Genomic DNA, 72,089 nt, shown 5'->3' with positions numbered 1-72,089 from the left:
TACCCTCTCGCGTAATGAACATGACGCTAAACTTAGAGGAATTGACGGAGGTTCCGGTAGTCATCCTTCCCACGTACCATACGCGGGAGGAATCGGAAGAAACTAAAACGACACCGCTACACCATGTATCGTCCGCTATATACCGTTTGCAGAGTAGAGCTGTCGGTGTACATGTCAAAGATGGTATAAAAGTAGATATCGCATTGCTAATACCTATCGTTAATGGGAATATGTAGGCCTCTACGTCGTGGTGGCCACCCTAGAGCTGCAAATCAATTTGAAGCAGAAAGTAAATGCGCTATCGAACCGAAAACTAGATCAGATACAATACCGGACTTTTACACTGCTGATATACACCATCACTACGTGCCACAGCACGTACCCAGCGACTGTACATTCACCCTCAGCTGTGCTGTATTGTTGTGGTCTAGATGCCAGACTCTGATTTATTGAAAGAATCTCAAGGAACTGTAGTTCGCTTAGAAACTCCTCTTTCGAACAATTATTGAGTTTTTTTCATCGGTGTGCAACCAGTAAGAAGTTGGATTAACGGAAGAAGTAAACAACAATCAGAAAAGTGGTATGCGATTCGTAACGTTTTCAGTAGCAGCGTGGAGTGTCGAAATCATCGAGGAACTGTAGTGGGAGGCATTATTCGGAAGCGCGGAGCTCCTTACCGCAGGATTCCGTCATCCCACGTTCCGAAACGACTCAAGGCAAATGCGTATAACTTCCTCCAGTACACATCCGTGTTGCGTCATGACCACGGCCGTAAAGTTGTAACAATTCGGGCTTATTTTTTACAGACGGATGTCGATAGTCTTCCTCCCTCGTGGCATCCGCGAATGAAATACACTCCTGGAAATGGAAAAAAGAACACATTGACACCGGTGTGTCAGACCCACCATACTTGCTCCGGACACTGCGAGAGGGCTGTACAAGCAATGATCACACGCACGGCACAGCGGACACACCAGGAACCGCGGTGTTGGCCGTCGAATGGCGCTAGCTGCGCAGCATTTGTGCACCGCCGCCGTCAGTGTCAGCCAGTTTGCCGTGGCATACGGAGCTCCATCGCAGTCTTTAACACTGGTAGCATGCCGCGACAGCGTGGACGTGAACCGTATGTGCAGTTGACGGACTTTGAGCGAGGGCGTATAGTGGGCATGCGGGAGGCCGGGTGGACGTACCGCCGAATTGCTCAACACGTGGGGCGTGAGGTCTCCACAGTACATCGATGTTGTCGCCAGTGGTCGGCGGAAGGTGCACGTGCCCGTCGACCTGGGACCGGACCGCAGCGACGCACGGATGCACGCCAAGACCGTAGGATCCTACGCAGTGCCGTAGGGAACCGCACCGCCACTTCCCAGCAAATTAGGGACACTGTTGCTCCTGGGGTATCGGCGAGGACCATTCGCAACCGTCTCCATGAAGCTGGGCTACGGTCCCGCACACCGTTAGGCCGTCTTCCGCTCACGCCCCAACATCGTGCAGCCCGCCTCCAGTGGTGTCGCGACAGGCGTGAATGGAGGGACGAATGGAGACGTGTCGTCTTCAGCGATGAGAGTCGCTTCTGCCTGGTGCCAATGATGGTCGTATGCGTGTTTGGCGCCGTGCAGGTGAGCGCCACAATCAGGACTGCATACGACCGAGGCACACAGGGCCAACACCCGGCATCATGGTGTGGGGAGCGATCTCCTACACTGGCCGTACACCACTGGTGATCGTCGAGGGGACACTGAATAGTGCACGGTACATCCAAACCGTCATCGAACCCATCGTTCTACCATTCCTAGACCGGCAAGGGAACTTGCTGTTCCAACAGGACAATGCACGTCCGCATGTATCCCGTGCCACCCAACGTGCTCTAGAAGGTGTAAGTCAACTACCCTGGCCAGCAAGATCTCCGGATCTGCCCCGCATTGAGGATGTTTGGGACTGGATGAAGCGTCGTCTCACGCGGTCTGCACGTCCAGCACGAACGCTGGTCCAACTGAGGCGCCAGGTGGAAATGGCATGGCAAGCCGTTCCACAGGACTACATCCAGCATCTCTACGATCGTCTCCATGGGAGAATAGCAGCCTGCATTGCTGCGAAAGGTGGATATACACTGTACTAGTGCCGACATTGTGCATGCTCTGTTGCCTGTGTCTATGTGCCTGTGGTTCTGTCAGTGTGATCATGTGATGTATCTGACCCCAGGAATGTGTCAATAAAGTTTCCCCTTCCTGGGACAATGAATTCACTGTGTTCTTATTTCAATTTCCAGGAGTGTAGAAGTGTGTGAAAATGGAGTTAGTATAACGTCTGTGTTTCGACACACACCTAACGTAATTTCGGGAAGACCTTTGTCTAGATAACATACTTAAGTGATTAACATTGCAAGATCACGGGTTAATGCAAGCGCGAGAAAAGCCATTGCAAATGTGAAATGCTGTTGCGTTAATAATTGGTGTGACCGCCATAATGTTGAATGCAAGCATGTAAACGTGGATGCGCTGTGTTGTACATGTGCCGGATGTCAGTTTGAGGAATGGAGTTCCATGCCTGTTGCCCTTGGTCGGTCAATACAGGGCCAGTTGTAGTGCTGTTTCTGCATGACGATGGAGTTGTCATCCGATATGTGCTCGATGGGAAACAGATCTGGTGATCGAGCACGTCAAACCAACATGTCGAGACTCTGTAGAGCATGTTAGGCTACAACAGCGGTATGTGGGCTAGCGTTGTCCTGTTGGGATACACTCCATGGGATGCCGTTCGTGAATGGCAGCACAACAAAAAGAGGTTCAAATGGCTCTGAGCACTATGGGACTCAACTGCTGAGGTCATAAGTCCCCTAGAACTTAGAACTACTTAAACCTAACTAACCTAAGGACAACACACACATCCATGCCCGAGGCAGGATTCGAACCTGCGACCGTAGCGGTCGCGCGGTTCCAGACTGTAGCGCCAGAACCGCTCGGCCACCAGCGGCCGGCGCAGCACAACAGGTCGAATCACCAGTCTGACGTACAAATTTGCAGTCAGGGTGCGTGGTTGGTTGGTTGATTTGGGGGAAAAAACAGAGAGGTCATCGGTCCCATTAAGGAAGGATGGAGAAGGAAGTCGGCCGTGCTCTGTTAAAGGAACCATCCCGGCGTGAAGCGATTTAGGGAAATCACGGAAAACCTAAACTGGATGGCCGAACTCGGGTTTTAAACATCGTCCTCCCGAATGCGAGTTCAGTGTGCTAACCACTGCACCACCTCGCTCCAGGGTGCGTGGGATAACCACAAGAGTGCACCTGCTGTTACCGAAACGGCACCCCTGACCATAACTCCTGGCGAAGGTTCAGTGTGTCTAGCAGAAAGGCAAGATGGTTGCAAGCGCTCACCTGGCATCCTCCTAACCAACAAACAACCATGTCTGGCACCGAAGTACTACCAGCTTGCATTAGAAAGAAACGACAGGTCACCTCTTCGCCCTCCAGTGAGCTCTCGCTTGACACGCCGGTGGTTTCGGGTCAGTGGAAGCACACTACAGGACATATGACTCGGAGCTCCCCTTGAAGTATTCTAATTGTTTTTTTATATCACTGTGGTGCTAACTGCTGCTCAAACTGCTGCTGCGGATGCAGTTCGATGCGCAAAGGCGGTACGCAAAAGATGATGGTCTTTCGTCTCGGTAGTGCTACGTGGCCATCTGGATCTCGGTCTTCTTGCGACGGTACGCTCTCGTAACTACCGTTGCCAGCAGTCATGTACAGTGGGTGTATCCCTATCAAGTCTTTCTGCAGTATCGCGGAAGCAACATCCAGCTTCTCGTAACCCTATTACGTTTCCTCGTTCAAATTCAGTCAGATGTTGATAGTGGCGTGTTTGTCACCTTAAAGGAATTCTAGACTAACATCAACTCACTACTTCCATTCTGAAATCGAACTAATGCTCACGGCCGTTACAGCCTGATTTGTACACTACTGGCCATTAAAATTGCTACACCAATAAGAAATGCAGATGATAAACGGGTATTCATTGGACAAATATATTATACTAGAACTGACATGTGATTACATTTTCACGCAATTTGGGTGCATAGATCCTGAGAAATCAGTACCCAGAACAACCACCTCTGGCCGTAATAACGGCCTTGATACGACTTGGCATTGAGTCAAACAGAGCTTGGATGGCGTGTACGGGTACAGCTGCTCAAGCAACTTCAACACGATACCACAGTTCATCAAGAGTATTGACTGTCGTACTGTGACGAGCCAGTTGCTCGGCCACCATTGACCAGACGTTTTCAATTGGGGAGAGATCTGGAGAATGAGCTGGCCAGGGCAGCGATCGAACATTTTCTGTATCCAGAAAGGCCCGTACAGGACCTGCAACATGCGGTCGTGCATTATCCAGCTGAAATGTAGACTTTCGCAGGGATCGAATGAAGGGTAGAGCCACGGGTCGTAACACATCTGAAATGTAACGTCCACTGTTCAAAGTGCCGTCAATGCGAACAGGGAGACGTGTAACCAATGGCACCCCATAGCATCACGCTGGGTGATACGCCAGTATGGCGATGAGAAATACACGCTTCCAATGTGCGTTCACCGCGATGTCGCCAAACACGGATGCGACCATCATGATGCTGTAAACAGAACCTGGATTCGTCCGAAAAAATGACGTTTTGCCATTCGTGCACTCAGGTTCGTCGTTGAGTACACCATCGCAGGCGCTCCTATCTGTAATGCAGCGTCATGGGAAACCGCAGCCATGGTCTCCGAGCTGATAGTCCATGCTGCTGCAAACGTCGTCGAACTGTTCGTGCGGATAATTGTTGTCTTGCAAACGTCCCCATCTGTTGACTCAGGTATCGAGACGTGGCTGCACGATCCGTTACAGCCATGTGGATAAGATGCCTGTCATCTCGACTGCTAGTAATACGTGGCCGTTGGGATCGAGCACGGCGTTCCGTATTACCCTCCTGAACCCATCGATTCCATATTCTAACAGTCATTGGATATCGACCAACGCGTGCAGCAATGTCGCGATACGATAAACCGAAATCGCGATGGACTACAATCCGACCTTTATCAAAGTCGGAAACGTGATGGTACGCATTTCTCCTCCTTACACGAGGCATCACAACAACGTTTCACCAGGCAACGCCGGCCAAATGCTGCTTGTGTACGAGAAATCGGTTGGGAACTTTCCTCATGTCAGCATGTTGTAGGTGTCACCAGCGGTGCCAACCTTGTGTGAATGCTCTGAAAAGCTAATCATTTGCATATCAAAGCAACTTCTTCCTGTCGGTTAAATTTCGAGTCTGTAGCACGTCATCTTCGGGGTGTAGCATTTTAATGACCGGTAGTGTATTTTCATAGTGACCCCACTAGTGCCATTTTTAACGACCGGTGCGAAATTTGAGAGGTAGAAACCACTCCTACAACTACGTTTATCTCTCGTATTTCTTTTAGGCGGTGAAACTACTCCTTCTATTTTTTTGTGATTGAAATGCTGTAATTTAACAGGTGTGGCGTTCTGTCCCTGTAACGGAGCCGCCCGCTACCTTCTTTTGTCTGACCGCGCCGTACGTCAACAGTGCTCGGTCGTCGCGTAGCAACAGTCCCGTATTCGCTCAGAAGTGACGTCGGCGGCTTGGCCAGCCCCCTGGCAGCCCGTTTCGCGAGCGGAGCTAGTTTTTTGCGGGGAGGCAACCCGCGGCATGTTGGTGGCTGGCGCAGTGAAACGCGACGCTGCGCGCCAGATGCGGCCGTGAGGGAGGTCGCGCGGTCCAAGGTCTGCGCGTCCCTGTCTCAGCCGTTATTAATAAGCAGCGCCCTCACAACCACTCACCAGCTGCACGCCGCTTGCTGATAAGAACAACCTAGAAAACACGTTCAGAACGCCGTCAGGTGCTTTATCATAACTTCGCGACAACTACTGATAGGGGTGCTGGAAGCAAGGACAGTGTGCAGTCGGAAAGTGGTTCGAGTAAACAGGCTAACTGTTACCGCATCCCTTTTTTATGACTCTAGATTCCTGTTATTTTTTGGGTCAAGAGTAACTCGCAATAATAACCGTCCTCTGTGATCTTCGAGGTAATGCTAACGATTGCTGTGACGTCACTGTTTGATGTGCATTTTAATTGCATTACATTATATTCGATGTCGAGAGAAATTATATATGACAAACACTGTCTCTTCTTTTCGGGAGGGAATTATAATATTTAGTTGATTTATGAATCTGTTTGTCTTTACGATAATATATATTTTTTAAAATTCCCACTATTCATCGTAGTCCCCACAGCAGCAATAGAGCTTATTTTTACGATTTTCAGTTCTTTTTCTTTCCGATAAAGAGTTAAAATCCTTCTTGTGAAAATCAATGTGATTTACTCAAGATAAATACATATATTCGTAAAAGTGTATTCTAGTTCCCACTGGAGATACACACGTAGAGAGTTTTTTCCGAGGCGCGCGGGATTAGCCGAGCGGTCTGTGACGCTGCAGTCATGGACTGTGCGGCTGGTCCCGGCGCAGGTTCGAGTTCTCCGTTGCGCATGGGTGTGTGTGTTTGTCCTTAGGATAATTTAGATTAAGTAGTGTGTAAGCTTAGGGACTGATGACGTTAGCAGTTAAGTCCCATAAGATTTCACACACATTTGAACAGTTTTTTTTAGTTTTTTCCGACTTATTTGCGGCAAATATATTTTCTTAGGTCACTGTGTGTCGTGTTGTCAGTTACCGTACTCTATTCGTTTTCTTCCCAAGAAATGTTTCTTTTGTTTATATATGACTGATCATAGAAAGCGTAATTCGACCTATTTTTACTCACTGTAGTAACTTCTCGTAATTAACGCTGTCAGTGCCGCTTATGTTTCAAAATATCGTGAATGTTACAATGTTATAGTCACCATGCTGTTTACGTCGTCTGTCGAATTTTCAGTGCGTCACTGGAGTCGTAGTTCCCTCTATTCCTGTTTTTTTTTTTTTTTTCTCTGAATGAAAGTAAAATAAAAATTAAGAGTTGCAGGCCCCAGTAAGTCACTGAAAAAGTTCTTGGCAAATTTGGACCCAGAATCAATGGAAATTAATGCTGCTGTATTTGCCTGAGGGTCTCGTTTAAATTATTTAGCAGATGGCGTTTTTCTAAGGATTCCCTTCTTTTATGTACAGATCTGTGCTGAGAATAGTGTGTACAGAGAATGAAAGGGAGACTAGAGTTAACTTGCATCTACATTTGTAGTTCCGAAACACACCATAGGAAATGTGGCAAAGGGGGGGGGGGGATTTAGTGTATCTGTGTCGCTTCTTATTACCTTCATGGATGGCAAGAGGAGAGCAAGACCGTCGGTATCCTCCGTCCGCGCCCAAATTTCTCAACTCACACCGTCGTGATACATGGCTCAGTGGCCAATACCCCTGTCCTCTCGACACTAGTAGTATGGGGCTACTGAGATTCTTTATTATACAGTTACACGAGCTGTGTGTTGGATTAAGAAGGCTTGAAAAGAGGGGGGAGGGGGTGTAAAGCCCTGTCGGTGACGAGATTATTAGAAAATTGAAGATGCGCTTAGGATATTTTTTGATCGTTGCGGAACGTGCACTCTCGGAATTTTGTAAGATTTTTTGCGATCATATCCCCCCCCCCCTGACCCGTACAGGCAAAATGCGTTGATAACTCTATTGGAGAAGATATTGTTCACCTTTCTCTCCATGAAGAAATGCTCATTTTGCGATTCCGCGCGACCGCTACGGTCGCAGGTTCGAATCCTGCCTCGGGCAGGGATGTGTGTGATGTCCTTAGGTTAGTTAGGTTTAAGTAGTTCTAAGTTCTAAGGGACTGATGACCTCAGCAGTTAAGTCCCATAGTGCTCAGAGCCATTTGAACCAATTTTGTGATTCGCCTTTACGCGCTCGTTGAATCATAGCAAGTAGAAAACTAACGTCATCTATACGCCGGACGATTCTTGGTATGTTCTTTTGTATTTTCTCTTGGTGTAGCCATTTGTGTCTTTTACTCTACACTTTTCAATGCATTTTGTTTTCTTGTTTTAAATTTTGTTTGAGCAGTACTCTGTATTTGAAATGTGTCTCTTTTTCACTTCCCAACAAATTTTGCTTGCAGAATGTTTGTTAATATGCATTCTTTTCTGTTACAGGTAAAGATGAATTTCACGCACCTCTGCCTCATTTGCGTTTGATTTACGAGCACACCAGCCAGTCAAATCCTCAGGTATGTTAACGAGCCGTTTATATTGCCCTTCTGGCAATAGTTGGTGTGGGGCAAAAACTGTATTTACTGGACTGTCATGCATCCGTTTTGTCACACATTTATATTATTCCACTCGATGCGTTTCTAAGACACACAATGCCGTCATCATAGGCCATGTATAACTGAACAGTACATGCAACAGCAGCCAATTATAATATTACTAAAAGACTGAATAACGGACTGCTATGCAGTATTCGCTGTCTTTATGATAGATCTGTGTCTCGAAAAGTGTCGCAGAGACTAAAATAGTTTGTAATTGTCTGAATGAGTTGTCTGTATGTGTTCCTCCTTCAGACGTGATAGTTTTAATCGTTGTTTACGACAGAAACTTCTCAGATGTCGTTGACATCAATGAACGTTTCTCTTTGTGTGTGTGTTGGCAGTATTACGCAGTAAACTGAGAGACGATTTCAGCTGTGAAATAGTTTAATTTGCGTTTTTCTTACGAGGCGTGCTGTTTGTTATCTGTTCAACTGTATGCGATATGTGGCTGCAAAATAACGGGGCTATCGCTGTAAAACATTCCTTTCAAAAACATTCATATTTAGTTATTGTCCTCAACACACTTATCTTCTCCGTTCCTACAACGTTCCACACGAATTTTCCATTGATGGAAACAGTGTTGGAAATTTGTGGTAAGTTCCTATGGGACCAAACTGCTGAGATCATCGGTCCCTAGGCTTATACACTACTTAATCTAACTTAGATTAACTTCCGCTAAGGAGAACACCCACGCCCGAGGGAGGACTCGAACCTCCGACTGATTGGGGGGGGGGGGGGAGCCGCTCGAACCGTTTCAAGGCGCCTAAGACCGCGCGGCTACCCCGCGCAGCCCAACCAGTGTTGGAAGTCTTCCTCTGTGAGCTCCTCGGTGACGCGTGCCGGTTTTTATTTCTCTGTTTCAACGGACTGAAATCTTATTACTTTTTACACAGATTTGATCTTAGGTAATAGATAGCCGGCCAGAGTGGCCGAGCGGTTCTAGGGGCTACAGTCTGGGACCGCGCAGCCGCTACGGTCGCAGGTTCGAATCCTGCCTCGGGCATGGACGTGTGTGATGTCTTTACATTAGTTAGGTTTAAGTAGTTTTAAGTTCTAGGGGACTGATGACCACAGCAGTTAAGTCCCATAGTGCTCAGAGTCATTTTTAGGTAATAGATAAGTCACAGGGTGCTAGACCAGGCGAATAAGGTAGACGGTCTAACACTGGGAAGCTGTACTTCGCTAGAAACCTTTTTAACAGACAATGCGGTATGGGCTGGTGCGTTGTCTTGATGCAGAACCAATGACTTGTTCTTCCACAGTTAGGATCTTTGTTTTTCCTTATTTACTCACAGAGATGAGCAAGAACCTCAAGGCAGTAATGTTCATTAATAGATTGACGTTCAGGAACCCAGTGAAGATACACAATATCGAAAAAAATAGTCATCATCGTTTTTAATCTTGATTTGCTCATTCGAGGATTTTTCGCTCTCGATGAGGTTGGGTCCTTCCAGTGCATGGACTGGCGCTTAGTTTCTGGATTATAAGTGAAAAACTAAGACTTGCTACGTGTTATCACTCTTTCCAAGAAATCAGGATCATTTTCAATGGTATTCAATGTCAGTACTAACATATTCTTGCGCTTCTTTTTGTTCGATCGTGCGAATTCTCGGCACCAGTTTTGCACACTCTTTTCTCTTGTTAAACTGGTTATGTAAAATTTACCTTACGCATTCTTTGTCAATTACTACAATTTCAGCAATCGATCGAATAGTCAACCGACGTTCATATTGCGTCAGATTAGCTATTTTTTCGATATTTTCGTCCGTTTTTGATGTTCTTATTGACCACTCAAAATCTCGAGTACGTGAAAACAGTCTTCGCCATACACTTCTTTTAGTAAAAAACACTTTTCAGTAGCCGTTTTTTTCAAATCCCATGTGAAACTTCATGACAGTTTGTTGCTCTGTTATTACACTTACAATTTTTCCGGCAAAAAAAAGTAACACAAAGGGATGCCACGGCCACACTGATTTGTGTAGAGACATCAAAGATGCCGCAATCGACTGAGGAATGTTCCACGCTTCACAACTTTTAGTCGTTCATCTGGTCCCGTAAACTGTTATACTGTTCGTCCTAAAACAGCCTTTCGAAAATGTAACGCGAACGGAAATTAATCAGAAGTTAGTGAAAATTCATAATAAGTCGGCTCCCACATTTTCATATCGGTTTCTGAAATCATGTACGTCGTTATCTAATGAATATAATATACGTGAAGAACGTTCCAAAACAAACTCAGATGTAAACCTCAAGAATGTGCACAATATGACATTGGTCGACTGAAGAATAAAAGCGTAAGAAATAAATTGCTCAAATGGCTCTGAGAACTATGGGACTTAACATCTATGGTCATCAGTCCCCTAGAACTTAGAACTACTTAAACCTAACTAACCTAAGGACTTCACACAACATCCAGTCATCACGAGGCAGAGAAAATCCCTAACCCCGCCGGGAATCGAACCCGGGAACCCGGGCGTGTGAAGCGAGAACGCTACCGCACGACCACGAGCTGCGGACAAGAAATAAATGATGACAGGTACGCCAGAATAAAGAACATGTTACATTTTACATGAAGAATTTACTAAGAGAAAGCGTTGTGCAAGATGAAGGTAACTGTGTGTGTGTGTGTGTGTGTGTGTGTGTGTGTGTGTGTGTGTGTGTGCGTGCGCGTGCGCGCCGTTGTTACTTCAAATGAGATGTGGACTGTAACTTTACGGTACAAACTAAACAGCATTCAAATTAGGGTGGTAACCTCCAGATCTAGACCAAAACATGCGAAATTGATTTCATCTTCCGAAAAGTAGTGGTCTGCGTTTTCTACGGGGCGAAAGAATTTTTAAAGTATTAAGTAACTTGCATATGGTAAAATAACTTATGGTCACAATGCAAGCCTTCCGGGTCAACCGCATGAATAAATGTAAAAGAAGGTTGCCTAACATGCAAACGAAACAAAACTTTTTTTTCATCAGGACGATGCATCAGCCGCCAAACGATTTTGGCAATTGTACATTTAAGGGATCTGAAGTACGATTTTTTGTGAAATATTCATCTGACACCATTGGAAAAAAATTTGTGGTTTGATTGTTTTGGTGAAGGAGACCAGACAGTGAGGTCATCGGTCTCATCGGATTACGGAAGGACGGGGAAGGAAGTCCGCCGTGACCTTTGAAAGGAACCATCCGGGCACTTGCTTGGAGCGATTTAGGGAAATCACGGAAAACCTAAATCAGGATGGCCGGACGCGGGATTGAACCGTCGTCCTCCCGAATGCGAGTCCAGCGTCTAACCACTGAGCCACCTCGCTCGGTTTGTGGTTTGAGTCGAAAGAAGAGATTATACATTATGATAACCATAGATGAATGTTTTACGGACCTGAGAACTGCCATCTGTTCATGAGATAACGTGCGGTAAAGTGCGTTTATTTTAAAGGTCACTACATCAAAAGAACTTGAATTTTAACACACAAAATTCCATTGCCGGACAGAAAATTATCACTTCATCCTCGTAACAGTTTGTAAGACTAACTTCACTATACGTACACGTTAAGTAGTAGCTTCCAATAAAATCCTCAATTTACTCTAGACTGATCTAAAAAGGAAAATACGAAATACCATCAGCAAAGAAAAATGGACCAGCGGAGGTGCACCACGTTCAGCAAAGTTTTTCCGTGTGTTGTGAAAATCCGAACGAAATCGTTCATTGATGTAAACGACATCTGAGATTTATCACCTTGATGTATATTTTCTCCCAAACGAAGAGAGGTATGTAGTTATTAATATATGTGTCCTTCCACGGAGGAAGTTGGTTACTGTTTTAATGTAGAGAATGTGAAGATGTGTTTGGCGTGTGGGCCCCGCACCGCTGTCAACAGACGCGCCTTTGTGGTGGTGAGGGGGGGGGGGGCAGTTGCTAACGCTGCCTCAGCGATCGCGATCGACCAGTGCGACGCGCAAATATTTGCCCTTCCGCGCGGGAATTATTGGGCTAGCTGACCCAGCGCCACCCAGGGCGGTCTGGCTGGGTCATCGTCCCGTATCTGCTCTGCTACGACTGTCAGTATCAGGAAGGCGATCCCTAGGCTGACTGACAACTGTCCAGAACGTGCAGATTGACTAAACATGGCACGTTAGAAAAAGGCAAGCCATCGTCATGTATGAATTACTAATAATGATTGCTAAGCCGTTTGGTGTAAAGAATATTTACTTTTGTTCTGTTACGGTATCTGTGATCATCTTACGCGCTTCTGGAACTGATCATCTGTCTTCTGCTGGTGTCCAGGTAACTGGAGTGTCTTAAATGGCCAGCCGGAGTGGTCGAACGGTTCTAGGCGCTACAGTCTGGAACCGCGAGACCGCTACGATCGCAGGTTCGATTCCTGCCTCGGGCATGGATGTGTGTGATGTTCTTAGGTTAGTTAGGTTTAAGTAGTTCTAAGTTCTAGGTGACTGATGACCTCAGCAGTTAAGTCCCATAGTGCTCAGAGCCATTTTAACCATTTATCTTAAATGACCTGCTATCTGATACCGAATTGAGTCTCCGACCAAGGAATACAACTACAGACGAGCGAAAGCATCTGATTCATCTGCTTTGATATAGGCTTTCTTTTACGCCTACTTCACAAAATAAGTATATATCTACGTACATTCCTTGAAGCGCGAGGGTATTCTGAAACTGCTTTGCCATCGTTGTAATGAAGTGCAAAGGATTTAGATACAACAAAACGCAACACGAAGCTAGGATAATTATGGTTTATTTGAAACTTATTGCTCGAATATGTTCGTATACTGCTTTGGTTGGAACTGTGGATGAATTGTACGTTTTGATTCACTTCGTTCTCATTGTGCCGCGAGAACAGAATAGGCCGTTACGCTCTGCCATAGTATAATAGTTATAATAATAATGATAACAATAATAATAATTGTTATTAAGCCAAAGCGTATCACATTATCATACTGAAAATATTTCTAATCACGTCTACGTTTTTGGTATAATGATTTGTTTTTAATTGGTAGGAAAGAAGCTAAGATAAACTGGAATGACAGTCTTGCATATGTCCAGACGAATACTGAGCATTTTAGGAAAGAAAAAGGGAAATAAGGGTTTCACTTGTACGTGTCCATGACTTCATAGTCCGTTGGACGAAAGTAGCCCTGGGCACATTGATTAATTAGTCCCTCTTTTCACTTGAAATTATTTATGGTGCTCGTGGGAAGCGTAAACCAAAACACTCAGCCAAAGAACTGCATTTTGCTCCTTCCAAATAGAACAATCATGGCACTACCTCGCCCAATCGACATGACGATTCTAACGGTTGTATTTCTCAGAGAAATATTGCTGTCGCATCCATAGCTGAATAGAGCATTAATTATTTGTTTATATTTTAATTATGAAAAACAGAAAATATGTCTCACACAGCTTCACTGTAGTGTAGGACTTCCGAACCGTTTGATGTGCGCTGACTTTCTTAGATACCTTGGGGGATGTAACACTGTATTTAACACTGAATATAATTTTGTGTAGCTCTCTTGGTTATCATGACATTACACAGAAAGTTCATAGAAACATGTGCCATGTGTGGACGAGCATTGTCCTGTTATCGACGAGCATAGTTCTCTTGAAAAATGGCACCAGGCTACTGTAGCATGAGAGGTAGCACATGAGGACGAAGGATGTCCGCGATGTACCGTTGTAGCGTCACAGTTCACTCAATCACTTCCAGCCGTCAACTGAAGTCATATCCGATGGCCCGCATACCACAATACCAGGAGTAACACCGAAGGGTCCCTAACATTTCAAGAATTACTCGCCGACAGTTGTCATCGGGCGTAGGGCAATATCACGTTTCATTCCTGAACATAAAGCGACGCCATTTATCAGCAATCCAAACTTCCCGACCGTGGCACCACTCCAAACGCAGCCGTTTGTGATTTGGTATTATCGGGAATCTACGCGTTGGACAATAATTCACTGGTCCGGCTACTGCTAATCTCTCACCAGTGGTCACGGAATGGTCCAAGGAGTCCATTACTTGTTCTCGGATGGCAGGCGGAGATGTGAAGGGCTTACCATGTGCTTGGTGCAAAATACGGAGATCCAACCATGTGGTGGTCAGACATAGTCGACTGACCCTTGACCACGACTGTGCCCTCCCTTACGTTGCCTTGCAGGCCACCATTGGGCGGCTGTCATGTGACCTTGCAGATCTGTCTGTTGCTGGACTTGAACAGTTGGCCAACTTGAGATCCACAATCAGGCCCCTTTCAAACTGCGTCAGGTGCTGACAACGCCGCCTCACAGGAGTACGCGGCATCTCCGTGTCGTTCACAATGATCACCACATGTCTGACACTGTCCACTGCCCTTTATAGCTTGCTAGGCATAGTAACAATATCAGACGCGAACAACGGTAATGCACTCCCAGGTAGATGCCATTTGCCTTGACTTCCACCGAGTGAGGTGGCGCAGTGGTTAGACACTGGACTCGCATTCGGGAGGACGACGGTTCAATCCCGCGTCCGGCCATCCTGATTTAGGTTTTCCGTGATTTCCCTAAATCGCTCCAGGCAAATGCCGGGATGGTTCCTTTCACAGGGCACGGCCGACTTCCTTCCCCATCCTTCCCTAATCCGATGAGACCGATGACCTCGCTGTCTGGTCTCCCTCCCCAAACCAACCAACCAACCTTGACTTCCGGAAGGCGTTCGATACAGTTCCGCACTGTCGCCTGATAAACAAAGTAAGAGCCTACGGAATATCAGACCAGCTGTGTGGCTGGATTGAAGAGTTTTTAGCAAACAGAACACAGCATGTTGTTCTCAATGGAGAGACGTCTACAGACGTTAAAGTAACCTCTGGCGTGCTACAGGGTAGTGTTATGGGACCATTGCTTTTCACAATCTATATAAATGACCTAGTAGATAGTGTCGGAAGTTCCATGCGGCTTTTCGCGGATGGTGCTGTAGTATACATAGAAGTTGCAGCATTAGAAAATGGCAACGAAATGCACGAAGATCTGCAGCGGATAGGCACTTGGTGCAGGGATTGACAACTGGCTCTTAACATAGACAAATGTTGCGAATACATAGAAAGAAGGATCCTTTATTGTATGACTATATGATAGTGGAACAAACACTGCTAGCAGTTACTTCTATAAAATATCTGGGAGTATGCGTACGGAACGATTTGAAGTGGAATGATCATATAAAATTAATTGCTGGTAAGGCGGGTACCAGGTTGAGATTCATTGGGAGAGCCCTTAGAAAATGTAGTCCATCAACAAAGGAGGTGGCTTACAAAACACTCGTTCGACGTATACTTGAGTATTGCTCATCAGTGTGGGATCCGTACCAGCTCAGGTTGACAGAGGAGGCAGAGAAGATCCAAAGAAGAGCGGCGCGTTTCGTCACAGGCTTATTTGGTAGGCGTGATAGCGTTACGGAGATGTTTAGCAGACTCAAGTGGCAGACTGCAAGAGAGGCGCTCTGCATCGCGGTGTAGCTTGCTGTCCAGGTTTCGAGAGGGTGCGTTTCTGGATGAGGTATCAAAAATGGTTCAAATGGCTCTGAGCACTATGGGACTCAACTGCTGTGGTCATAAGTCCCCTAGAACTTAGAACTACTTAAACCTAACTAACCTAAGGACATCACACACATCCATGCCCGAGGCAGGATTCGAACCTGCGACCGTAGCGGTCGTGCGGTTCCAGACTGTAGCGCCTTTAACCGCTCGGCCACTCCGGCCGGCGATGAGGTATCGAATATATTGCTTCCCCCTACCTATACCTCCCGAGGAGATCACGAATGTAAAATCAGAGAGATTCGAGCGCGCACGGAGGCTTTTCGGCAGTCGTTCTTCCCGCGAACCATACACGACTGGAACAGGTAAGGGAGGTAATGACAGTGGCACGTAAAGTGCCCTCCGCCACACACCGTTGGGTGGCTTGCGGAGTATAAATGTAGATGTAGATGCACTTCAGTGGCCGTCCTACCTGTAACAGCTTATTTCATCCCTGCCGATGTTCTGTACGTGTACGAAGTTACATTGACATCCGGGCATGCCCTCTGGATGCTTCACTTTTTCTTGTCAGGCGGTGTATATCAGCCCTGTTAGGGCCATTTGAAGTAGTGGTCGTAACATTGCTCTGTAAAACAACATGACGACGTGCCCACATACCCGGAAAAGTTCCGTTGAAGAAATAAGCGTTGTTTTGCGCGTTGCAGTGAGAGGGTTCCTGGCACCCTTTGAGACGTAGCAGCGCTTACTTGAAGCTTACGTTGGCCGCGGTGAGTATCGGTCCGCCGAGTCGCGGGACCATGAATGGTGCCTCTGTGCTGAGCGGCCGGATCTCGCGTGCCGCCACCGCACCCCTCCCCCCCCCCCCCCCCACTAATTGAATTTTCCAGGCGAGGGACCGCTGCTTGTCTCGTCTCGTCTTGTCGGCAGCCACCTCTTCCTCCGCAGGCGTCACGCTGCGTAAGTTATACTTCACGTCGCAGGCTCCGGGGTAAAGCCGTCGGCACACGGGACGTGCATTCGAACGTTGGGCGTTGAGCATGCCGAGTTTCTGACATCACGCCGTGGAAGAAACACGTTGGGGAGTCTTTCCGAACGTGCAGAACAATATCTAGCATGACAGATATTCTGAACGTGCGTTGGAACGTTGACCAGTGAAATGGTAGAACCCCACCGCCGTCACATGCATTCCATCTCTCTTCAGTACAGGCTAGCGAGGCGCCATATTGGCTTTCAGTTGAAGCCCATATGTATATACGCCGTTTTTAAGCATCAGAAAATTGAGGAACTTTCGAAAACTCGTCGTCAATTGTGATTTGTTATAATGAAATGATGGAAAACGTCATACTGATAGTTAAAATAAATAGAAAAATTGTAAGCTGTGTATGAGTGTGCCGTTCCCAGGCAACGCGACACAGAGGATCCACATTCATGATACAATTTGTTATAATTAAATGTCAGTTAATAACATATCTACAATTAAAGCTTTCTGTACACGGTAAGATGGAAAGTATGGCCATACCACAGTGTTGGTGGATGTAGCACAATGAACAGTATCGCAGATTGGTAAGATAAACGGTGTATGTTTTCCTGGTTCGCGTCTCACTAGATGCAAATATTTTTATCACTAGCCTTCACTTTTCTAATAGGTTATGATACTTTCTCATTAGTTTAATAAAAGTATATTCTACAGTAGTCATTGTTATAATAATATAAGTGAGGCGTGAGTTCGTTTGGCTTAATTAAAAAAAAAAAAAAACAGCATGCACTGCTTGCAGTAACATACGTATTTTGCACTGGCTTAAGTTTCTCATTTCAGACGTTGTAAAGATTTTGCTGCTGAATAGGAACAGTGACGTAGTAAGAATTTGTACGAGTCCATTTCGTAAACAATATGATGAGCGAGCCAGATATAAAACTGCCACTGGAGTGCGCTGCGATCGCGTGTGCGGCATTGAGAACATGTATCGTACGCACAAGTTTCATCGTTTCTCAGTGTTCAGCAGCGCGTTGAAGCTGGCACGCTTAACGATCACGTTTAGTAGCGCGGTCTGTGTGCCGACGGCTTAACGCCGTGTTATTATTGGAAGAAATACCCCACATTCACGTGAAGCGTTTCAGAAAATGTGTAATAGTGTAATTCGCAGTGGCCTGACACTGGGTTCAGTCCAGCCGCATGTCACACTGTGTGCCGTGGGAGTTAGTTTATTTGCTGCCCTGCGGTCGGAATTGCGACGAACCCTAAAGTGAGGAAAATTTTCAAAAATTAGCAGACTCCTACCTCAACGGCGGACAGATGTGACACGAAATCCATTTGGGTATGGGAACTGTACTTGTATCAGATTGTAGAGTTTCTACCAGGAGTCAGATTCGATGAGTTTGAAGACGTGTCGTGCTGCCATTAACTTAATTTTACAGGAGGTACACAAAGCTTATTTTATATCAGAAAAGTAATAGTTGTACACTCAATCCTTCTTTTAAATGCATTACTTCGCTATCTAAAAGGTAAGAATATTTCACTACTTTATGCAAAAGTACATCTTCTTATTTAATTAGTATGATTATGCATACCACTTTTTATCCTAAATTACTTCCTTACAGACAGGTTCATCTGCCCTTACGGATAAGTTTTATGCAACCCACAATACCTTCAAATACCACGTACAAGATTTTCATATTCTCTCGTTCGTTACGTGCAAACTATTAGTTCTACAGAAAAAAATGAACAGGATCTTTTCGTAGGAAATTTAATGTAGTTAAATTTTGCACTGGAAATGTTTTCTCTAGAGACTGTAATTTTTAAATTATTCAAGAATAACGTACAAAAGTGACCTACAAACGCATCTCTCTTGAATAACTCGAAAACCGTGACCTCCAGCAAAAACGAAAACGTAGGGAATTAATATAGTTAAATTTTATATTGGGATACGTATTCACTAGAGGCTGTGGTTTTCGAATTATACAACGAAAACGCACAGTAGTGGCCTACAAACACATTTTTCTTGAATAATTCGAAAACTGTTGTTCATTTTTTTCTGCAGGGCCAATAGTTTGCACATAGTGAGCGAGAGAATATGAAAATCCCGTATGTGGTTTTCAAATGTGTTGTGGGTTGCATAAGACCCATCGGTAGGACCAGCTGAATCATCCTGTAAATTATTATGTCTAGCGTATTCAAATAATTAGGTATTAAAGCTAGAAGATATTCACAAAGGATATTTAATAAAATACCATTGATGTTAGGTTGACACTGAAAATTAGAAATATGAAACTGGAAAAATAACGAGAACTTCGAAAATGGCGTTACATGTCACAAAGGTAAATTATGATGTATAATACTTCGTTTGCTTACAAGACTTCATGTCTGATCACTTTGTTTGTTGAAACTTCATATCTAATTATATAGACGGATTTTTTGTACTCTCGCGTTCTGTTTTTAGATGTCGACTGCCATAAATAAAGCTTCACCAAAAGTGTTTTTGAACCAAGACCATACTTGTCTCCCTAGTTTGGCCACGTATTACGTAGAGACGAAAAAGGTATTAACTTCTGCAGAGGACTTCTTTTCGACCTTAAAATTTCAATTTTTTTTCTCTTTTCTTTTCGCTTTCCGACTATTGCATTTGGATCCACAGATGAAACATAGACGAGCACACATGCTGAATAACATGGCCGTTTTTTCAAGGTGTGTTACAGTTTCTTTGCCGTATAAAACTGAATGCAGTCTCAGAAAGCCATCAGGTGTCTAGTTTGTCCACGGACAAAAAGTAATCACCAAAGCAGGCTGTACAAAGTTGGTTGGGGGGTGTCATTGCGGGATTTTAAGATGGCTGCCTGTCAAATGCCTCTGAGTGAAGGTAACAGCATAATTTACCGCGAACGGCAGCACAACTAAATAAGCCTGCGTTGCGACAGCTGAATTCCCAGCGCCGGCCGCTGTGGCCGAGCGGTTATAGGCACTTCAGTCCGGAACCGCGCTGCTGTTACGGTCGCAGGTTCGAATCCTGCCTCGGGCATGGATGGATTTTTGTGTTGTCCTTGACTTAGTTAGGTTTACGTATAGTTCTACCTCTAGGGGACTCATGACCTCAGATGGTAAGTCCCATAGTGCTTAGAGCCATTTGAACCATTTTTTTTAATTCACAGTATTTTTCTTCGTCCGCGGTAGCGTCAAATGCACTGTTTTGTTAGAATCACGGACAATCGAATCTATAAATTGGCCAAAATACTGAAATGAATGAAAAGTATGTACCCCAGATTCCCGCTCCACCGCCTTACAGAAGCGTATGGCAACAGTTGGGGTTCGGAGCGGACGGGCAGAATGTCTCCGATCTGCCAGTAGTGATTGCACAATGCGGAAAGCATTGAGACTGAGGCCAGCCGTCGCAGACACGTCTTAACTCTGCAGGAGTGAGCGGCCCGTCATCACGTCCAATGAAACTGCGCGTTCTCTGACCAAAGTGCCCATAAAGCTCCAGATACGAGCACCTCATCGAGCAGACTTTATAGCGCAGCGACAGCCGGCTGTAACCGGCGAATGCTTACATAATGTCAAGCTTGGTTACTGTTCAATGTTCCATCGCCAACTGACGCCCAATAAACAGACCACTAGCTCGGTTTTTACAGGCCACCCCGGCGGATTCTGGTACGACCACGCTGTCAACAGTTATACGTACGACTCTACCTTGACTGTGCACTGCGCGAGCTTCTGACGGCAGGTACTTCATATTGTTCACGTCCTTTCTCGCCCCGTTCGTGAACGGAGATTACAGATGTCTGTCTTAGCATGCGCGCTCATAGCGCACAGTTTCCTGCTATTTCCGTGAGCCTGAAGTGCACTCAATTAGCAGACAAGTACTAGTGAAGATACCTATTTTATTAGTGAAAACACCGTCATTTCATTATATACTGCTTTACTGAACCGCGCCTGTCATAGCAAGGAAGGTCAACCTCGACATTTATGAGAGGCAAAATGGTTCAAATGGCTCTGAGCTGTGCTATGCTGTGTGAGAGCAGTTACATGTGTTGGAATTTATCAGCTGTACCATGCATCATATACGTTATAGAGCTCGTGAAATAACAATGTCAACACAGAAGTTTAAATTTCATGGTTAACTGGTGACCCACGCCTACTGCATGGCTCTAAGTACTACGGGACTTAACATCTGAGGTCATCACTCCCCTAGACTTAGAACTACTTAAACCTAACTAACCTAAGGACATCCATGCCCGAGGCAGCATTCGAACCTGCGACCCTAGCAGCCGCGTGGTTCCGGACTGAAGCGCCTAGAACCGCTCGGCTACAGCGGTCGGCTATATGAGACACTCTGTAGTGGCTTGGCAAAACAGTTTTAATTTTCTTCCGCAATAAATGTCCTTTAAAATGTTACATTTTTTACTTGGAACAGACATCTTAAGAAATGGGTATAGAAACATATAGAACACATCAACAGACTTCGGAAAAATACAAGAGATGTGTTTGGCCACGCATTATGATGGAGCGCGTAAAGTAAAATTGTCAGTTAGTGCTGTAAAACATCCTTAGATGTTGTAGCTCATATATAGTTGGCAGTTGATGCTTTTTTGTGGAGGAAGGAAGATAAGATTCTTCGTTTGTATGGCTATATTATGTTAGCAACACCACAAAACACAAACCACAATACATACTTAGAAGTATAAAAACAAAGAGAAAACAGTGGTGTACGAAAAAGTGTTGGGTTGGGTTGTTTGAGGGAAGAGACCAAACAGCGAGGTCATCGGTCTCATCGGGTTAAGGGAAGGAAGTCGGCCATACCTTTTCAAAGGTACCACCCCGGCAGTTGCCTGGAGCGATTTAGGGAAATCACGGAAAACCTAAATCAGGATGGCCGGACGCGGGATTGAACCGTCGTCCTCCCGAATGTGAGTCCAGTGTGCTAGCCACTACGCCACCTCGCTCGGTCGAAAAAGTGTGCTGTGTAAAACATGAAAAACGCATAGTTCTGCAGAGCAACTAAAAATTAGACGATAACTATCAGCGTCTAAAGAAGAAAAAAAAACGATGTGCTAGCAGACGGCATTTCCCGATGTAGGCGAGAAATCAAGTGGAAATTGCCCTAAGTAAAAACCAACATATTGTTAACGAACTGTTTTTCGATCTTAAAGCAAATCAAAATGTAAATAACTTAATTACAGACCACTGATGATGCTTTGCCTCAATAAAGCAAAACCCGTCAGGTGAAAAAAATACGCATTTTTTGTAGTTGCAACGACACAAGGAAAATACCCTAAAGAAAAGGAAGATAAGAGTCTACCGCCCCATCAACGAGGTCATTTAGCGACGGAACGCGAACTCGTATTGGGGAAAGGCTGTTTACTTTCCAGAGAATCATCCCGGCATTCGTTTTAGTCGATTTAGGAAAACCACGGAAAATGGAACTCAGCATCGCTGTGCATAGATTCGAACCGTTGTTCTCTCGAATATGATTCCAGTGTCTTACACTACACAACCACGCTCGGTGTTTTTCCTTTTTCGCAAAAAATATATATTCTGTTCTTATAGTCCTCAACAGAGAATACACTAGGGATCAGAAGATAGTTTTACAACTTAGTTCAAATCTTGGTTTTGTATGTATCTGATGACATTTTCTAATTTCAGCCTGACATTATTTGTTCTGGAACAGTCTTGTCAATGAAGGCTATGCAGCAGTAATATCGATGGCATTTCTGGTATATTTCTGGGACGAAAGACAATTTGGCCTTAAAAGATCAGTTCTTGGGTTTTGGTACAGCGTCATGCTTGCCCGAATGTTCTGATCCGACATTTCGACCTTGATGCTGAGGCCTCCTTCCACGAACGCTGTACGTGTTGCTCCATCCCGTGCATTTCAACATGTTGGCATCCTCCCTGGCATGCTGCTTAATCGTCCCATGATTACTGTCATTAATCGGCCCTTGATTACTGTCACTGGAACCCTAATTTTTCCTCCTGTATGAATCCGCGATTGAAAATAGTGTTAGTTGAACAATTCAACGCAGTTCCTTTGCCGGCCGTTGTGGCCCAGCGGGTCTAGGCGCTTCAGTCTGGAACTGGGCGACCGCTACGGTCGCAGGTTCGAATCCCGCCTCGGGCATGGATGTGTGTGATGTCCTTAGGTTAGTTAGGTTTAAGTAGTTCTAAGCTCTAGGGGACTGATGACCTCCGCATTGCGCTCAGAGCCATTTGAACCATTTGAACAGCTCCTTTGTAAGGCGCTCAATACAAGCCACTGAGTCCTCTCCACATGCAGGCGATACAACGGCTAAGTCTCATGTTTACCACGCTTCCAGGCGTGTTGTAGACTGAACGGAGAAAAACGCCGTATTGCCGCTTTCACGGATGACAACACAGCATGCCTTCGTGAAATCCACTGAGAATGGAGCTTTATATCCGTTACACCCGTGGCTGTACGTAGCAATTTCGTGTAGTCAGAAGAGTATTCAATAAGAAGTTGCCGATTTAAAAGAAAAAAAGAAGACACCTCATATGCAAGTCAAGCGGTTGTTGTACAACGTTTTTTAGGCATTTTATTACTTCCGAGGAGATAAGAGATCCATAGTACGGTGCTGACACGTGCTCGTGACGCAGTAAATCAGATGCAAGTTGGACATCGGAGAGACACAGAGGGCAGGGCTGACGGCAGCGTGGGCGTGCTGGGCGCCGGGTTTTAATTCGCAGCGGGCCGCCGCCCGCCACATCCGCCGCGCACACAGCACGGCACAGCGCAGCAGGGAGGACCCTGTAATTACCGGTGGTGGCCAGTCGCTCGTCAGGCCCGACGCGCTCCGCTGGGCATCTGAGGGCCACCGCGTCACACTCACTGCCTGCCTCACCCATCTACTCCATCTTTTCAATTCACCCCTCCTCCAACACATCGTAACTCCGTTATCCTCCATAACAGAAAAGGTTCCGAAGAGAAACAGCAAGTTTCGTCATAGGTCGGGTAACACACACTCAGGTGACACAAAAGTCGTGGGACAGCGATATGCACATATAAAGATGGTGGTAGTAACTCTTACACAAGATATCAAAGAGGAGTGCCACTGGCGGAGCTGTCATTTGTACTCAGATGGTTTGTGTGAAAAGGTTTCCGCCACCATTATGGCCGCACGACGGTAATTAACAAACTGTGAACGCGGAATGGTAGGCGGAACTTGACGCGTGGGACATTCTGTTTCGGAAATCATTAGAGAATTCTACAGAACTGGGCATTAAAATTGCTAAACCACGAAGATGACGTGCCACAGACGCGAAATTTAACCGACAGGAAAAAGATACTGTGATATGCAAGTGATTAGCTTTTCAGAGCATTCACACAAGGTTGGCGCCGGTGGAGACACCTACAACGTGCTGACACGAGGAACGTTTCCAACCGATTTCTCATACACAAACAGCAGTTAACCGGCGTTACCTGGTGAAACGTTGTTGTGATGCCTCAGATAAGGAGGAGAAATGCGTACCATCACGTTTCCGGCTTTGATAAAGGTCGACCGCGAGACCGCTACGGTCGCAGGTTCGAATCCTGCCTCGGGCATGGATGGTTGTGATGTCCTTAGGTTAGTTAGGTTTAACTAGTTCTAAGTTCTAGGGGACTAATGACCTCAGCAGTTGAGTCCCATAGTGCTCAGAGCCATTTGAACCATTTTGATAAAGGTCGGATTGTAGCCTATCGCGATTGCAGTTTATCGTATGGCGACATTGCTGCTCGGGTTGATCGAGATCCAATGACTGTTAGCAGAATATGGAATCGGTGGGTACAGGAGGGTAATACGGATCTCCGTGCTGGATCGCAAAGGCCTCGTATCACTTACAGTCGAGATGACAGGCATATTATCCGCATGGATGTAACGGATCGTGCAGCCACGTCTCGATCCCTGAGTCAACAGATGGGAACGCTTGCAAGACAACAACCATCTGCACGAACAGTTCGACGACGTTTGCAGCAGCATGGACTATCAGCTCGGAGACCGTGGCTGCGGTTACCCTTGACGCTGCATGACAGGCAGGAGCGCCTGTGATGGTGTACTCAACGACGAACCTGGGTGCACGAATGGCAAAACGTCATTTTTTCGGATGAATCCAGGTACTGTTTACAGCATCATGATGGTCGCATCCGTGTTTGGCGACATCGCGGTGAACGCACATTGGAAGCGTGTATTCGTCAGCGCCATACTGGAGTATCACCCGGCGTCATGGTATGGGGTCCCATTGGTTACACGTCTCGGTCACCTCTTGTTCGCATTGACGGCACTTTGAACAGTGGACGTTACATTTCAGATGTGTTACTACCCGTGACTCTACCCTTCACTCGATCCCTGCGAAACCCTACATTTCAGCTGGATAATGCACGACTGCATGTTGCAGGTCCTGTTCGTGCTTTTCTGGATATAGAAAATGTTCGACTGCTGCCCTGGCCAGCACATTCTCCAGATCTCTGACCAATTGAAAACGTCTGCTCAATGGTGGCCGAGCAACTGGCTCGTCACAATACGCCAGTCGCTACTCTTGATGAACTGTTGTATCGTGTTGAAGCTGCATGGGCAGCTGTATCTGTACACGCCATCCAAGCTCTGTTTGACTCAATGCCCAGGCGTATCTAGGCCGTTACTACTGCCAGAGGTGGTTGTTCTGGGTACTGATTTCTCAGGATATATGCACCCAAATTGCGTGAAAATGTAATCAGATGCCAGTTCTAGTATAATATATTTGTCCAATGAATACCCGTTTATCATCTGCATTTCTTCTTGGTGTAGCAATTTTAATGGCCAGTAGTGTATATTCTGAGACCCACAGAGTTAAGAGGAATATACCAAATTTCAAGCATTATCTCTCACCACGGACAACGCAGTATTCGACAGCCTCACTTAACGACCGAGAACATTGGCGTTTGCGTAGAGTGTCAGTGTTAACAGACAAGCAACAGCGCGTGAAATAGCCGCAGAAATTAATGTGGGACGTACGACGAACGTATCCGTAAGGACACTGCGACGAAATTTGGCGTTAATGTGGTGTGGCAGCAGACGATCAACGCGAGTGCCTTTGCTAACAGCACATCGCCTGCAGCGCTTCTGCTGGGCTCGTGACCATATCGGTTGGACCCTAGTCGACGCAAAACTGTGACCTGGTTGGATGTGTCCCGATTTCAGTTGGCAAGAGTTGATGGTAGGATTCGAGTGTGATGATGCAGACCCTAAGAAGGCGTGGACCCGAGTTGTCAACAAGGCACTTTGCATGCCGGTTGTGGTTCCATAATGGTGTAGGCTGTGTTTACATACAATGGACTGAGTCTTCTGGTCCAATTGAACCTATCATTGGCTGGAAATGGTTATGTTCGGCTACTTGGAGACCATTTTCAGCTATTCGTGGACTTCATATTCCCAATCAATGATGCACCATGTCGTCGGGCGACAACTGTTCACGATTGGTTACAAGAACAAGATGGACATTTCGAGCGAATGATTTGGTGACCCAGATCGCCTGACATGAACTCATCGAAGATTTATGGGACGTAATCAGAGGTCAGTTCGTGCACCGGCAACTCTTTTGCAGTTATGGACGGCTTTAGAGGCAGCCTGGCTCAATATTTCTGCAGCGGATTTCCAACAACTTGTTGAGTCCACTCCACGTCGATTTGCTGCAGTACGCCGGGCAAAAGAGGTCCGACACGATATTAGGAGGTATCAAATGACTTTTGTCACCTTAGTGTATTACTTTGTCTCACGTCTATCTCGCAGAATGACTACGACGTGAAAATACAATAATACGGGACCATACTTACATTTGTACACAGTGGCAAAAGACGTATCTTCCAGAACACACCATGGGGTGGCATGCTGAATATAGATGTGGATGCTGATTTATTCCACAGTCACACCAACAGTTTCAAAGACGTTGACAAAACAAAATTGAGACAAAGACTAAAACAGCCCTCCGTGCGCGTGATTAACAATTAGTTCAAGCTGTTACATTGCCAAAAAAAATTAATTGCAATTATTTTTAAACTATTAAGTCACTTCCCAAGGTTTTTTACGTTTCTGGAATTTTCTATTTCCTCAGTCGACTCAAAGATACCTTGACATTTAGTAAATTTTATGTTTCCTTATTATGATCGTCGTTTCATTACCTGACAAGCACGTAGCCTTTCATTAATGATTTCTTCACTAGTTTTGAATCACAGTTGTGTTGTACTCCGAAACTATCAAATTATTGTACTAAATTAATTACTACCTGAATTCAACAAATATAGAAAGGGCGGGAAAATGCAGTTGCCAACAATGCTATATGTATGTCAATCCATCTATTTAATGTATACGTACCAATCCAAGCTCATTATTCTGCTTTAACCTAAAATTTTGTAATGAAAATAATTCACCCACATTGCATCGCAGGTACTCGATAGTGCCAATTTAGGCGAAACAGATCTGTAGTAAATATGAAAGAAATATAAATTACTATCACACAGTAGCGAGTCAGGACATTCCGTTTATGGTTTTTCAACAATTTCTTTTTCATATAAAAATTTCACGTTGAACAATGAATTATACGGTACCAATGTGTTATTACCGATTAAAGTAAAAATGCAAAATTACTTTCTGGATTTTCAGTAAGACAAGTAACCTCTGATTTACTACAATATTGCATCTTGTACCCGGAAACACAGTGTATTAGAATACAAAAAAGGGGGTATCATATACCTTACTAAATCTTAGTATCGAATAGTTTACCAGTTCCTCATCGTAACAGTCATACCTCACATTGCGAGATGACAGTGCAGAGTATATGAAAGCGAAAATATCACAGATATATATACGATCTATTTTAAACGATTTCTGAGAGACGGCTATTTCAAACTCCCCGAAGTTTTCATACCAAGGAAGAAATAAAGACTTGGGTCTAATGTGGTATCGACGACGAGGGCAATACAGAAAGACCACAGTACAGACTACACTAATATGGGAACGAAATCTGCCAACGCTGGAGGGCAAGCCACGGATTCGAACCTGCCTCGTCCCAAATGTAAGCACGGTCTCGTAACTACTATCCTAACTCACACAGTGGCCAACAAGTGCTAGAACAGTCTGCGGCAGGATGAAGTCGCAACCTATTCCTCGCGACCAGTGGTGCAGTAGCTCAATGAAACACGTTCGGAACGTTTCACTAGTCCCTGGGGTGTAGCTACACAGTCGCCAGAGTCCCAGGATGTTTCTACGGTAGGTGGGGTTATTTAAAAAAAGACGAAACAAGTGAAAACTGCAAACAGGGAAGATATTGTTTGGTCGCGTTTTTTAATTGATTTTGCACACATTGTACTAGAATGTAGACGTCAGCTACAATTAGTAACACAAAATTGTGTACATAAGCTGCAAAACGTGCCGGAGATACCGGGAAATTTTTTTAACATATTGATGCTGCAAGACAAATAATAAACTGATAATAATTTATTACTGTCAGCTGCATCATTTCCTCTCATAACAGTTTAAAACAATGACGTCTCGAACGCCATTCAAAACAGATGTGTTTTCTTTCAAATCATCTGCAATATCAGCTCCTAACGTGTCGATTTCCTCTTAAATCACGCTGTATGGATGCCAGTAACAACTTCATCCATTATCTGTAAGAACTGTTACTTTACGTATAAAAGAATTTTTTTTCATGAATGCGCTATTCTGCTCTGCTGACTTAATGTGGTGCCCCTGTAGTTTAATAAAGAATCTGAACCTACGCTGCAATTTTTATTCACTCACAAAGCAATGCTAAAGGTAAAAGGCATGTAATCTACGAAAAATAGTCCTAGGACTTACTTGAAACAGTATCCCACATCTATGACTTTGCAGCCGTACTTTGCAATCCCCACTCTACAGTGCCGCAAGTTAACTCTGACAATTTAAAGCATAATATTACCATTATCGTATTAGGTAAGAAAAAAAATAAAAGACTGCTACATGAAAGCAAATAGTCTGCAAAGATTTAACTGCAATGCTAATGTTACAACAGGGAGCGATTGAAATGAGAATGACAACCGACCATTTAACATATCTTTTAGTTGACCGAATACATTTCATCGACCGTGATGTGCATCCATAAAGCACAGTGTTGCGGCAGGGCGCGTTCGCACTGGAACTGACCGTGAAGGACACGGGAGCGCCGACCTCGGAGAGGGTCGTTTAACGAGCTGAGCGGTGACAGTAAATCCTGCTCAACTGGATGATCGCTTCTTGTGCCGCGCGGAAGGTTATGTGTAAGAAACGGTCGTAAACTTGCCAGTGAATGAGTGTACTGTGCGGCAGAAGGCTCGCGCTTTCGCAGAGCTGCGACTGAAAGGACAGGCGGGGACAGATGTAAACGGACTTCAGAGTGGGCGGAAGCAACAGGTGGAGCAGGCAGGCTTACAGCACCTATCGACCCACTGGGAGAAGCACTCTCTCGAGTTTTGGTCCGATACACGATACCGCGAAATGCAACACGAGTCTCTGCTGTTTGTCCGCGGGAATAGTTCATCGCGTGCAATAAGATATGCTATTCTTCAGCCCGTTGGTGTAAATACACTACTGAGCATTAAAATTGCTACACCACGAAAATGACGAGCTACAGACGCGAAATTTAACCGTCAGGCAGAAGATTGCTGTGATATGCAAATGATTGGCTTTTCAGAGCATTCACACAAGGTTGCCTCCGGTGGCCGAAACCTACAACGTGCTGACATGAGGAAAGTTTCCAACCGATTTCTCATACACAAACAGCAGTTTACCGGCGTTGCCAGGTGAAACGTTGTTGTGATGCCTCGTGTAAGGAGGAAAAATGCGTACCATCACGTTTCCGACTCTGATAAAGGTCAGATTGTAGCATATTGCGATTGCGGTTTATCGTATCGCGACATTGCTGCTCGCGTTGGTCGACTACCAATGACTGTTAAGAGAATATGTAATCGGTGGGTTCAGGAGGGTAATACGGAACGCCGTGCTGGAACCCAACGGCCTCGTATCACTAGCAGTCGAGATGACAGGCATCTAGGCCGGCCGAAGTGGCCGTGCGGTTAAAGGCGCTGCAGTCTGGAACCGCAAGACCGCTACGGTCGCAGGTTCGAATCCTGCCTCGGGCATGGATGTTTGTGATGTCCTTAGGTTAGTTAGGTTTAACTAGTTCTAAGTTCTAGGGGACTAATGACCTCAGCAGTTGAGTCCCATAGTGCTCAGAGCCATTTGAGCCATTTTTGACAGGCATCTTATCCGCATGGCTGTAACGGATCGTGCAGCCACGTCTCGATCCCTGAGTCAACAGATGGGGACGTTTGCAAGACAACAACCATCTGCACGAACAGTTCGACCACGTTTGCAGCAACATGGCCTATCAGCTCGGAGACCATGGCTGCGGATATCCTTGACGCTGTATCACAGACAGGAGCGCCTGCGATGGTGTACTCAACGACGAATGGCAAAACGTCATTTTTTCGGATGAATCCAGGTTCTGTTTATAGCATCATGATGGTCGCATCCGTGTTTGGCGACATCGCGGTGAACGCACATTGGAAGCGTGTATTCGTCATCGCCATACTGGCGTATCACCCGGCGTGATGGTATGGTGTCCCACTGGTTACACGTCTCGGTCACCTCTTGTTCGCACTGACGGCACTTTGAACAGTGGACGTTACATTTCAGATGTTTTACGACCCGTGCCTCTACCCTTCATTCGATCCTTGGGAAACACTACATTTCAGCGGGATAATGCACGACCGCATGTTGCAGGTCCTGTACGGGCCTTTCTGGATACAGAAAATGTTCGACTGCTGCCCTGGCCAGCGCATTCTTCAGATCTCTCACCAACTGAACACGTCTGATCAATGGTGGGCGAGCAACTGCCTCGTCACAATACTCCAGTCACTACTGTTGATGAACTGTCGTATCATGTTGAAGCTGCATGGGCTGCTGTACCTATACTCGTCATCCAAGCTCTGTTTGACTCAAATGCCCAGGCGTATGAAGGCCGTTATTACGGCCAGAGGTGGTTGTTCAAATGGGTTCAAATGGCTCTGAGCACTATGGGACTCAACTGCTGTGGTCATTAGTCCCCTAGAACTTAGAACTACTTAAACCTAACTAACCTAAGGACATCACACACATCCATGCCCGAGGCAGGATTCGAACCTGCGACCGTAGCAGTCGCACGGTTCCTGACTGCGCGCTTAGAACCGCGAGACCACCGCGGCCGGCGGTTGTTCTGGGTACTGATTTCTCAGGATCTATGCACCCAAAATGTGTGAAAATGTAATCGCATGTCAGTTCTAGTATAATATATTTGTCCAATGAATACCCGTTTATCATCTGCATTTCTTCTTGGTGTAAAAATTTCACGGCCAGTAGTGTACGTGTTGGGGTCCAAAAGTAACCGAAATTTGATTTTTGCGCGCAAATGGCTACGAGTATACTGAAGTACCGCTAGGTGTCTCCAATTACGGTTGTGAGCTAAGTGGTTTGGTGAGATTTTCGTGATCATATTTCCGTAGCTGTGTGTCCATGGCTTTGCGGTTTTGCCATGGCTGACCTGAAAGAGAATCGTATGTGCATTAAGTTTTGTTTTAAACTTGGAAAAACTGCAGCAGAAATGTAACAGATGTCGCGACAAGCCTTTGGAGAGTACGCCATAGGCTTGTGACCGGTATAAGCGTTTCAAAGCGAGCGAGCGTCCATTGATTACGACGACGGATCCGTTCGGGCGTCAACCGGCACCACATCAGAAAATGTGCAGAAAGTGAGGAATCTGATTCTGCAAGATCGTGGACGGACTTTCCAAGAACTCTCCAACACTGGGAATAACTGATCATACATTTGAACGTATTCTGCTAGAATAATTGCACATCACATCATCGTCAAAGGTACAGCAAGTAAGTAAGGAGGTCTATGTGGATTTATTTTACAACGAACAGACTACAATTATTCTCGTCACCATCAGTTCCACCTTTCCACATGACCTCACCGAACTATACCTTTTGCTATGGGAACAAGAGATTTGTCTCTCTAAACAGTTGCTTTCGAGTTAGTTCTAAGTTGTTTCGTTTCCGCTGTTTCATAAGAGGAAAAAAAAGCACTCCGTCTTCAGGCCACAAGTGGCCCACCGGGACCATCCGACCGCCGTGTCATCCTCAGCTGATAGGAGGGCGTGTGGTCAGCACACCGCTCTGCCGGTCGTTCTGATGGTTTCCTTTGACCGGAGCCGCTACTATTCGGTCGAGTAGCTACTCGATTGGCATCACGAGGCTGAGGGCACCCCGAAAAATGGCAACAGCGCATGGCGGCCCGGATGGTCACCCATCCAAGTGCCGGCCACGCCCAACAGCGCTTAACTTTGGTCATCTGACGGGAATCGGTGTGTCCAGTGCGGCAAGGCCGTTCCCTGTCATAAGAGGAAGGCCATATAATATTATGTATTGTACTGGATGTTTCCACTATATATACTCAACATTTATGAGGACATGAATACAAAAGTTGTGAACCCGGCATATGTCAGCGAAGAATTCGAGATAAAAGTTGCGGTCCACCAAAGATCTGTTTGGAGTCCGCTGATGTTGACTCTGCTCATGAACTGTGTCACAGAACATCTGCAAGAACTAACTACATGGACACTTTTAAAGGCTGACAACATAGTTCTAATAGCAGAATCTTCACAGAAGACGATCTTGATACCTGGTGAACGGCGTTAGATCGTAGAGCTCTTTGAGTAAATAAGAGCAAAACGGAGCACTAGTGTTGCATCTTCTCAAGAATGACCACAAGCTCTAAAATCGCAAGTAAATCTAGACAATGCCGTTTCAACATCAATCCACAGCTCAGACACGTCAGATCAGTAATAACATCCATAAATTCCACCGATAAAGCCATGACGGTTGAAATGGAGTCCACTATGCGAAAATGTCCACTGAAGTCGAGGGAAATATAGACAAACGAGCGATAAGACCAGCTCTGACGTACTATGTAGAATGTTGAACGATGCGCAAATCGTACGAACGGAAGCTTCAGGTTACAGAAAAGAGGACGTAACGATGATGTGGAGAAGTGACAATATACGTGTAAGTAGAAGCACGTGTCTCCTCGTCTGCTATGGGGAGACTCCCGCTCCCCCATACGCACAATTCTACATCTACGTCCATACTCCGCAAGCCACCTGACGATGTGTGACGGAGGGTAGTTTGAGTACCTCTATCGGTTCTCCCTTCTATTCCAGTCTCGTATGGTTCGTGGAAAGAAAGATTGTCGGTATGCCTCTGTGTGGACTCTAATCTCTCTGATTTTATCCTCGTGGTCTCTTCGCGAGATATACGTAGGAGGGAGCAATATACTGCTTGACTCCTCGGTGAAGGTGTGTTCTCGAAACTTCAACAAAAGCCCGTACCGAGCTACTGAGCGTCTCTCTTGCAGAGTCTTCCATTGGAGTTTATCTATCATTTCCGTAACGCATTCGGGATTACTAAATGATCCTGTAACGAAGCGCGCTGCTCTCCGTTGGATCTTCTCTATCTCTTCTATCAACCCTATCTGGTACGGATCCCATACCGATGAGCAGTGGGCGAACAAGTGTACTGTAACTTACTTCCTTTGTTTTCGGATTGCATTTCCTTAGGAGTCTTCCAATGAATCTCAGTCTGGCATCTGCTTTACCGCCGATTAATTTTATGTCGTCTTTTCATTTGAAATCACTTCTAATGCGTACTCCCAGATAATTTATGGAATTAACTGCTTCCAGTTGCTGACCTGTTATATTGTAGTTAAATGATAAAGGATCTTTCTTTCTATGTATTCGCAGCAAATTACATTTGTCTACATTGAGATTCAATTGCCATCGCCTGCACCATGCGTCAATTCGTTGCAGATCCTCCTGCATTTCAGTACAATTTTCCATTGTTACAACCTCTCGATATACTACAGCATCATCCGATAAAAGCCTCAGTGAACTTCCGATCTTATCCACAAGGTCATTTATATACAGGGTGTTACAAACTTTCAGGAAACATTCCTCACACACAAAGAAAGAAAATATGTTATGTGGACATGTGTCCGGAAACGCTTACTTTCCATGTTAGAGCTCATTTTATTACTTCTCTTCAAATCACATTAATCATGGAATGGAAACACACAGCAACAGAACGTACCAGCGTGACTTCAAACACTTTGTTGCAGGAAATGTTCAAAATGTCCTCCGTTAGCGAGGATACATGCATCCACCCTCCGTCGCATGGAATCCCTGGTGCGCTGATGCAGCCCTGGAGAATGGCGTATTGTATCACAGCCGTCCACAATACGAGCACGAAGAGTCTCTACATTTGGTACCGGGGTTGCGTAGACAAGAGCTTTCAAATGCCCCAATAAATGAAAGTCAAGAGGGTTGAGGTCAGGAGAGCGTGGAGGCCATGGAATTGGTCCGCCTCTACCAATCCATCGGTCACCGAATCTGTTGCTGAGAAGCGTACGAACACTTCGACTGAAATGTGCAGGAGCTCCATCGTGCATGAACCACATGTTGTGTCGTACTTGTAAAGGCACATGTTCTAGCAGCACAGGTAGAGTATCCCGTATGAAATCATGATAACGTGCTCCACTGACTGCAAAACCACGTTCGTGATGAACACTAACCTGTTGATGCTACATACTGATGTGCTTGAGTCGCATGTCAAGACAGACACCGAAGTCAATATTACCTTCCTTCAATTGCGCAAACTGGCGGTGAATCGAGGAAGTACAGTACATACTGACGAAACTAAAATGAGCTCTAACATGGAAATTAAGCGTTTCCGGACACATGTCCACTGACATCTTTTTTTATTTGTGTGTGAGGGATGTTTCCTGAAAGTTTGGCCGTACCTTTTTGTAACACCCTGAATATTGTGATTAGCAACGGTCCTACGACACACCCCTGCGGCACAGGGGAGACTTCTCTCCATTGAGAATGACATGCTGCATTCTGTTATGTAGGAACTCTTCAATCCAATCACACAATTGGTCTGATAGTCCATATGCTCTTACTTTGTTCATTAAACGACTGTGGGGAACTGTATCAAACGCCTTGCGAAAGTCAAGAAAGATGGCATCTACCTGGGAACCCGTGTCTATGGCCCTCTGAGTCTCGTGGACGAATAGCGCGAGCTGGGTTTCACACGATCGTCTTTTTCGAAACCCATGCTGATTCCTACAGAGTAGATTTCTAGTCTCCAGAAAAGTCATTATACTTGAACATAATCAGGGATATATGCGACTGTGCACCGGTGCATGCGGCTCGTTGCCTCTTCGTGCAACGGCTGTATGCACCTAGTGTGCGCGGAAAGTCGCACAGTTGTAAACGCACCTTAAGACAGACTAAGAAACGAGAACACCCAGAGGGTCTGGCCGCCACCGAAAAGCACAGAAGTGCTATATTTCCAGGTGTTGTGAGGTTTTACAGATGCTTAATTGTCACGGACAGTAGCTCGGCGTTTTGAGGAGCCACTGCACTGCCCTCATCTGAGATCACTGTCAGTTTATATGCACGCTTAAGCGGCCACGAGTGTGCGAAACTGGCAGATGTGCGACTGCCCTCCTGTGTCGGCTGCAGAGGTGTGACATCCGCTCGCTTCTCGCCCCCCCCCCCCTCTCTTCTTTGTATTTCCACACGGCGGCGGCCAACAAGTCATAGCAGACGTAGCTGAGCTGCAGCCGGAAGGAAGCGGGTCGGCGGGCAGGCCGCTCTTCATTTCTTTTTACTGCTCCGCAGTGGGCGGCGCGGCGCGGCGGGCCGTTGGTGCGCCAGCCCAGCGCCAACTGTCGCCAACCGACTCTTCTCGGCCTTCCCCTTCCCGTTCCTCGTACCACATCCTCATTATGAAGCATCCTTGGCAACACACTCTCGGATCTGGAGTTTCTTGACAGCTTCAGGCTAATGCCAAGGCGGTTACTTAAGAAGACCAAGCCTTTAAAATAGGTAACAGCTGGTCAGTGGTCACTGATTCATTACGGTCCATTTCTGTTTTGAGGTGCAAACGAACATCGTCCACACCACATGCCTCTAGTGATATGAACTCTACTTACACGGGAACCTCCCCATCGCACCCCCCTCATATTTAGTTATAATTTGGCACAGTGGATAGGCCTTGAAAAATTGAACACAGATCAATCGAGAAAACAGGAAGAAGTTGTGTGGAGCTATGAAAAAAATAAGCAAAATATACAAACTGAGTAGTCCATGCGAAAGATAGGCAACATGAAGGACACTGTGAGCTCAGGAGCGCCGTGGTCTCGTGGTTAGCGTGAGCAGCTGCGAAACGAGAGGTCCTTGGATCAAGTCTTCCCTCGAGTGAAAAGTTTACTTTTTTTATTTTCGCTAAGTTATGATCTGTCCGTTCGTTCATTGACGTCTCTGTTCACTGTAATAAGTTTAGTGTCTGTGTTTTGCGATCGCACCGCAAAACCGTGCGATTAGTAGACGAAAGGACGTGCCTCTCCAATGGGAACCGAAAACATTTGATCGCAAGGTCATAGATCAACCGATTCCTCAACAGGAAAACACGTCTGATATATTCTATACGACACTGGTGACGGCATGTGCGTCACATGACAGGATTATGTTGTCGACCCACCTAACTTGTACACTTGGCGAATGGGTAAAAAGTTTCTTCTACCGTGCCCGATTTAGGTTTTCTTGTGGATGTCATAATCACTCCCAAAAAAGTGATGAAAACATAAATGTTTGTCACATAAACTGCAACAAATGAATGCAACAGTTTCACAGTCGCACAGTTTTCCCTGTGCTCTGTCAAAACATATTTTTTCAACGTTTTCAAATTTTTCCGTGTGTAGACCGTCAAATCCTGCATATGTCCAAGCAAATCTGAACATGTCCTGGAATTTTGGAGAGCGAAGTTGATTATGTGTGAGTGCCTGAACTTTGATAACTGTCTGAAAATAAAAAATTAAACTTTTCACTCGGGGGACGACTTGAACCAAGGACCTCTCGATCCGCAGCTGCTCACGCTAACCACGGGACCACGGCCCTACTGAGCTCACATTATCCTTGATGTTGCCTGTCTTGCGCATGGACTACTCAGTTTGTATATTTTGCTTATTTTTTTCATAGTTCCACACAACTTCTTCCTGTTTTCTCGACTGATCTGTGTTCAGTTTTTCAAGGCCTATCCACTGTGCCAATTTATAACTAAATCTGAGGGGGGTGCGATGGGGAGGTTCCCTTGTTAGCAGCGTATGACAGGTAGCACAGGGTAACGTAACTCGTTCCACGAAACATAACTTTTAATTGTTTTTTGGCTTAGCGCAATAACTGCACATGAACCAAAGTTCTTCCTCTTCATTCCTAGCGTTAGCGATGGTACAGTTACCGCTTTTTTTTTTAATTTTATTCCCTCAGCCACATCATGAGCTAGTATAAAACTACGGAGAGGGTATCTTCCTCACGCTATGCCTTCGCCTTATGTACTATCGATAATGTAGATAGGCTCTTGCGCGTTGCATTTATGTTGCAAATATGGGGGACTTTAACGTCTTGCTAGAAGTGTGTGCGGAAACCGCTTAAAAGCAACACCCATACTGCTCGTTGTACCAGACCAGTGGTTATTAGCCCTTTGAACACACTAGCTCACGTCGCTCTTTCGCAAGGTAACGTTCTATGGCGTTCGATATACCGGCAAGGACCATGAACCAACAATTTTTGCACTTCGGAGAGAAACGTGGACGATTTCTTAATATTGTAATATACAGGATGTCTGTTTTAACTTCAGACAACTAAATATCTCGAAATAACGCATCGTACAAATAAAAAAAAAAAAACGTTCTACCTCAAAAGTTAATACAAGTAAGGGGAATACCAATCCGTGCTGCACCCGCCCACCTCCTAACCATCCCTCCTGCGCTGGTGGGATCGACGTCGTGTTTTCAAATGGGAACCCCAAATTTTTGCTCCATATTCGGATTCTAAGCCAAAAAATATGCACGATTTAATGAAGCCATTGTTTTGCATCCGTGGTAGATGGCGCTGTAATCGATAAATAGCATTTGTGTCCATTTTTCCAAGTAAGAATCGATACACTTGATTCTACAATTCACTTACGATGTAAATGTAAACCTTTGCGTTCTAACGGTTGATATTTATGTTCGTAATTTACTTTAGTGTTGCAAATGTGATTCTACAACACAATATGGTTAGCCGTTTCAGCGTCTAGTTAGAAACTACATTTAACGTGATCCAGGAACAATGACGTGGATGAACAGTTTTCTGTTCCCACCGGCAATATTAGTGACACCCCTTACATGCCAACATTGGGCTGCTTCATTTCGTTGATCCCCTTTGCCTCTCAGGATTGGGGTGCTTGATTTCGGTTAGTGTCCATGGCACGTGCGCCTGTCACTACCACTTCGTTGACATTGTACGTTATTACAAGTAACGAGAAGGCGAACTCTAGATTGTGGTATATTAGTAGAATCCTGAAGTGATGCAGTCCTCCAACAAAGGAAATATCTTACAATACGTTAGTGCGTCCAGTCTTGGAATATTTTTCGTCTGTATGGGACCCTTACGAGTTGGGTCGGATTCAAGAGATTGCGAAGGTCCAAAGAAGAGCAGCAAAATTCCTGACTGGTACATACAGCCATCGCGAGAGCGTTACAAATCTCATTGAAAGTTTGAAGTGGGACACGCTTGCAGATAGACGACGCGCTAAACAGAAGGGGCTGCTCACTAAATTTTGAAATCCGATCTTCACCGAGTATGTAGAGCATATATTATGACCACCAACGTTCAAATCGCGCAGTGATCACCATTCAAAGATAAGGGAAACAAGAGCTCATACTGAGGCGTTCAGGCAGTCGTTTTTCCCTCGCGCGATCCGTGAGTAGAACAGAGGGGGGGGGGGGGGGATATGAGTTTGGCGCGAATTGTGCCCTCCGCCACACACCACTTGGTGGCTAGCGGAATATATATGTAGATGTAGATATGTAGTTGTAGAATGATTGTGGTTTGTATTCCGCCGGTAGCAGCGCAGTGGCCAGCGCGAGAGTTGCGGTGCGGTGGTTGGATGGAAACCCACCGACATCATCCACCCTGATGGCGGGGGTCGACGGCGGCCACTGAAATCAAGCATTCCGATTGTTGGAGACTCAGCATAACCAACCCCGTAGAAGACAGAAACTACGTTGCCATACAAGTAGCTTATTTACCAGAAATGTCAATGATTAACCATATTATTTGTATTGTACAATCAAATTTTCAACACCAAAGTAAATTTCAACCGTTTGAGCACAAAGGTTTTTACGTATTAAATAGAATTTAGAATCAAATGCGTCGGCTCCTAACTTCAAAAACGGGCACACTTGATATTTGTCGATTACAGCGCCATGGAAAGCGATGGTTTGAGTAAACCGTACATATTTTTTGGCGTAGAAACCGAATATGCAATAAAAATAGGGGGTTCCCATTTGAAAAAAGGAAGTCGACCGCGCCCACATAGGAGGGTGGTTAGGAGGTGACCAGTTGCAGCGCAGACAGATGTCCGTCTTACTACTAATTATTCACGTAGAAAATTTTATTCGTACGATGCGTTGTTTTCGAGATACTTAGGTGTCCCAAGTTAAAACAAACATCTTGTATAGCAAAATACTAATGACGTCGCGGTTGGTGGCATGCAGACTTTTAACAAAAGCGAACAGTTTTTATAAAATCTATGTTCGTCGAGTCCTTGTGTTCAGCCATAAGATAAAAAAGCGAAGATTTTATATTTTTGATCACTTTTGTATGAGACACCACAGTGAATTATGCGATTTACGCTAATGAGGTGGAAATTAAATAATTCGTGATGACTGGGTGTTGTGTGATGTCCTTAAGTTGGTTAGGTTTAAGTTGTTCTAAGTTCTCGGGGACTGATGACCATAGATGTTAAGTCCCATAGTGCTCAGAGCCATTTGAGCCAATTAAATAATGTAAACAACTGGGGAGCCTAAACTGACCCTTTAAAATCTAACCTAGGCAGCAACGATAAGCTGAGGTTTGGGATGTATTTTTTGATTTCTGTTTTGCACTGTCGTGTTGGCTTTGTTCAGAAATCGTGCAGATTGCGTGCGCAAACAGCTCTCTATCATCTGCTTCACACAGACGAGTCAGATGTCTTAATCAAGTGTTGTCAGACTCGAACGGAAATGCTCTATGTATTGTTAGATCGATAACATCGTTGAGTCAATGACCACCAACTCAAACTGTGTTCTGGCCAAGTGCAGCGAAGTACACACGTCGGGCGCCTCCTCGAGTTTTTCATTCTCATCCGGCCAAAGACTGCTGAAAAAAACTGAGGAGAAAAGCAGAGAGCAAGGTTACAGATATTCCCTTTACAGTGCTTACGCATCATGCAACACAGTGCTTTCCAGAAGTACAAGTTTGCTGTATATTTTCTCGTAGCTTTTTTGTTCACTCACTTTCGTGTATTAAAGGAAAGAAATGGTCATTTCATTTGGAAAACTGTGAGAAAATATGCAGAACATATTCACGACCCATGCTTTGGAAGGATTTCGTCCGGTGTTGTGTAAGAGAGTAGCGTCAGCACAATAAACGTAGAAGTATCGTATAAAGAGTTATAGCTCTCTATTTCATCAAGAAGAGACTAACGAAGGGCAGAAGGACTCGAAAGAAGCATGGATGCAGGCCAGCACAATTTTTTGTATATTCTACAATAGTTTTGAGCAAAAACTATTCGGTAGCATCCGGTCCTTTGTAACCACTATCCCCAAAAGAGATGTTCTGTAACCACAGTAGTTCCCATACACCAAGGTAAAACAATGATGAGATACCTCCTTTTGCCAGGCGTAGTGCATCATCTCGACGTGATATGGACTCAAAAAGTCGATGGAAGTCACCTACAGAAATACTGAACCATGCTGTCTCTACAGCCGTCCATAATTGCGAAAGTGTTGCCAGTGCAGGGTTTTGTGCGCGAACAGACCGCTCGATTATGTCCCACAAATGTTCGATGGGATTCATGTCGGCCGATCTGAGTAGCCAAATTATCCGCTCGGATTGAGCAGAATGTTCTTCAAACCTCTAAAACAGCACAGTGTCATCCATAAAAACTGAAACCCATGAATGGCTGCTAAGGATTTCCAAGTAGCCATCTTGCATAGTGCCTTGTTGGCAGCCTGGGTCCACGGCTTCGTAGGATCCGCGACACACCCGAATCCTATCATCAGCAGTTAACAACTGAAACCGGGGATCATCTGACAAGGCCACGGTTCACCAGCCGTCTGGGGTCCACCAGATATGGTCACGAGCCCAGGAGAGCCGCTGCAGGCGATGTCGTGCTGTTCGCCAAGGCACTGCTGTCTGTCATCTGCTGCCATAGCCGGTTAACGCCATATTTCGCCGCACTGTCCCAACGGATAAGTTCGCCCTTCGTCCCACATTGATTTCTGCGGTAATTCCACTCTTATCTGTAAATACTGTCAACTCTACGCAAAGGCCGCTGCTCTCTGTCGTTAAGTGAAGGCCGTCGGCCACTGCGGTGTCCGTTGTCAGAGGTAACGCCTGAAATTTGATATTCTCTGCACATTCTTGACACTGTGGCTCTCTGAATATAGAATTCCCTTACGATTTCCGAAACGGAATGTCTCATCCGTCTAGCTCCAACTACCAATCCGCGCTCACAGTCTGTTAGTTCCCGTTCTGCGGCCCTAATCAAGTCGGAAACCTCCTTTTCACATGGACTATCTGAGTACAAATGACAGCTCTGTCAATGAGGTGCCCTTTAATACCGTGTTACGCGATACTACCGCCATCCGTAAGCGTGATATCGCAATGACATATCTTTTCATCTCATTTTAATGTCAGTAAAAGACATATTCCATCTTGTCCATCTGATGCGATTCAGAACTAAATAAAACATAAAGAATGTCCTCAACATTGAACGTTGTTTCGTGGTGTCGCAGACACAAAGATAAATTGGCTTGTTCTGTACGGTCGGTTCAGTTAAGACTGCCGGAGCATTATATTAGCGGATAGACAGTTTCATCACATGCTACATGAGCAAATCTGGATGGCTGAATATAAAGTTAATATTGTCAACTCCGAGAGAATACTGTTATGATTGCAAATGGAGGCAAGTGTAAAACAGTAACTAGGTCATAATACTGGTATCGATATGACGCATTACAAAAGGCTTAATACAGGACGCAAGAGCTTAGCCGTTGTGTGGTCCCGATAAATATATAGATGATTACTAAGTGTTTTCACTCGCTAGATGAATTGTCTCTGAACGGATATGGGAATCAATATCTGGCAATACTAAAACTACCCCTTATTTCACCGGCAAAAGGCGGAAGGAAGGTTGCAGTTTAAAGTCTCCTCGACGTCGTGGTTTCTAGAGACATAACGCTTGCACAGTTCAGACTGTTAGCAGAAGAAAGTGGCCAAGGGATGTTTGAGAAATCATCAAGACGTTCACCGTAAACGATTTTTAGATACCACAGAAAACGCAAATCAAGGTAGTGTGGTGGAAATTGTAATCCTATTCCTCCCGAACGCAAATTAGTGTCTGACACATTCTACCTGCTACCTGCTCGTAGTTTCCCTTACGAGCAAATTCCAGATTATCCCCAACCAACATCATGCGAACACTACGACGTGGTCTAACTTCGCTGTTCTGGAAGACTTCTGTCTCGACTGGCTGTTTTTTTTTTTTTTTTTCAAGAACTGACATATGTTATAATTGACCGTATTCCCTTTTCATTAAAATGATACAGTATATATTTCGGTTTAAAAAGCATAGTACCTAAGCATTTAAGCAGATAAAAAGTGTACTGAACAATGCGCAAGACACATGTGTTTGCTGAGCATGTCTCTTTCTACATACTCAGTCGGTTGTCATACGTAATATTATGAATGTCCATGATACTCCATGTCACTTGGGACAACCAGTACTTTGGGGGGTTTATGTTTCGAATAACTGTCTAAACATTATGCTCAGGTCATCAGTTTTCTGCCGTGCAATAAAGCTGCACAGAGTATGTTACCTTCGTTACAGATATGTGAGCATAGCGAGGATGTGGCTGCGCATTAGACAGGCAGTACCCGCTACGTACGTGACTAGGTTCTAGAACGTTACGCTATGAGTCACCTTACAGAGGACACTAGGAAAATTCTGAGGCACAGATAAGTTGTGGCGCAGTTAAAAGTTTGTAGGACATGGAACTGAGAGGAATGTCGGGGCCGAGTAAAACAACATTCATTTTTTGCCTTATGCTGCTTTTGTTGCTGGATTCGATTTCTCGCGAGAGTCACGCCTGTGAGGAAATTGACGCAGCGTGTGAGATCTTCTTCACGTCGATGCTTTGTTCCCATTTTTTCTGTGAAAACGTAGCCTTCCGGGCTGTTACCATTCACGTCCTCGTTCATCCAGCTCTAGTGAATTTTCGTCTGAAGGTCTTCTGAGGTGATGATCTGTATCAGACGCGAACCCTACCATTCCGCCACTCGTCGTGGTCACCTCGTCGCGTTGTGTCACTGGGATCAGGTACTCTTGCATCTGTCCGTTCTGTGACGTTCAGCAGTTCTCGTAGTCACCGATCGATTCCCTTGAATCTCTCCCGGAGCCAAGTTATTCCGGATCCCTAAGATAGTTATGACGTCGAAAAATCCAGAGATAATTGCAATGCGAGTCTTTAGAGCTCAATTTTTCAACCTCTGTAGGCGATAGGTATGTGCATCGGCCGAGTTTTCCCAGGAGGCAAACAGGGAGATTAGTGTTTAACGTTCCGTCGATAGAGACAGATCACCATGTAGCCACGGTTATCTGAATCAAATTTTATAATATTGCTTTTCCATTTATCTTTTGATATATTTTTTAAAAATGAGACTCAGTATTTAACTAAAGCAGTTTTAACATCCATGTATATACACTACTGGCCATTAAAACTGCTACACCACGAAGATGACGTGCTACACACGCGAAATTTAACCGACAGGAAGACGATGCTGTGATACGCAAATTATTAGCTTTTCAGAGCATTCACACAAGGTAGGCGCCGGTGGCGACACCTACAACGTGCTGATATGAGGAAAGTTTCCAACCGATTTCTCATACACAAACAGCAGTTTACCGGCGTTGCCTGGGAAACGTTGTTGTGATGCCTCGTGTAAGGAGGAGAAATGTGTACCATCACGTTTCCGACTTTGATAAAGGTCGGATTGTAGCCTATCGCGATTGCGATTTATCGTATTGCGACATTGCTGCTCGCTTTGATGGAGATCCAATGACTGTTTGCAGAAAATGGAATCGGTGGGTTCAGGAGGATAATACGGAACGCCTTCCTGGATCCCAACGGCCTCGTATAACTAGCAGTCGAAATGACACGCATCTTATCCGCATGGCTGTAACGGATCGTGCAGCCACGTCTCGATCCCTGAGGGGACGTTTGCAAGACAACAACCATCTGCACGAACAGTTCGACGACGTTTGCAGCAGCATGGACTATCAGTTCGGAGACCATGGCTGCGGTTACCCTTGACGCTGCATCACAGACAGGAGCGCTTGCGATGGTGTACTCAAACACGAACCTGGGTACACGAATGGCTAAATGTCATTTTTTCGGATGAATCCAGGTTCTGTTTACAGCATCATGATGGTCGCATCCGTGTTTGGCGACATCGCGGTGAATGCACATTGGAAGCGTGTTTTCGTCAACGCCATAGTGGCGTATCACCCGGCGTGATGGTATGGGGCGCCATTCGTTACACGTCTCGGTCACCTCTTGTTCGCATTGACGGCACTTTGAACAGTGGACGTTACATTTCAGATGTGTTACGACCCGTGGCTCCACCCTTCATTCGATCTCTGGGAAACCCTACATTTCAGCAAGATAATGCACGACCGCATGTTGCAGGTCCTGTACGGGCATTTCTGGATATAGAAAATGTTCGACTGCTGCCCTGGCCTGCACATTCTCGCCAATTGAAAACGTCTGGTCAATAGTGGCCAAGCAACTGGCTCGTCACAATACGCCAGTCACTACTGTTGATGAACTGTGGTATCGTGTTGAAGCTGGATGGGCAGCTGTACTTGTACACGCCATCCAAGCTCCGTTTGACTCAATGCTCTGGCGTTTCAAGGCCGTTATTACAGGCAGAGATGGTTGTTCTGGGTACTGATTTCTCAGGATCTATGCACCGAAATTGCGTGAAAATGTAATCACATGTCAATCCTGGTATAATATATTTGTCCAATGAATACCCGTTTATCATCTGCATTTCTTCTTGGTGTAGCGATTTTAATGGCCGGTAGTGTAGCTACGGTTATGTGAATCAAAGTTTTATAATATTGCTTCTCCATTTCTCTTTTGATATTTATTTTTAAAATGAGACTTATTATTTTACTAAAGCGGTTTTAACATCCATGTACATATGTTAACCAACTTGTTCTCTCGGTGCTTGGTATTTCCCTGTTTTTATTAGTGGTTAGCCACATGTTGTGCCAGGGAATTACCAATTACCTTCAGTACTTCTTTCACGTTACTCACGTTTTGTTTGTTTGGCAAAACACCGTGTCCGGGTGCCTGAAGAAGTCTGTAACTGCTTGCTGCACGTCGTTGTCCGACATGAATCGCCGACGCTTGAAGGGTGCGGGTGTTCGAGTATGTTCCTTTTGACCTAGTGCAACTTCTGCATTACGACATTTGGGGTATGGGGGCGTGTGTTACCATGAAGCAGCAGCACGCATTGTCGCAGGGAACTTGGCGCACCATTCCACAACGGTTCTTTATGACACACATCCTGCTGCATACATATTCTTTATTCACCGATAGTTGGCACCCAGGAAAAGAGTAACACTACGTTGGTCCTGTTTGGACGCATCTACGCCGCCATAGTTCACGTTTCCGTATTTGCCACACACACTTCGGAAAGACACGAGTGTCGCACATATCCATTGCCTACATGTTGGTGCTTTTATACCCGCATCGGAGTCGCGCTATATTGCGTACGCGCTGCAGCAACGCCCTTACACAGTCATAATCAACCACTGTCTATGTTTTCATTGCCAGACAGCCTTTCAAGTCTCCAATATGTGTTCATCTGCTATTATCTCAAGAAGACTGCTTTCTCGTATTCTGAAAAACTATGATAACCATGCTGCTAATTATCCTGAAACCCATATAAAAGTGATCGGCATGGTCATCACAATCTCGGGCTGGGGAAGGAGGGGGACTAAATTTGGCCGTGCCCTTTCGAAAGAACCATCCCACCAGTCACCTTGATCGATTTAGAGAAATTGCGGAAAACGTAAATCGGGATTTCTGCACAGGGTTCTGAACCGCCGTCCTTCCGAATGCGAGTCGAGTGTGCTAACCACTGCGCCTCGCCCGGTCGTTTCTCGATACAGCTGCCACATACTACAAGGTGGGAGCAGATGGAGGGTACAGTAGGAATCACTGCTGCCGCTAACAGTATAATCTATCTTTAGCTGCGCAGTGTTGGCGCCCTTTAGACGTCTCATTCACTGTCGCAGGAATGCACGGACAGTATTCCTTGAAAGAGACAGGATTAGCATCATCATAACATTTGACGAAACGTGACTGTTTTATGCAGCTCCGACAGAAACAAGAGCCAAAGTGTAGCTGTTTGTAGTAGATCATGTTCCAATCAATTCGGGAAGAGTGTTATGGCTTCTCCAACTGGCTTTCCTTTGAAACAGATACACGAAACGACTCGTGTCCATTATCTTGTCTGTGACCATTATGTCCAGGTGAAACGAGACATTTTCGTGAGGTACGGATGGACTTTGTGTGACGTTGGTGTATGCTCTCCCTGGTGAAGGTACGCGTGTCAGACGGACCTAGGAACTCATAGGCTGGTAGAATGGCGAATATACCAGTCAACCTGGTGAGAAACGTCAGAAGTATTTGTCGATTAGTTGACTTGTGTGGAAAACAGCACAGTTTCAGATTAAAAAACCGGCCAGCCAGCCACAGCTAATAATGCAATTAAGCGCCGTTACCGATTTCAAACTCTATCCTGGTGGTCTAGTAGTAAAGCGCGTGCCGGAAAACCTAGAGGTCGCAGGATCGAATCCCGATCGATTTTCAGTCTGCCTTTAATCTAGCCGTCGCCTCTCGATGAAGTGAGGAGTCGCTGGGAACGGCTCATAGTTCATGTTGGGTCCTGCCCACTCGTCTCGTATAGGGTGCCTAAAGGATGCTGCGTTCTCGGAATGCTATACAACAATTCAAGCAAATCACATTAATAGTTTTTATTACAATAAAGAAGCTTGACAGTACTTAATTATGAATGCACAACGGTGTGGCAAGCGATGGGTAACATGCAAACGAAGTCGTGTGGTATGTATGAATGCAGAGTCTCTGGGCGATAACATTGAATAAAATGAGATTATCATTCTGCAGCGGAGTGTGCGCTGATATGAAACTTCGTGGCAGATTAAAACTGTGTGCCCGACCGAGACTCGAACTCGGGACCTTTGCCTTTCGCGGGCAAGTGCTCTACCATCTGAGCTACCGAAGCACGACTCACGCCCGGTACTCACAGCTTTACTTCTGCCAGTATCTCGTCTCCTACCTTCCAAACTGTACAGAAGCGATCGCGCGGTTGAAGAGGGCACATCGAACGCCGACTCAAAACATGCCCATATATGGCAATGTCACGGGCACCAGTGACGTCACAGCCGGAAGCCAGAGTATATAAGGGCGCACCAACAGCCCACTGGCAGTCATATCACTTGACAATGGCCAAGGCATGCTTTGCCGAAAGCTCGTGTAGTTTTATAGCAATTGACGCGGTTGGAAACCCGCGAACATTTTATTCAAAGTCCTGTGCTGTGTACAAGGTCCATGGGATCACACGTGACTGCTATCGTAGTGCGACCGAGACTGGTAGGATCGGCGCTAATATTCTCTTCTTGTAGAGGCCGCTCCTGTCGTGATGCGGTCCTAGTCATGGGGCATTTGGCTGACGTCGTCTCACCGCCTTCTCTCCTCTTGTGTTCTTCATCTTCGTGATGGCGCTTGTCGATACGCAGGAACAGTTCAGATAGTACGTTAAGCTGAAGGTCCCCTTCCACCAGTTTGGTGTTTGGGATAAGTTAGCGACATACGAGGGTCACTCCAAAGGAAATGCACACTATTTTTTTAATAAATTCATGTTTTATTCTACATTTGTAGGTACATCCTTTAGGAACAATATTTTCATTTCTCCACATAATTTCCATCCCTCTCAACTGCCTTACGCCATCTTGGAACCAGCGCCTATATACCCGCACGGTAAAATTCTGGACCAACCTGTTGGAGCCGCTGTTTGGCAGCGTGCACAAGGGAGTCATCATCTTCAAACCTTGTTCCACGAAGAGAGTCTTTCAGTTTCCCAAAGAGATGATAGTCACATGGAGCCAGGTCAGGACTGAAAGGCGGGTGTTTCAGTGTTGTCCATCCGAGTTTTGTGATCGCTTCCATGGTTTTTTGACTGACATGTGGCCGTGCATTTTCGTGCAACAGCAAAACATCCTACTTTTGCCGGTGTGACTCAATCACACTCAGTCGAGCTTGAAGTTTCTTCAGTGTCGTCACATATGCATCAGAATTTACGGTGGTTCCACTTGGCATGATGTCCACAAGCAAGAGTCCTTCGGAACCGGAAAACACCGTAGCCATAACTTTTCCAGCAGAGGGTGTGGTTTTGAATTTTTTTTCTTGGGTGAATTTGCATGATGCTACTCCATTGATTGCCTCTTTGTCTCTGGTGAAAACTGATGGAGCCATGTTTCATCACCTGTCACAATTCTTCGAAGAAATTCATCTCCACCATTCTCGTACTGTTCCAAAAGTTCGCTGCATACCGTTTTTATTGTTTCTTTGTGAGCCATTGTCAACATCCTGGGAACCCACCTGGCACAAACCTTTTTAAAGCCAATACTTTCAGTATTATGCAAACGCTTCCTTCCCCTATCCCAACGCAGCGTGACAATTCGTTCACTGTGATGCGTCTGTCAGCAGTCACCAATTCGTTAACTCTCTGCACATTGTCTGGAGTGTGTGCAGTACGAGGCCTACCGCTGCGAGGACGATCCTCAATATTGCCGTGCTCGCTTTCATCACATAACCTGCTTGCCCACCGACTAACTGTACTGCGATCGACAGTAGCATCTCCATACCCCTTTTCCAACCTCTTGTGGATGTTTCCCACTGTCTCGTTTTCACAGCACAGGAATTCTATGACAGCACGTTGCTTCTGACGAACGTCAAGTGTAGCAGCAATCTTGAAGACATGCTCGGCGCCACTCACGGGAACAGGTTGAAGTAAGTTCGAAAACAAGCGGGAAGGACGTACCTACACATTGTAAAACTTTCACACATGCAGAATGAAAGCTGTATTTTTACAAAAATAGTGTGCATTTCTTTTGGAGTGACCCTCGTACAAGTCGTCGAAGTGGCGTCCCATCGGAAGATTGCATCCATCCATTGAAACATACGAAATTACACTACTGGCCATTAAAATTGCTACAGCAAGAAGAAATGCAGATGATAAACGGGTATTCACTGGACAAATATATTATACTAGCACTGGCATGTGATGACATTTTCACGCAATTTCGGTGCATAGATCCTGAGAAATCAGTACCCAGAACAACCACCTCTGGCCGTAATAACGGCCTTGATACGCCTGGCCATTGAGTCAAACAGAGCTTGGATGGCGTGTACAGGTACAGCTGCCCATGCAGCGTCAAACACGATACCACAGTTCATCAAGAGTAGTGTCTGGCGTATTGTGACGAGCCAGTTGCTCGGCTACCATTGACCAGACGTTTTCAATTGGTGAGAGATATGGAGAATGTGCTGGCCAGAGCAGCAGTCGAACATTTTCTGTAACCAGAAAGGCCCGTACAGGACCTGCAACATGCGGTCGTGCATTATCCTGCTGAAATGTAGGGTTTAGCAGGGATCGAACGAAGGGCAGAGCCACGGGTCGTAACACATCTGAAATGTAACGTCCACTGTTCGAAGTGCCGTCAATGCGAACAAAAGGTGACCGAGACGTGTAACCAATGGCACCCCATACCAACACGCCGGGTGATTCGCCAGTATAGCGATGAAGAATAGACGCTTCCAATGTGCGTTCACCGCGATGTCTCCAAACACGGATGCGACCATCATGATGCTGTAAACAGAACCTGGATTCATCCGAAAAAACGACGTTTTGCCATTCGTGCACCCAGGTTCGTCGTTGAGTACACCATCGTAGGCGCTCCTGTCTGTGATGCAGCGTCAAGGGTAACTGCAGCCATGGTCTCCGAACTGATAGTCCATGCTGCTGCAAACGTCGTCGAACTGTTCGTGCAGTTGGTTGTTGTCTGGCAAACGTCCCCATCTGTTGACTCAGGGGTCGAGACGTGGCTGCACGATCCGTTACAGCTATGCGCATAAGATGCCTGTCATCTCGACTGCTAGTGATACGAGGCCGTTGGGATCCAGGAAGGCGTTCCGTATTACCCTCCTGAACCCAGCGATTCCATATTCTGCTAACAGTCATTGGATCTCGACCAACGCGAGCACCAATCGCGATAGGCTACAATCCGACCTTTATCAAAGTTGGAAACGTGATGGTACGCATTTCTCCTCATTACACAAGGCATCACAACAACGTTTCACCAGGCAACGCCGGTCAAGTGCTGTTTTGTATGAGATATCTGTTGGAAACCTTCCTCACGTCAGCACATTGTAGGTGTCGCCAACGGCGCCAACCTTGTGTGAATGCTGTGTAAATCGAATCATTTGCATATGACAGCATCTTCTTCCTGTCGGTTAAATTTAGCGTCTGTAGCACGTCATCATGGTGGTGTAGCAATTTTAATGGCCAGTAATGTATTATTACCGGTTTCGAACCGACATGTTCCTCATCAGACAGCGGTTTTCGTTTATAACTAAATTTATCTTACCGTGAACACTCGACGTGTTGTAGTTTTCGTTGTGGCCAAAGTTCCACTGGATGGCTGTACTACAGACAATCTTTCGACAAAACAGCAAACGGCACAGGTGTTAGTAGGGTACTGGTACGAAACGCGTGGGCACATTGGAAAACGTTGCGGTGCTGCGGACGTTCGCCCCCTATAGGACGTGACGGCGTGGGAGTGAGGCTGGAGCCGCGCGTGCCCTGGTGCGCTGCCAAGGAATTGGCGTGTCCTGCCGCTGCCACCGGACGCAGCTCATCGCGGCTTATCCTCACGTGACGGCTGCAGCCGATGAATCTCGCAACAGCCGTCCGACACCCGGGCTCACCACCAGGGTCGCGATGCCTGCTGCGTGCCGTATCGCCGGCTCACGGCGTTGCGCAACTCGACGGTGCGAAAAATTTGCTGATCTCTAAAAGCAGTCCTGTTGGCCGTTCGTAGAAGTGAACAAACCACAGACTTGTATGCTGCAAATATTGCTGGAAAATGAACACGCAAAGAATGTAGTGAGTTAGAGAGGGTGAGCAAAATAAAACTGGCTCGGAAAATATTTCATGCGCCTTAAGGTTGACAGCGAAACTTTCATCATCCATGATGTAAGTTGAGTTGCCTATCTTAAGGGGTTTCTGGCCCCAGCGGGACCAATCTGGGCCGATCGCCGTTTTGTCATTCTCTGCCAGTGACGTTATCGGATGCAGTATGGAGGAGGGGAGGGGGGGTATCTTGATCTTGAAACCGCTACTACTTGGTCAAGTCATACTTCGTTTGCCCTTACGAGTCCGAGTACACTCCGTTCCAGCCCATCTCCAGGGAGGAAAATTTCCTCGCAGTACCAGGAATCGAACCCAGGTCCCCCACATGGCAGTCAGCTGCGCTGACCACTCATCTGAGGAGGACCAGCTGTCTTACGGAGTATGAAATATTATCCGAGCCAGTCCTATGTGCCATCTAATGTAAGGAATGCAGCGTATCACACACAGCGTGTTCCAAGAAGATTCATCCGATTTTGCACGACTGTATCTCCACCACATGAAGAGAAACTTAGGATAAATTTAAACTTAATCATACAGCTACAGAGTTTTTACTTTCGAAAGAGCCATCTGATTTTAGAAGGGTATGTATGTTACGTGCATGCACATGCAATTTTGGTGGTACTTTCTACAATTGAGTTTAGGATCAAAGCTTTCGTTTAATTTTCTCAAACGTTTCACCGTTTGCACAGCACACATGCAGGCGATACTCAGACTCGTCTCATACTTTTCCGGCAGTGTCTGAAATTACTACATTCATTGCTGTTGCTATCCATCGTTGAAATTCACCCCAAGTTGTTGGAAGGAAAAGAAAAAAAAAATCACGACCCTATATGCCAGTGCTGTGATGTGAGATCCATACGGCCGGCCCGTACTTGAGGCACCTCTCGACAAGAATCACGCCGCATCGTTGTTACTGAATCGCACCTGTTGAAACGGAGAAAGTAAAACGCCTTTTGTGCGGCATTATCACCATCCCTACTCCACGCACAGTGGTAATGAACGAGCCACTGAGCTGGGCCATGTTGATCTATATCCGCGACCACATGGACTTACAACCTGCAACTGGCGCCAAGATAACCATTCAGTTTCTGTCGTCATTCATATGTAAGACCCAGTCTTCTGAAACCGGATGAATCTTTTTGGAACACCGCTTAATATTTCTTCGGTGATGGACAGCGGTGAGATTTCTGCAACCTACTCATAAGATACGACTGAAAATTATTCAGTGTGTTATTCTCTGCCTCACTCTACTGCATTTTTCGACTGTTACGCCATAGCCATCAGGCGAATTACTTTGGATTTTACGTCATGAAATATGGCGAGACGGGTACTGACGTAACAAATTATGAACAGAAGCACTCTCATTACTGTTTGCTGTCACAGCGTACTAACCGTGTCTGTCACTGAACATTCAGTATAAGAATAGTCCGACGTCCTTTCGTAACCTTCCCGCCACACGGATGGCTACCGAAAAGCAGCGCACGTTTATTCCGTAACGCATTTCAAGACGTAAAATACATGGTATGTAGACTGCGAACTGAAACTTGAAGTGGCTAGAACACGAGAAATTCTGAAGGAAGAACGTTGCTTAGTGTAGACTATATAGGATGCTGTAAAAAAAGTATGGAGGACTTTTCGTTTATGACGCTGGCTTATAGTCCACTACATTATTCCTTGAAGCAAAAAGAAAAGATGGAAATAAGGGTACAGTAAATTACTCGCTATAGGTAACAAAGGAATAAATGCAAAACTATAATCGCTTTAGCAAATGTGGAAACCGAACCACCGTTTAGGACAACATTTTCACATACCAGTATTACAAACAAATGAAGGTACTTTAGGCCTTTGTAGAAGTCTCTGACTTTGCTATTCTGGTGCTTGACCAGTTCAACCACGAGCCACCAAACCTTTCTACGTCATGCTGAACTTATGGAGGGACAGTGAAGTGCAACCATCATCAACCCAAAGCAGTTCTGAGAGTTTAGTGGCCGTGGCTCCCCACAACCTGGGAAGCAGCATAGCTAGCCAGTTTATTGTGGGATGCAGACGTTGGCGCAAACTGACTTTTTGGTTCAGATACGCGAAGCATTATCGAAGATGGAAAGCACATTCATTTATAGGAAAAACCCATTAACCGACCTAAATTGAAACCCACACTTTTCTGTAATAGCTAGAGTGTTACAGACTCAGTCTTCGTATCTGAACAGCATAAAATTAATAATAATTAGAAAAAGGACCACCATATGACACGTACGACGCGTCCGCATATTGGTTAAAAAAAGGCAATTGACGGTACTCCACAATCTAGGTGATTGCGTTGGTGGACGTTTGCGCGACTGAAACCAGTTTATTATAGTGGACGGCGAATGTTCGACAGAAGCGCAAGTAACGTCCAATGTGTCCAAATGAAGCACAGTAGCATCCCGAAGGTTCTGAAGCGATTTAGCAGTTAGGGTCAACAGTAATCTAGAACTGTGTGCAGCGAAGCGGCGCTTTAATATGCACGACTATCCGGGCGGGAATGATAATCAGTTATTTTTTATTTTGTACGAGGTAGTAGCCTAGCCTGTGTGTATATAGACTGGTGTACGATTTTTTTTTAAGTTCTGCTAGCGAGCTGCCCCAGCATTCCACGGATATGTGGTTGTATGAATTGTCTAGCGTAGAGGTAGTAAATTACAGACACAAAACGACCTCTTGAATCAGTCTGTCCGTTAATGAAAACAGTATCAAGATGCCTACAGTAGTTTTCTTCAACTAAAGAAACAAAAATATTTGGTGGGGGGGGGAGACTTTATTTTCTCATATTTCAGCCAATTTGTGCGAAATATTTATAAATTAAACTACATACACCAATCTGCACGATAAATAGTTCGGACAGGAGGAGAATAGAAGCTTTCGAAATGTGGTGCTACAGAAGAATGCTGAAGATTAGATGGGTAGATCACAGAACTAATGAGGAGGTATTGAATAGAATTGGGGAGAAGAGGAGTTTGTGGCACAACTTGACGAGAAGAAGGGACCGGTTGGTAGGACATGTTCTGAGGCATCAAGGGATCACAAATTTAGCATTGGAGGGCAGTGTGGAGGGTAAAAATCGTGGAGGGAGACCAAGAGATGAATACATTAAGCAGATTCAGAAGGATGTAGGTTGCAGTAGGTACTGGGAGATGAAGAAGCTTGCACAGGATAGAGTAGCATGGAGAGCTGCATCAAACCAGTCTCAGGACTGAAGACCACAACAACAACAACAACACCAATCTTCCTCGAGAATTAGTCTATCTAGTCGTGAAAATCGTATCGTTCCTGAGATTAGCCTTCTCCTACAGACAGAAAAACGCAGCAGTAGACATCAATTTATAATTTGCATAATTGTGGTCAAGCTTCGCTGTCCTCTGGAGTTGTGGCTTCTGTTTACTCCATAGCTTTTCCAGCCAGATACCGCCTCCTCTGCATGATCAGCTCGTAGCTCCCATCACTGCCACGAGCTGTCACTGCAAACGCCAATTAAATATGGAACAGAGTATAATATATATATTATACACTCACTCTTACTACAATTATAAATTATATGTTCAAACCATTCTCATGAATCAGTTTGTCTATTAATGAAAATCGTCAAAATCCTTGAAGTAGTTCCTGAGGTTAGCCTTCACATACAGACTGAAAAACGCGGCAGGTGACTTTAATGTAGTAATACGCGTATGTATGGATTATCTCCATAAATCGTTGGTGTCTTAAGATTCCCTAGCATTCAGGTATGTGAACATTGTAAAATAATCGTAAAATTATTGTTCAAACTATTTATATTCTTATTTACGTATTGTATGATTTTATATTCGTACAGTATGGTTCAATAAACCCAAACCAGTTTAAAAAAATCACATGAACGTCACTGAATAGCCAATTGTCAACATCTATGACGATAAACGCTGGAAATTTACCTTTAAAGTAGCGCAAGTTTGATAGCGCGCTTTAGTATCTACTCATTTCCTGGAAGAAGGTCTCAACATGAAGACCGGAATTTCGGATCGAATATTCTACAAGAACGACGTGTTACATATCAATAGCCAAGATCTCTGAACACAATTGACAACGGCGGTGACAAAAGTAATAGGATACCTCATAATATCGTGTTGGGCCTCCGTTTGCTCAGAGTAGTGCATGGACTCAACAAGTCATTGGAAGTCCCCTGTAGAAATACTGAGCCATCTTGCCACTCTAGCCGTCCATACTTGTGAAAGTGTTGCCGGTCCAGGATTTTGTGCGCGAACTGACCTCTAGATTATGTCCCATAAATGTTCGATGGGATTCGTGTCGGGCGTCTGGGTGGCTAAATTATTCTCTCGAATTATCGAGAAACCAGCCGCGAACAATTGTGGCGCGTTGACATCCACAAAATCTGAAGTCCATGAATGGCTGCAAATGGTCTCCAACTAGCCGAACATAACCATTTCCAGCCAATGATAGGTTCAGTGGGACCAGAGGACCCAGTCCATTCTATGTAAAAACAGCTCACATCACTATGGAGCCACCACCGGCTTGCACACTGCCTTGTTGACAGCTTGGCTTCTTGGGGTCTACGCCACACCCGAACCCTACCAGCAGCTCTTACCAACTGAAATCGGGACTCATCTTAACAGGCTATGGTTTTCCAGTCTTCTAGGGTCCAACCGATATGGTCGCGAGCCCAGGAGAGGCGCTGCAGGCCATGTCGTACTGTTAGCAAAGGCACTCTCGTCGGTCTTTTGCTGCCACAGCCCATTAACGCCAAATTTCGTCGCACTGCTCTAACGGTTACGTTCGTCGCACGTCCCACATTGATTCCTGCGGTTATTTCTCGCAGTATTGCTTGTCTGTTATCACTTACAACCCTACCCAAACGCCGCTGCTCTCGATCGTTAAGTGAACGCCGTCGGCCACTGCATTGTCCGTGGTAAGAGGTAATGCCTGACTCTGACTCTGTGAACTCTTGACTCTGTGAACCTCAGGATATTGAATTCCCTAACGATTTCCCATGTTCCTAACTCAAACTACCATTCCGCGTTCAAAGTCTGTTAATAATCGTTATGCGGTCACAATCACGTCGGAAACCTTTCCACATGAGTCGCCTGAGTACAAATTACATCTCCGCCACCGCACTGGCTTTTTATACCCTGTATACGTGATTCTGTCGCCACCGGTATATGTGCATATCGCCGTCCCATTACTTTTGTCATTTCATTGTATAGCACCGTTGTATGGAGTGTTTTAATATTGCTGCTATGTAGTGTGTAGGTGTTTGAAGAGTCAAGGTGCTGTGTTTGGAGGTCCAGCCAGCCACAGCGCCCGCTGTCGCATCGCCCCTAAGACGGGGAGGTAGACAGGGAGGGGAAGGCAGCTGCATAATTATAAGCAGGCACCTCAGAGGTTCACCCCTCTGCCAAATTACAGCCCCGGGCCAGACACCCCAATCCAGCGCACCGTAGCACGTGGTTTGGTCGCCGCCACACCACCCCTGCTCACACTCATCTAGGGACATACAAATTACAGGCCAGCTCATTTCCGTTCCAGCCGAGCCCCGCCGCTTAATACACGCTGTTTTTGCCAATTTCCGTGCTCATAAATTCCATATTCGTAGGGCAGTGGCGCAGTTCGTACTTGCGTCAACACATCGCTTCAAATTATTTCCATTTGTGCGGCCAGCGAGACAGACTGTGTTGCATCCCCCTTCGACATCTGCCCATGTATTTCTGCCTTATCGTGACTCGCAGCCAGTCTCACCTGCACTTCAATGCAACTCAGATGACGTTGATATTCAAAATGAAGTACTGGTCATGTTGACAGCAATAGGACTAACAGTCGATCACAAGTCATCTTCGACGTTTTCATGCAGTATTTGTCTGAATATGCCTAGAAGTCTTGTCCCAGCAGCAATGTTATCGATTTTCTTTTTTGTTGGCTACGTACTGAAACGGAATTGGTACCATTTTTTAACGACAGAAAGTAGCCTGTTTTCTGTCAGGGGAAGAAAGCTAGTATCAGTCCCATAGAGCTCTTCGGCCACCTAACTGAAACCTATTCATTGTGTACAGTTCTTTCGTAGCCCAAGTGTAAGTGAAGTATCCAACCTGGTCCAGGTGCTGTGTTGATATATTGTCCTTGGTTCACAAGAACAAAATAGTTTATTACAGAAATGAAGGTTCGTTTAACAGTCTCAAAATGTAGGTACTTAGCACTCTTTCTCATCGCAAACATTAAACCACTGTATCTAGTGTAGTACGTAATAATGATTTTCTATTGCCCGCATCTCGTGGTCGTGCGGTAGCGTTCTCGCTTCCCACGCCCGGGTTCCCGGGTTCGATTCCCGGCGGGGTCAGGGATTTTCTCTGCCTCGTGATGGCTGGGTGTTGTGTGATGTCCTTAGGTTAGTTAGGTTTAAGTAGTTCTAAGTTCTAGGGGACTGATGACCATAGATGTTAAGTCCCATAGTGCTCAGAGCCATTTGAACCATTTGATTTTCTATAATATATTTTTTAGCGAATGGTACTCACATAAGTACGTAAGATTCGCTATCGAGGGTCCACAAACCTTTTTTTTTTTTTTTTTTTTTTTGCTCGTGCCGTTCATATTTGCGTGGCAAAACATCTCAATTTTTTATGCTCCACATGACTGATCAGCTCTTCGAAATTACTTTTGCTATGCTGTACAGTATACGGATATAGCGTAAACCCAAACCATTTGTTCCTTCTTCTGTAGCTTGATCTCCGTTATTTATTTCCATTCGTTTTATACACAAGTCACTGTTTCAGTTTAATAACAGCGATGTTAATTCAAGAACGTAAACGTTACTCCAAGGAAATCTGGCCGGTTATTCGCTACAATTACAATAGGACCGATTGAGTCAACTGCAGAATGAATGTAATTCGTGAACTTTGCTGGCTGTTGTCGTGGAAACATAATTTCAGAGGTGATTGTGTTGTCATTTTTCCATATATCAAATACTCGTGAGTCGCGTAGTGTCTAATGAGGGTAAGTTTGGTGTGGATGGAATTATGGCATATTACGAAACGGCTTGGCGAAAAAAAGAAAAAAAAACACTGAGAAATTATGAGTCGAAAATCCTACCACGTGACTTTGAGTGAAGTACCAGGCACGCTGAGCTAAAGAATGGTTGCTACGTAACATTTGGAATCTACTGCCCGCGCGTCTGAAATAGCTTGAACAGTAGACACAGTATTTGGTGTTCACAAAGACAATGTATTATTAAACATGTTGAAAACCTCTAGAACACTGTTTCAAATTCTACGATCTACTGCAAGCCATTGCTGTTAGATTTCATATGGTAATGTTTCGCAATAACAGAGATGTATTGTTGAGTTTTGAGGTTAGAAGACGTATTGTTTTCATTTCAGTTTGGGATTTAAAAAAAAATGCTGTCCTTTAATGCATTTTCATCTACTTCTACATCATAGTCCGCAAGCCGTCTAACGGTGTGTGGCATAGGATACTTCTCGTACCACTAACTGATACCCCCTTCCATACTATACTCGTGAGTGGCGCGTGGGAAGAATGATTGTCGGTGAGCCTCTGTATTAGCTCTAATTTCTCGAATTTTCTCTTAGTGGTAACTTTATGAGACGTATGTGTGAGGAAGTAATATGCTGTCCGACTCTTCCTGGAAAGTTCTAACTGGAATTTTTTGTAACAAACCTCTTCACAACGCCTCTTCTGTCACTGGAGGTTGTCGAGCATCTTTGTAACGCTCTCGCGCCGACTAAACGATCCCGTGACGAAACGCGTCACTCTTGTTTGTATCTTCTCTATCTCGTCTATCAAAGCTACCCGGTAAAGATCCCAGATTGATGAACATTATTCAAGAATCGGTAGAACAAGCGCCTTGTAAGCCACTTCTTAAGATTCTTCATATGAATCTCAGGCAGGTATCTGCTTTTTCTACTATTTGTTTTATGTGTTCATTCCACTTAAGGCCGCTCTGCGTGATTATTGCTAGATATTTTACGCTAGATACTGTTTCCAGCAATTTGTCATCAGTAGTGTAGTTGTACTGTAGTGGATTTCTTTTTCTATGTATGCGCAACTTTCCGGGTCAGCTGCCAATCCTCTGCAGGTCATTCTGCAAATGGATACTGGCGACATCGTATTGTTACGTGCGTTTATACGTGTTTGCAGGAATGCATGACTGCTTGCTAACACCACGGCCTACTGTGGTGCCTGGTTACGTTTTGTTTTAGAGCCGGTCGGGGTGGCCGAGCGGTTCTAGGCGCTACAGTCTGGAACCGCGCGACCGCTACGGTCGCAGGTTCGAATCCTGCCTCGGGCATGGACGTGTGTGATGTCCTTAGGTTAGTTAGGTTTACGTAGTTCTAAGTTCTAGGGGACTGATGACCTCAGAAGTTAAGTCCCATAGTGCTCAGAGCCATTTTTTTGTTTTATTATTGTAATATCTACTGTAGACTTTAAAATAGTTTTGTGTAGAATAATTAACTACTTTGTAATGAATATTTTTTTGAAACAGAAGGCAAATATACTTCTTTCAACGTTACTACGGTTATCTGGCAACTTTGTAACGATTACCGTGTCCATCGTGAATATTTCGTGGTTACCAGAGCAAAGAGATTTAATTGTTTACATGTTATTGTATTCGACTGTCCTATTTTGAACCACTTTCGTGCTGGAAACGTAGCAGCACTCGCTGTGGATTTAGAGGTAAATTCTTCTCTGTCTCTTCTTTTTTTCGTTTATGCTGCCACGCGTCTGTGCGTCACAGTTGTGACTCATTCGTCTCCGCAAGTAACGGCTGACTTGTTTCTTGGGACTAGTGAACAACGAGTCTGCGCTGAAGTTAACGTTTTTTCGTGTCTACGTTAGTGCTTTATGAACTGTGACAGAGTTGGACGGTGCCCCTTCGGCTGTGCAACTGGCGCTGTGCTTACGATGCTCGTCCACTCTGGGCTGGTGGCACGTGGACGGGGTAGGGGCGCTTTGCGCCGCCGCACGCACAGACGCCGTAATCCCACCGCTAGCGTATTTCTGGACTTCGCAGAGTCCTCACAGCTGTCCCAAAGACACGCTATATACGCCGTCGCCACCGCGGTCCGCCCTATATCCTCTTCCCAGTGGTGATCCACTACATCAGTTACTTCGAAACGATAGTAACTCTTCAAACAGTATCCTACATGTGTCACTATTCCACCGACAAGATATCACTCTCGTATCATAATTTTAAATCAGATTTTATGCAGCGTTTGTCATCTATCGAAGCAGTATCATTGGTCTGCGGCAGAGTTGCTTACGCTGACAGTAGTATCTTTCTGCTCCTGTTGCTCCGTTGTTCCACTCAGATTCTGAACCGAAGTAGGAAGGCAAAATCTTCTTCATAGGAGCAATTGCATACTCTGAACGGTTCCACTGAGGGATCGATTTACGCCTGCACTTTTGCAAATAATATGGCTGTCCAGATAAAATGTTGAATTTTTTTGCGGTTTGTGGAAAAATTTGCAGAAAAATAAGACAGGACTTAAAACATTAAGTTATACGTTATCATGGCTGGCCGTGTAATTTTTATTGAATGCTGCACTAACTTCAAAGTAGCACAGATAAATGAAACTGCCAGTTGGCTTCTGTCTCGGGTTCTTTGGCCGATGTCTGTCTGATGATTTTTCTGACGTTTCGCCAGCACGAGTGGCTGGCATTCTCAACGCTTCACCCTCCATTGCTGGTGGTGGACTAGGATCGAGCTTGGCAGTGGCAATTGACGCTCAAAATAAGCAAATGTAACGTACTGCGAATACGATTACAAAATTGTAGAACAATCACTGGAAGCAGTTACTTGCATGAAATGTAGAGGAAAATGGGCACGGAGCTATTTGAAATGGAACAAGCGCATAAAATTAAACCGAGTAAGACAGAAAACAGACGGATTCATCGTAGAAATCCTAAGGAAATTATTTTATCGGTAAAGGAAGAAGCTTACAAAATTGTCGTTATTGCTATCAGAATGTGATCCTTACCAGTAGGACTGATATTTATTTCTTCTTCGCGTTTCAACCCACTATCTATAAAGCTAAAATAGGCCATATACTCACATTTTGTGAATATTAACAATTTATGTATTAATTATTTGTTTCTGGCACTTATTAGATATTTTAAAAAATGCTAATTCTACCAAATTAGGTATTTAAAAAATGCTGATTGTACCAAAAAAGGCTACAGCTATAATTATTCTCTGCCACTGCAAAATTACAGTTAAAAAAAGAAAACTTTAGTCAATTACCCAACAATTAGTACTACTTAATAGCTACAGATTCTATTCTGTGTATGTTCATTTATTACCGTGCATCCAAACAGTTCGTATTTGTTACCTCTGTTGGATTCGTTCTCATAATGCCTCGGTCAGCAGCTGGATTCCTTGGGCTTCGAACAGTGTCAGTAACATTTCCACTTTACACGTGATTCCACGTTTCTCTGTAAAGTCTTAGAATTCGCACTTCCGTGATCACTTGCACCATCGTATTGTATATTCTTGAAAAACCATTTTGTTTTGTCTCTCTCTCCGGAATACCTCGTCTAGCCACCTAGGCAGCATACACCCCTGCGGTTGAGTGCCTCGTGAAGTCTTTCTAGGCCTTACTGAATACCGCGGCTGTGGTATCGTACAAGACGCGCCAAGTTGGCTCCTTTCTCAGTGCTGCTCTGGGATCCAGCATGCTTAATGCCTGACGACAATTATGCGCTGCATCGTCGTAGAGCTCACCGTCCCACAATATGTGCCCTGCGGTGTCCACATTGCCACAGGCACAACTATCAATAATTTGCCTTTTGATCTTGTGCAGGTGCGTAGTGTACGGGCCATGACCTGGCAGGTAATGTATCAGTCTACTCGATGGCTGAAGAAATCTCAATTTTAGTCTCTATGATTTTAGGAAGAAATTCGTATGTCCACCTTCCGGTGTTAGAGGGGACTGATAGAGGAAACGGAGAAGATCCAAAGAAGAGCAGCACGTTTCGTTACACGTTCCTTCAGCAAGCACGAAAGCGTCACGGAGATGCTCGGCCGACTCCAGTGGCAAACACAGCAAAAGAAGCATTCCGCATCGCGGTGCGGCCATCTGTTAAAGTCGCGAGAGCTTACGTTCCTAGAAGTGTCCACAAACGTATTGCGTCCTCCTTCTTCTATCTCGCGAAAAGACATCAAGATAAAATTAGATCGATTCGAGGTCACACGGAGGCTTACCAGAAATAGTTCTTCCTGCTAACTATAAAGACGGAACGGGGAAGTGACACTGGTATAAAGTTACCTCCACCACACACAGTAAGTAGCTTGCGGAGCATAGATGTACGTAGATATTGTTTACGGACGTGTCCTGCGCAGAATGCATAAACTATAGGACTCTGACTAGAGAAGACTCCAGAAAGACAAGTCTTCGTGCAGCGTAAAGGCTTTCCTTCTCTGCTCGGCTGCGTTGCACTTTGTGCCTCCACGACCACGGAAGCGAAGCGACACAATTCTGTTGCAGCTCGTTCCTCCTTCAGACAGGCCTCGTGTGGTGGGGGGAGTCCGCACCCTGCCATACTTCAAAGCGGCTGCCTGCGGGGATGTGAAAACTTCCGCCCGCTGAGGCAAATCTGTCCGCACGGTAAGCAAACTCAGCCCGTTAGCAGGGTGGGCGGGTGCCATGCTGCGGCAGCTCCGATGACACACGGCAGCCGAGCGGGAGCAAAAGGCCGAGCAGGCAGCGAAACCGGGGCAACTGCAGTCTGACCCAAGAGAGAAAATAAATTTCCCTCACTCACTTATTACTATTATTTCCTGTCCCATAGCGCTCGACGTCCTGTAATTATCTCAACTGTAACGAAAGGTAATCTCTAAGGCTTTCTCGGCGAAATTTATGGTTGGTTGGTTGGTTGGTTGGTTTGGGGAGAGGGAACCAAACGGCGAGGTCATCGATCCCGTAGAATTAGGGAAGGATGGGGAAGGAAATCGGCCGTGCTCTTTCAAAGAAACCATTTGCCGGAAGCGATTTAGCGAAATCACGGAAAACCTAAATTAAGATGGCCAGACACGGGTTTGAATCGTCGTCCTCCCGAATGCGAGTCCAGTGTGCTAATCTCGCTCTGTGAAACTTATGGATTACGAGTTTTAGGGTTTCCTTTTGCGAGATATTTCTAGAGCTTCCACAGTTCTCTTCCTGTGATGTTACTTGCTATTTTGGCTCGAACCACACTGTGAAGAGCACACAGTGCACAGTTAGATTGGAGTCCAAAGAGGAGTAAGGAAGTGACGCAAGAATACGACATCGTCCACTGACACACAGATTCCTCCTCCGGCGGGATACTCACCCAGTATGTGAAACCTGTAGAATACGACTTTCCATGAATCATATTTTAACTACTTGTGTTTCGTGGGCAATAATCAGCTTGGCTGGAGACCTGTCTACCATCCTAGTTGACAACGGCGCTATTTAAAATGATATGAAGTGTCAGGCATACTATCTGAAGTGTTGGGGAGATTGAGTCAATGACAAAGACAATTAGCAGTAAGAGAAACCCCTACCACGGACGGTAGACTGTGTTATGAAGTGCCTTGCTTGCACGCAGCAACTATACATCCTCGTCACTGGGCCAAGTGGGATTAGGCAACAACTAAACAAAATTATGTGGCAACATAGATTAGCAACAATTTGCAGTACTTTCAACTATATGCAACTGGTGCATGCGAATAGGTCATCATTCAGTTGTGCTCATCAGTTTTTGATCACTTGTAGGATGACTAGTTTGGGTCTTCTTGGCAACGACTTTAGACACGGTTCTGATACAGAGTTGAGGTACGATTCTCCAGATACTGATGATACGAGGGGCGTTCACTAAGTAATGCAACACATTCCTTTTCTGAAAGCAGGTTGGTTTTATTCGCAGTTCCAATACACCACATTATTCCTCACTCTACTGGGAGCGCTTGTATGTCCGCATGGTACCACTCTACAAGTCGATGTCGGAGCGAACGTCTTGCTGCATCGATAACCTCTCCATCGTCCACTTACTGCTCCCGAGTGTATCCTCATTGGGCCAGACAGATGGAAGTTGGAAGTTACCAGAACTGGGCTGTAGGGTGCTTGAGGAACAACAGTCCAGTGAAGTTTTCGAAAATGGTTCACATGGCTCTGAGCACTATGGGACTTAACGTCTGAGGTCATCAGGCCCTTAGAACTTAGAACTACTTAAACCTAACTAACCTAAGGACATCACACACATCCATGCCCGAGGCAGGATTCGAACCTGCGACCGTAGCGGTCGCGCAGTTCCAGACTGTAGCACCTAGAACCGCCCGGCCACCCAGGCCGGCAGTGAAGTTTTGTGAACTCGTCTCGGGTGCGCAGAGTGAGGCCTTCCGTTGTCATGGAGAAGAAGTTCGTTTGCATTTTTTTGTGACGAGCACGCTGAAGTCGTTTCTTCAGTTTCCTGATGGTAGCACAACAAACCCCAGAGTTGTTCGTTACACCATGAGGAGGACCATCAAACGGAATACCTCTAGAGTCCCAACAGACCGTCGCCATTACCTTACCAGCTCAGGGTGTGGCTTTTCTTCGGAGGAGAGGTGGTGTGGCGCCACTCCATGGACTGCTGTTTTGTTTCCGGTTCGAAATGATGAATCGATGTTTCATCGACTGTGAGGATGTTCGACAGAAACTTTTCACGCAACACACCTGTGAATATCCCAACTGGTGGACGAGTGTGTCAGCACTACCAACAGAGACATTTTTATCTCTCAAATCACTGTATCAGCTGTGCTTCATCTGTTAGAGGTGGAGTGAATAGCTTGCTTCAACAATATACGAATGCTCTTGACAACTGGAATATTGCGATATTACGCTGAATAGGATTTGCAACAACTGTCGATGACTTTCTAAATGTGAAGACCACAGCGGAGTTCCGGCCACTTATGAAAAGTTACTAAGGCAATGCCGGTAAACCTACAAGGAAACGGCAGTTTAGTTTTCTTATTTATCAAAGTGACCACTTTTCTACGAATCGTTATGTCATAATGTTTCCCACTCCAAGAGTTCTCGAATGCCGTTGGGAAAAGTAGATCGTTTATTGGAAATAATCTTATTTACTTCAATATCTAGGTAGGAAGAGGACGTGAAGATCGTTTTACTAAACACCCAGAAACAATAAACGAACGAATCGATGGATAAGAAAACAATACTGTTCATCAGGCAGCGAAAATATGTGCTTTTTGTTTGAAGTCATTTGTCGAATACCTGTTTTCGATATCTTGATTCGGTTATGGTATGTTGTGTGCACCTACGTTGCATTGAACACTCTGCTTAAGTAAGAACTTATGAAAAGATACCCATTTATCCAGCACGTTGCCCCTGCGCTATACACGAGGTGTTTCTCTAGTCGTACTAAAAACTTCTTGAGGTTGAAGAGGAGACATAGTAGATAAAGTTTTGATTAGGAAACCATGTCCCCAAACATAGCGTTCGGATAAAAAAGTGAGTTTAAAAATCGAATCGCTATCAAATCTCCCCCTTCATGGCAGGCACGCAAATTGAGAAGAGGCGCAGTTGTCACCCCCTGTTGTAATTATTGCGTCAAATACCATTTCGTCCGACTACAACAAACGCTGCGAGACACTGATACGTTCTCGCGCTCCACACTGTCGACTTTGAAGAGGACATCCTTCTTCACTTAGAAGAGAACCAGACGACGCATACTCTAATTACTGACCACGCGGTGGGCTCCTCTAGATCACACAGGTCACAGCTCATTGTCTTCGCTGTGTGCGTAGCTTTAAGTGGGATATCTGAAAGTGATCCGATCTTCAAACTTATTTTATATCCAAACGGTTCATTTCCCCACATGTTTTATAATCAAAGCTTTGCCTACTGTATCCCCCCTAAAACATTTAGAAGCCTGCAAAAGGAATTGTAAAACACCCTTTATATGACGAAATAAATCTCGGGTGAACAGCCTGGTATGAGTCTGCATAGGACACAAAATATTTCGGCAATCGACCACGATGTCTATCAGCGCACCTGATGATGGCAACGTGGTCGATTGCCGAAATGTTTTGTGTCCTATGCACACTCATACCAGGCTGTTCACCCGAGATTTATTTCGTCATAAAATACGCCTGGAGAAATTGAAGAATCACACCCTTTATATGCTTATTACGAGAGCAATACATGTGGCTACATAAAACGAGAGACGGCAAGCACTGCAGGACCTTCACAGAAAAGAAGATGGTAGTAGCGGAAGAAAACCTAGCATATTGATAACGGATAGCATCACATGTTTACGAAGGTGACCTCTTTTAATTAAATATTTTTGCATTGTATACTTATCTCTGATACATAACTTTGTGCTGGTTTCATCACTCCATTGACGGCTGCGCAAAACCATCACGCAAGAGACATATCTCCGGTCACTCCATGTTCACCAGTGGACCTTAGCCTAATCTACACTGAAGCGCCAAAGAAACTGACATAGGTATGCGTACTCAAATACAGAGATCAGTAAACAAGCAGAATATGGCGCTGTGGACTGCACCGCGTATATAAGACAAGTGTCTGGCGCAGTTGTTAGATCGATTACTGCTGCTACAGTGGCAGGTTATCAAGTATAAGTGAGTTTGAACGTGATGTTTTAGTCGGTGCACGAACGATGGGACGCAACATCTCCGAAGTAGCGATGAAGTGGGAATTTTCTCGTACGATCATTTTACGAGTGTACCGTGAATTTCAGGAATCCGGTAAATCATGAAACCTCCGACATCGTTGCGGCCGGAAAAAGATCCTGCAAGAACGGGGCCAACGACGACTGAAGAGAATCGTTCAACGTCACAGAAGTGCAAACCCCCCCAAATTCCAGCAGATTTCAATGCTGGGCCATCAACAAGTATTAGCGTGCGAACCATTCAACGAAACATAATCGATATGGGCTTTCGGAGTCGAAGGCCCCACTCGTGTACCATTGATGACTGCACGACACGAAGCTTTACTCCTCGTCTGGACCCGTCAACACTAACAATGGACTGTTGATGACCGGAAGCATGTTGCCTGGTCGGACGACTCTTTTCAAATTGTATCGAGTGCATGGACGTTAACGGGTATGGAGACAACCTCATGAATCCATGGATCCTGCATGTCAGCAGGGGGCTGTTCAAGCTGGTGGAGGATCTGTAATGGTAATGATGTGGGACGTGTGCTGTTGGAATGAAATGGGACCCCTGATACGTCTAAATACGACTCTGACAGGTGACACGTACGTAAGCATCCTCTCTGATCACCTGTATTCATTCATGTGCATTGTGCATTTGGACGAACTTGGACAATTCCAGTAGGACAATGCGACACCCCACACGTCCAAGATTGCTACAGAGTGGCTCCAGGAAGACTCTTCTGAGGTTAAACGCTTCCACTGGCCACTAAAGTCGCCAGACATGAACATTATTGAACAAAGCTGGGATGCCTTGCAACGTTCTGTTCAGAAGAGATCTCCACCCCCTCGTACTCCTAGGTATTTATGGATAGCCCTCAGGATTCATGGTGTTAGTTCCCTACAGCACTACTTCAGACAATAGTCGAGTCCATGCCACGTCGTGTTGCGGCACCTCTGCGTGCTCGCGGGGGCCCTACACGATAATAGGCAGGTTGCCAGTTTCTTTGGCTCTTCAGTGCAGAAGTCTGCGAGATGCGACTAGCTGCACGCCACAGCTCCCGCCTACTGTCAGGTGCCCGCTCGCCTGTATTTGGAAGCTCCGGATTACAGTTAAACGTCCATCACTGCCTGACTGCACACGGAAAGAGGAATTCGGTCATAGCTCTGATTAAGGAACCATCCACTGATTTAGGGGAACAGCGCAACAATTAACCTAAGGGGGCCAGACGGGAATTTGATAAGACAACGGACGATTCCATCCTCATCAGACGGCATTTGTAATAAAAAAAGACGTTTATCCCAGTCACTAGTTACACAGCAGACCATTAAAATTGCTACAGGAAGAAGAAATGCAGATGATAAACGGGTATTCATTGGACAAATATATTATACTAGAACTGACATGTGATTACATTTTCACGCAATTTGGGTACATAGATCCTGCGAAATCAGTACCCAGTACAACCACCTCTAGCCGTAATAACGGCCTTTGGATGGCGTGTACAGATACAGATGCTCATGCAGCTTCAACACGATACCACAGTTCATCAAGAGTAGTGACTGGCGTATTGTGACGAGCCAGTTGTTCGGCCACCATTGACCTGCCGTTTTCAATTGCTGAGAGATCTGGAGAATGTGCTGGCCAGGACAGCAGTCGAACATTTTCTGTAACCAGAAAGGCCCCTACAGGACCTGCAACATGCGGTCGTGCGTTATCCTGCTGAAATGTAGGGTTTCGCAGGGATCGAATGAAGGGTAGAGCCACGGGTCGTAACACATCTGAAATGTAACGTCCACTGTTCAAAGTGCCGTCAGTGCGAACAAGAGGTGACCGAAACGTGTAACCAATGGCACCCCGTACCATCACGCCGGGTGATACGCCAGTATGGCGATGACGAATACACGCTTCCAATGTGCGTTCAACGCGATGTCACCAAACACGGATACGACCATCATGATGCTGTAAACAAAACCTGGATTCATTCGAAAAAATGACGTTTTGCCATTCGTGCACCCAGGTTCGTCGTTGAGTACACCATCGCACGCGCTCCTGTCTGTGATGCAGCGTCAAGGGTAACCGCAGCCATGGTCTCCGAGCTGATAGTCCAAGCTGCTGCAAACGTCGTCGAACTGTTCGTGCAGATGGTTGTTGTCTTGCAAACGTCCCCATCTGTTGACTCAGGGATCGAGACGTGGCTGCACGATCCTTTACAGCCATGCGGATAAGATGCCTGTCATCTCGACTGCTAGTGATACGAGGCCGTTGGGATCAAGCACGGCGTTCCGTATTACCCTCCTGAACCCACCGATTCCATATTCTGCTAACAGTCATTGGATCTCGACCAACGCGAGTAGCAATGTCGCGATACGATTAACCGCAATCGCGATAGGCGCCAATCCGACCTTTATCAAAGTCGGAAACGTGATGGTACGCATTTCTCCTCCTTGCACGAGGCATCACGACAACGTTTCACCAGGCAACGTCGATCAACTGCTGTTTGTGTATGAGAAATCGGTGGAAACTTTTCTCATGTCAACACGTCGTAGGTGTCGCCACTGGCGCCAACCTTGTGTGAATTGTTGTGTCTAGTTCCTACAGCATAGACACAATGAGGTAGCTAGGTGCACGCTAAACTAACGCAGACGGGCTTGAAGTTCTGGAACATGAGACTTATCAATGAATAAGAAGAAAAGTACGTAGATGTTACTTAACTTTTATTCTCTTGTTGGAATACATCTCTCTTGAATTTTAGTAAGCTATAAGCACTGATACAAATGGCGCCTTGCTAGGTAGTAGCTATGGACTAAGCTGAAGGCTATTCTATCTGTCTCTCGGCAAATGAGAGGAAGGCGTCGTACTTCTGGTCGCAAGCAATGTCGTCCGTACAACTGGGGCGAGGTCTAGTCCGTGTCTTGTGACCTGCCATGTGGTGGCGCTAGGATTGCGATTACACAGTGGCGCCACGCGGGTCCGACATGTACTACAGGACCGCGGCCGATTTAAGTTACCACCTAGCAAGTGTGGTGTCTAGCGGTGACACCACATTCCTCCCCCGCAAATCGGCGAACGGTCGTGAGATAAGGCTTCCGCCCGCCGTGGGGAGGACCCCATGTTGACGTATGCGATGAGGTGGGGAGCCTAACAACAGGCGAGGCTGTGCCACCCGCACCAGGCCATTCGGTCCGAGGGGAGCTAGGAAACGCCTGCAAACCTAGTCCAGGGTGCACGTAAGGAGACAAGAGGGGCCGAAGGGTCGACCTCCATGTGGTCGGAGCACCCGACGGGCGAAGACGACATCTGGTCCGGAGCGGGCAAGAGGTCCATGGCGGAGGACGGCTGGTCACGGGAAGCGAGCGGCGGCGCGTGACCCAGGGAGGCGCCAGGCTGCCGCAGCGAAGCGTCCGCAGCGGGCGGCGCCGGCGGCGGCTGCGGCGGCGGCGCGACGCCATGAGGCAAAATGGAAGGCAGCGTCGGTAACACCTGGGGATGAGGCGAGCCAGTAGATGGGTCCCCAGGGCGCGGACCTGACGGCACCGTCGCTGAAAGCAGACGGGGAGCGGCAGGACCCAGGCGACGACAGAGGCGCAGCTGATTGAGATGCCGACGCACCTCACCAGAGGCCCCCAATACCAAATACATCGCGCGGCCGAGGCAGCGAAGAATGCGCCCTGCGAGCCAACGCTGTGAACCGCGATAGTTGCGATAATAGACAACGTCGCCAGGAGCAAAAGCAGGAGTCTGCCGCTGCACAGGAACCTGATGTGGCGGATGCAGCAAAGACATCAGGGTGCGATGAGATCGACCATGGAGCAATTCAGCCGGCGAGCGACCATCGCGGGGCTGAGAGCGATACGAAGACAAAAAGAGCAACAAAGCGTCCTCCCGAGAATGCGATTCTTTCAATTTCAACATCTGTGACTTGAAAGTCCGGACCAATCGTTCCGCGGCACCATTTGACTGAGGCGAAAACGGCGCGGACGTCAGATGTTGAATACCATTGGCTTTGCAGAATGACTGAAATTCTGCGGACATGAATTGTGGGCCATTGTCGGAAACAATAGTCTGCGGAAGACCTTCAATGCAAAAGATGGCAGACAAGGCTTGGATTGTGGCAGAAGACGTCGTGGAAGACATCCGGACAACAAAAGGAAAATTACTGAAAGCATCGACCACAACCAACCATCGAGCATTCCAGAATGGACCAGCAAAATCGATGTGCAAGCGTTGCCAAGGGGAAGTGGCTTTCGGCCATGCAAAGAATTTCCGCGGCGGGGCGGATTGTTGTTCGGCACACGCCACGCAAGAGGAGCACATTTTTGTAATCGTAGCATCGATTCCGAACCAAGTACAGTGCTGACGAGCAAGTTGTTTCGTACGCACTATACCCCAATGTCCTTGGTGAAGAAGCTTTAAGACAGAGGACTGTAACGATCGTGGGACCACGACTCGGGATTGATCATTATCCGAACGCAACAACAAAACACCACGTCGTACAAAAAGTCTCTCCTTGTGAGCAAAAAAACGACGAACCAAAGGATCCTCGATCCGCGACTTTGACAAGGGCCATTGCGTAGCAACAAAACGCAAAACAGTAGCAAGGACAGGGTCAGCAGCTGTGGCTGTAGCTACACGACGAAAATCAATCGGAAACGATGCGACCACGTCATCGGTTTCCGAATCAATGAACATGCAAGCAAGTTCGGAAGAATCGAATGCTTTATCCTCAGCAACAGGCAAACGGGACAACGCATCAGCGTTTCCGTGCTTAGCAGTGGACCGATACAAGATATCGTAGCGGTACTGCGAGAGAAAAAGCGACCAGCGAATGAATTTCTGCGCTGTACGTGGAGGTACAGGCTTGGTCGGATGAAAAAGCGATGTCAAAGGTTTGTGGTCCGTGATGATGGTAAAGTGACGACCATACAAGAAGTCATGGAACTTGGTAACACCAAACACGAGAGCTAAAGCTTCTTTCTCTATTTGTGAATAATTTCTTTGCGCAGATGAGAGCAATTTGGACGCAAAGGCAATAGGGCGATCATGCGAGCCATCTTTGTGCGCAAGCACAGCACCGATCCCGAATTCCGAAGCATCTACCATCAACAAAAGGG

Source organism: Schistocerca nitens, chromosome 2 (genome assembly GCF_023898315.1).
Source record: "Schistocerca nitens isolate TAMUIC-IGC-003100 chromosome 2, iqSchNite1.1, whole genome shotgun sequence".
NCBI classification, from domain to species: domain Eukaryota; kingdom Metazoa; phylum Arthropoda; class Insecta; order Orthoptera; family Acrididae; genus Schistocerca; species Schistocerca nitens.
This window is presented reverse-complemented; position numbering follows the sequence as displayed.